At 36.8% G+C, this 72,089-nt stretch overlaps 1 protein-coding gene across 2 annotated transcripts; it reads right to left on the reverse strand.

Annotated features, from left to right (window-relative positions):
- Positions 1 to 899: 899 nt before the first annotated feature.
- On the reverse strand, positions 900 to 49,232 carry Tmem196 (transmembrane protein 196). 2 transcript variants are annotated; one of them, XM_042695844.1, is made up of 4 exons: positions 49,086 to 49,232; positions 9,756 to 9,812; positions 4,922 to 5,176; positions 900 to 959 (listed from the first exon to the last, which is right to left on the reverse strand). In XM_042695844.1, the coding sequence occupies exons 1-4, from the start codon at positions 49,230 to 49,232 to the stop codon at positions 900 to 902; spliced, it is 519 nt and encodes a 172-aa protein (XP_042551778.1). The 2 variants fall into 2 exon arrangements, with proteins under 2 accessions (XP_042551778.1, XP_042551777.1); XM_042695843.1 differs by having other exon boundaries at positions 49,068 to 49,232.
- Positions 49,233 to 72,089: the final 22,857 nt, after the last annotated feature.

Consider the following 72,089-nt stretch of genomic DNA (forward strand, 5'->3'; position numbering starts at 1 on the left):
ATGGACATGTTTAGTAGAGATTAAACATGTTGTTTTTGTGGGCAGAAAAAAGCCTTGAGTAAACTCCTTCCTATACATATTGGAATATCCTTACCATAATTTCCTTTCTATTACTAACTACATTCATGTAGCTACAAATATATGCTGTATACATTTTCTCTATGTACAGTTATATATACATATACACAACATACTTTATTCTCAGGATCATTAATGAACATGCAGATCAAGCTACACAATATGATCAAAACATGTTTAATCTATACATGGAGCTCACTTACAAGTTTTCACTCTTGTGCAAAAATGCAAAAATATCAACAGATTAATCTTCTCTCTAAAAAATCCCTTTTTATGTTTTATGATTTTGCCATATACAAATAAATTATGAAATATATTTCATTCACAAATTGAAAATAAGTACAATGTTATTATAACAAGGCATTGTTGAGGTTTTTTTTTAAATTGTGGCATTCTTGAAGCCATCTGTCTTTCAAAACAAAGACATCAATAAAGTATTGTTATTTCTTGATATCTCTATTTTTCAATTACTCATATGAAATATGGAATTACAAATCTAATACTCATGCTAGTCAAATAATGTTTATAGAATGTGAATCTCACATTGGTTTATTATTATTATGGTTTCCTGAAACATCTTCATAGGAACACTTCATCTCCGTTGAAATGTCTAAACTAGAGCATTTCTGGAAAGTTTGTTTCTCCAGAGAAAAAGCTGGAGAATAAGAGAGGCAAAATCCAGGAAAAGTAATTTCATTGGATGCTCAGGAGAGATAGAAGTAAATGCAAGAATTTTTAAAAATTTTATCTCCTGATCCTTTGGTAGATCTGTTTGCTTCACGAAACACCTTAAAACACTTTCGATTCTTTACAAAGGATTCTTATAGTCTTCCATTAAATATCAGCTGTGGTCTTCCATTGCTCATGTTGTCTGTCATTTCCTGTTAGGAAAATAATATGAGTTAACTAAAATGGAGAGTAAGGCATGGATTTATTTATTAGGTTAGCAAAACTGAAGTTACAAGCATGGAGAAATCTTTTTTGGGGTGCTGAGAGGAATCTCATGAACTGATACTATTGATGTATTTGAGGAAATAGAATTTCATGGCATCTTACTATAGCATATGATCATGCTGAAAGTAACAGTCTTTTGGACTGAAATCTTCTACTCACAAAATCAGTTCATTCTCTCTTCACACTCCTGATTTTGCCTTTTATTCACTCAACTCTATTTTGGAGGAAGTTAACTAGAAATAAAGTGATTAAGTGCCCAAGTTTTCCCAGTGTTCAGCTTCTGGGGAACATGTCATAAATATGCTAACACATTCTACAAGTAGCAGAGAAACATCTAGCCTGTGGACTAGAACTCACAAAGGGATCAATGCTTATTTGTAATTATGCATCATTAGAAAATCACAACAGGAAAGACTATGTTTGAGACAGGATCTCACTACATATCCCAGGCTAGTCCCAATTTCTAGATCCTCTGTCTTAGCCTCCTGGGCATTAGGATTACATGTATGCACTGGGATGCCCAGCTAGAAAGCTCTTGTTACTAGTTTTTAATAGCATTATTATATAGTAAAATGTAAAGAAATCAGTGAAAGCTCATTGTATGTTTTCAAGGGAACAATTATTAAGAAATTAACAAAGAAAAGTACATGAGAAGGCAATAACAATAAGTAGGAAAATAATAACATTTAAATCCCATTTGCAATTATAAAAAACCATTAATAAAAATTAGAAGCTTTGAATTCATCATTTATGAAATATTAGTCTTCCTTTAGGCAATAAAAGGTGATGAGATATGAGGCCCATTCATATTTATCATATTTAGTACACCATATAACTATGACAGCAAAATTATCTAACAATAGGTTGACAGCATCATTCCACGCTCGAACAAGCCTATTTGCAAAAGAGCAGTTAAAATAAACAAAAAGAAAATCAAAATGTGTTTCAAGCAGAAATTGTTTTCTCAATTGTCTCATTCCCAGCTGGTTTTATGTTGTTTAGATTTGGAGATGCATCGCTTCTCAGCCTTTTGGCTAAGATCAAGTGTAGATTTGGAGATGCTCAGGCTGAAAATATGTCTGAAAATAGACTGGAATTATTGGATTGGTAAATTTGTTGCTAGGAAACTGATGGGAAGATAATCAGAGATCATTCCCCTCAAATAACCATCAATGATATTTACACAAACATCTTTTGTTATTCATACTACTTCCGGGAAAATTTCTTAATGGATACAGAAATAAACAAGTTATTTTCCTTCCTGTAAGAAATTTTGCCTTAAAAGATTAAGGTATATGTATTTTACTACAGGATTTAAAGAAAACTGGACTTAAAATTACAAAAATAAATAAAAGAACTTTCTTTGTGCTGGTACTGGGGCTTGAACTTAGAACCTTGTACTTTTCTTCAGCTTCCTTGTTCAGGGCTGTCACTTGAACCAAGCCTCTAGTCCAGTATTTTCCTTGATAACTGGAAACAAAGTTTTGTGGACTATTCTACTTGGACTGGCTTAGAACAAAAATGTATTAGTCTCAGCTCCAGAACAGGTACAATCATAGGCACAAGCCACCAGCACTACATTCCAAGAATTTTCTTAATAAAATTTTCTTAACTAAATTTATCCCAACATGGACAGCAAAATTACTCATATGATATAACAGTAGAAATTAGTTTTCAAATGGATGGTTCATACTGGTTTATTTGCAAATAGGCACGTCCTGCTAAACAAAAAGAGTGTCCTCTTAATTTGGGCTGGTCTAATCGTGGATTTGTACTCTGGACAAACGTCTAGTGAATGGACCATGGTAACTACACGACTTACTGTATTTCCAACTTTATGATTCAAATAAACCAAGCTCATCAACAATTTTTTCAGCAGTTGGAAATATGGAAATTAAAAATCTGTCATCTCAGATGATTTGACTGGAAGAAACATTCTATGCAGCTTTTTGTTGTTGTTGTTGGTTGTGGGGCTTGCACTCTGGGCCTGGACACTATCCCTGAGCTCTTCAGCTCAAGGTAAAAGCTCTACCACTTGAGCCAAAGCGCTACTTCCAGTTTTCAGATGGTAAATTGGAGATAAGGGTCTCATGGACTTTCCTGCCCGGGGCTGGCTCTCAACTGTGATCCTCAGATCTCAGCCTCCTGAGTAGCTAGGATTACAGGTGTGAGCCACCAGTGCCCAGCCAGATTTTTGTTTGTTTGCTTACTAGATTCGTGTAAAACATTAGCTATGTGTTCACACAATTGTGGCATGATAGAGATACGTTGTTTTTATCCAGACTCGTCTATTATTCAAAGTAAAACTCTGGTCTATGAATAATGATTTTCAACAGAATTAGAATGTAGGGGAGACAAAAATAAGAGGAATTACGAATCATCCAAGCAGATTTTTGTTTGGATGCTTATAGGCAGGCTGAATATTTTAATACTCAACCAGCTTTCAAGCTGCAAGACTCTGCCATGAAGGCTTATGTCAACTCTTCAAAGTAGCCTTTAGGAAAGAGATACTTTGAGGAGTGACATGACAACATCAGTCTAGACCGATGTGCTGGTGTCATGGCTTCCTAAAGGAGGTAGTGCTTTGTACAGCAACATCACAACAGGATAACTCCCTGGGAGTCAGCGTACCTTGTAGGTAACTCTGGTGTCGGGGGCACCACCGGGCAGCTGGGCAAGTCGGTTATTTCAATAGCCCTCAATCTCTGATGTAAATATAACAAGTATACAATAAATATTGCACAAACTTACAGACAAAAAGTTAAACCAAACTAGTATTATAGAGCACAAACAGCCAGTAATCAAATATAGAATGATCATGTATTTTTATGACCTACCTCTTATCAGCTAGGTATTTACATAATTAATTATTTTTTGGAAGAACATGCATAGATCTGTTTAAAAATACTTATAGATCTGTTTAAAATTGCCCTCTTGGGATAATTTTAGAAATTCTCCTCTCTTCTATAGATTATAAACAAAGCAACCACATATAAACTACATGTTTTAGATTTCAAAATAAATTAAAAGAAAGAGTAGTACCTCTTCTTACTATTTATTTTACTCTGTGGCGGTACAATTTCACTTCCACATATTCAACAAAATGTAATTTGGTCATCAGTGAGTTCATTTTACAGTGCAATCCAGTTTCTTTAATAGCTCCACTAGCAGACATTGAACTAAGAAATGCACAACAAAATGTAATGGAAATACACATAGTTCTCATGCCATGTACAATTATTTTAACTTTTTGCCTTAAATAATTATGCAAGGACCATTGTTTAAAATACAGGCGAAGCTATACAATGGTGCATGTGTCTAGATGAGACTTAAGTGAAGGTATACAAATGTGCATGTGTCTAGATGAGACTTAAGTGAAGGTTTATAGGAATTGTAATATCTGGACTGATAGACAAGACTTTCTGTAGCCTTATAAAAGAGCCCCTTTTGTACCCAAAGATCTGATTTACATAATCAAATGCATCTCCTTACAGGCATAAGAATGAGCTAGCAACAGGAATTCATGTGATTTCTAAAGCTGGCATGATACTGAATGGAGACTGTATTTGGTTTGTGAGTTTTGTCTCAGTCTAATACATCAGAATCCATATTTATAAGGTAGTCAATATTTTATGAAATGCTATTTTAGGAAATGTGGTTTTGAATAGACAGAGAGGAGACGAAACTCTGTTGAAAATAGGTGTACCTATAAATGGCTGAGGAAAAAGAAAAACCCACGCAAAATAATTGAAAATGCTTTTCTTATCCCAATAGGGCCAACCTTATACAATCTTGCCCCTCCAAATTTTCATCTAAGCTTGTAAGCTGCTTCACCTAGACTGCAGTCTTCATCTCGGGACAGCAGCGGAGGCAAAGGCACAAAACTCACTTTCTCGGCCATCTCATGAGAATGATGCAGGGAGTGCTCCCGCTCTGAGAACATCCTCCTCTGTTCATAGCTGGCTAGGCGGCACGTGAGCCAGGAAGACAGCGTGCAGCCCCCAATTCCAATGCATGCCAGAGACATGGAGGCCAGATGCAGAGGGTACAGGGATGAGGTCTTCTTTGTGACTGCCCGAAGGAACTGAAAGTTGAGGATGCCTCCAATGAGTCCACAGATACAACAGGCTGAAAAGAGGATCATCTAGTAAGGAAAAGAAAGGGGGCATTAATGTAGGGATGGTAAAAAAAAAAAAAAAAAAAAAACAAACAACAAAAACCACCCAGAACCCCATGCCCCAGTGCTGTCACATGTCAAGGATTGCTAAGCCACAAAACACAGAAGGTGCTGGGCACCTGGAGCTCTCTCTTGTTAACCTAGATACTCTGGAGGCTGAGATGTGAAGACTCCAGTTAAAAATCAACCCAGGCAAGATAGGCCATAAGACTCTTATCTCCAGTTAACTACCAAAAAATTAAAATAAAGCCAGAAATGGAGCTCTGGATCAAGTAGTAGAGTTACAGCTTTAAGCAAAACAAAAACAAAAACATTCAGTGACAGCATCCAGGCCTTAAGTTCAAGCTCTAGGACCAGAATACACACACACACACACACACACAGAGAGAGACAGAGACAGAGAGAGAGAGACAGGGAGAGAGACAGAGAGAGACAGAGACACAGAGAGACACCTTCTTGGTGTTTCAAAGAGGTAAGGAGGGGGAGGCAGTGTTTTGGAAATAGAAGCTGGTATAGTGGCTCATTTCTGTAATCACAACTACTGGGAAGACAAAAGCAAGGTGATCATAGCTAGAGGCTAGCCTAGAGAAAGAAGATAGCAAGATATCACTTCAAAAACAAGTGGGAGGGGCTGGGAAGGTGGCTCAGTAGAGTGCTTGCCTTGCATGCCTGAGGCCCTGGGTTCAATTCCTCATAAGCACCCCATAAGCAAAAAGAAAAAAGCCGGAAGTGGTGCTGTGGCTCAAGTGGTAGAGCTCTAAACTTGAGCTGAAGAGCTGAGGGACAGCGCCCAGGCCCAGAGTTCAGACCCCACGACCGGACTCCCTCCCCACCCCCACCCCCCCCCCACCCCCCCCCCCTCGCAAAAAAAAAAAAAAAAAAAAAACAACAAGCGGAATGAAGGTCCAACTGCAGTCCCTTCTGGGGGGGGGTGTGGAATGGGGGGATGGGGTGGGATGGGGGAGTAGAGGTAAGAAGATAACTGTTGGAGGTTAATTTGTGGCAAATACAGGAAGATCCTATCTACAAAGTAATTGAAAGCAACCAAGGCTGGAGGTGTGGCTTAAGTAGTAGCGTGCTTGTCTCAAAAGTGCAAGTTCCTTAATTCAATCCAAATGAACACCTCTGCCCTCCAGAATACAAAGGAAAATAAAGAAGTTGAAGTCAAGGATATCTTCTGAACTCTGAAGTAAACACATCTTTTAGCTAGATTCAGATTAAAATATTTATTTAATAACTATTGTATGCTCCTATGCTAGGAACTATAACAAAAATGTTAGTTTTCTTAGTGCTCCTCTGAGAGAGATACTAATACATATTTTGAAAAAAAGGAATAGTGATCAGGTAACATTGATCTTTAGGGATTTTCTGACCTAAATCCAGTTCGCCCTGTCAATCCTTCCCAAGTATCTAAATATCTTCTCATTGAATTGTCACTAGTTTTACATATTTTTGAATATTTATAAGTTCCTATTGTTCAAACTCAGGAAATTTAGTTAAATCCTTTCTCCTGTTCCCTAAGTGTTTATTTCAATATCTATCTTCTAAACGACCTATGAGCTGGCCTTCTATCTTACAAATCTTTTGTAACGTTCTGTGGTACCACAATGAAATATACACAATAAGTATTCCAAAAATAAGTTTGTACTGAAGCTTTGATTTTTGATCTCATTGTTGGAAAAGCAAAGGTTTGTACTTACAGAGTTGTGCAGAATGAAGTGCAATGCTTTCTGCATAATAAATGCCCTGTAAGCACTTACTGTGAGAAACTCAATTGAATATTTAAAAAATTTTAATCTTTTTGCTTTTGGGTAACAGGTTTAACTCATTCCTATAGTCTTCTAGGGTAATAGTAATTTAATCATCCAATCTTATTTCTATTCTCTGTAGTACAGTAAGCAAACACCTCTTCCCATGCATCCCCACACCTGCTTGCTTGGGATGGAACCCAAGGCCTGATGAATGCTAGGCAAGTACTCTACCACTACACCTCTACTCCTAACCTTCCTTGTATATTAATGTACCCTGTTCTCCCCACTCCTCCCCACTCCCTGTGCCCCTCAAGGATATTTTTAGTTCCTTGGAAACAATTTCCCATTTTCCTTGGACTCTTGCAAAATGCAAGTCTCAATCTTTCCTGAAAGGCTTCCTAGCCTTCATAGATTAACTCCTTTACTACAGTTCCCCAGGGAAGACAGCTTTATAACTCACTTTAGCATTCACCTGTATGTTATAAGGTATTATTTGTTGTTTACAGTTGAGTTTAGCAAGTGCTTATTTAGCATCTGCTAGCCCTAATGAGGCAGCTGCTGACATTGCAGAAAAACAAATAGTTTATAATGATTTCCCTTGAGGGTATTGTGATCTTGTGAAAGCAAAGAGACAAAGAGTCAATATGACATTATAAAGAGAGGGAGAGAGAGAGAGAGAGAAAGAGAGAGAGAGAGAGAGAGAGAGAACGCTAAATGGCTGGGAAAAAGGAACTTGGCCTAATCAGTGTTTAGAGGCTTTATTGGCAATATGCATCTCAGCTCAGTGCATAGAGTTCCTATGTAAATGGATGTATGAGTGAAAGAACCACAGGAATATTTCTATGGATAAATGAAATAGCACAAGGAAGAAAGGTAGTGATATGGTAGTTGGTTCAATTTCTCCAACTTATTCCCCCTTTACTTAATTGTATCTGTCTGAGTACTTCCATCAGAGCTGAAAACCATTGATGGAGAAGTAAAATCTATTTTTTATTAGATTAAGTAAAACGCTGAAAATTGGCTACCAAATCATTCCCTCAAATCGCAGCTCATAACTCACAATTTAAAGTAAAATTAACCAATTATGAATATAACTGACAGCTAGTATGCTGTTTCTTGAGTATACATTTAATAGTTTACACATTCTCAGAAAATATGAAGAAACATTGCATTCTAGCCTTCAAATAATGAATTACTGTTAGTCTTAATTTTCCCTCACGAGAAAACCCACATCTGCACAGTGCTATTCTCATTAATTCTTTAAAAGCATGGTACTTCATTAACATATGTTCTTAATTCACCTAAGAATTAGACATTAAATTTTGTATGCAAGTTCATAACCATATACAATTATTGAATTCCACCAGGCAGAAGGTTCTAGTTCTAGACTGATGGGAGACTATAGATTGCTTGAGGCTTAATGCCATCAATGGAATCCTTTCCGTTAATGGAAAAGTATAGAAGATGCTATACCCTTGTACAGATAGACATAACTCACATCCATCTATAATTTCTAAAATCTTCAGGCCCTAAAAATTTAGAAGAGAGTTAGAAAAACAGAACAGAAACATTATTATACTTCCCTCCTTCCTTGCTTTGATTCTTCTTTCATTTTTCTTCCTTGCCCCTCCCTCCCTCCCTCCCTCCCTCCCTCCCTCCCTCCCTCCCTTCCTCCCTTTCCTTTCCTTTCCTTTCCTTCCTTTCTTCCTTCCTTCCTTCCTTCCTTCCTTCCTTCCTTCCATCTTTAAATAGACATCCATAAGGAATTTTGGTAGAGGAAAAATGTAGAAAGAGTGAAGGCCATGTCCAAAGAATGATAGAATCATAGATACCATCTAAACATATCCTCCAATATTTGGGGGAAGGGGTTTGATTTAAGTAGTAGAGTAGCTGCTTACTAAGGAAGAAGGCAGGGTTCAATCCCTAGTACTATGAGGGGAAAATAGCATGATTAAAGAAAGGAGTAAAGTGGAAATAACTGTAGTTCTCCTTGTTCTTGGCCTTGCTCCTATAGTAGGATTCTCCCTTAACCACCCTTTTCCTTTTTAATGTCAAAAGTTACTTCCTGGAGGCCTTGTGTAGCATGGATTTTACCAGTTTGTAAAGGTTTATGATCTTTCCTCCAGGACTCAATAAAATAAGCCATGTTTTTTTACTTCTTTGCAAACTCTCATAAAATGTCATGGAAGGGCACTTTGCCACGCACGGGTTTCCTCTGGCCAATGCCGCAGTGAACAGGTGCATGCTCCCTAACACGGAAAACATCTGAATGCAGTTATGTGTGCACTCACAATAATAAAATGAAGCAAAATAAATCTCCAAGAATTAAATATATAACCATAGCAACACTGCAGTCTTGGTGCTTTGCAAAATTAGCTTCAGTCAAAGAAAGCCAGTAATCCTTAAGGCCAGTTTTATATTTAACCCAGCTAAGTTTCCCATTGACTCAGACTTTACCTTCAGTTCACTGAAGAGTTCAGGTGATTGCCTGGGAGGGTTTTAGTAGAAAATCAGGGAGACTTTCATCCACAGCAGAAATTCAAGTTAGCATTTTCATGTATTTAAAGAGCATCTCAAAGGGATTTTTTAATGTTGCTGTTTTGTCATAGACTTTAATACTAGTTGTATTTGAAACAAAAAACCTAGGATATTCCAGTCTCTTTTTTATTCTAAATTAGTAACTTTCTGTGCAAGAGTACTTGGTAATCATCAAGTTTGCTTTTGAACTCTTATATTTCAAACACTTCAATGCACAACACAAAAATGGCAAAAACTTACAAGAAGGAAAAACTTACGACAAGTCCTGATTTTTTTTTGGCGCACAATATTCCACATACACCACAAAGAAGAAACTGCAAAGGAAAAAAGAAGACAATTTTTTTTATTTAAAGATAAGAGAACTCTTAGAACCTGGCCTACTATAATTCATTCATGACACTTGCTCCAGGGAAGCCCAAATGTTTTTACATTACCATCAAAACTGGGAAAGGAAAATACCTCATTCTAAAGTGTAAGAGCTGAAAGTGCACACATACTTTATGAAAAAAAATGTTTGCAATGTCACTAAATGTAATTGTGGGATTTAACCAAAACTTAAATCAGTTTTGTATAATTTAACATTAGGCAAAATTATGACATGGAGGACATTAGAACTTTGTCCATTCTAGTTTTCTTTCACTTCCTTCTTCTCCCATCCTGCTAAAGCTAGATAATCTAGCACCGATAAACACATAAGACATTAAATATGAGATGTTTCTACAGGTATATCATTCATATCTCGCAAATGGAAATGGCAACTTCATTCTACCAGAAAGGACTCTTGAGGATATATGTCAAAAAATCCAAAGAGAGGAACTTATTAATGTCACGCGGTTTCATGTAAGCCAGAAAATTCATGACTTAACTGCTTTGCGAAAGCAGTTACATCACATTATCTACCAATGATATAGACATTTTGATTATCATAAAATAGCTAGTTAAATTTGCATAGAAACATATAAGGCCATTTGACTCTAAATTTGCACATATAACTGGCTTGGCCTAATTGTATAAATAAAAAATTGTATAAATAAACAATATAAATATATATATGAAAACTCACTTCCATTTGACTTTAAAAAGTTTGCAATTTCAAATAGGAACTAATAATATAACTGGCTTCAACTAAGTGTTTCAGGACTAGATATATTTTTAAATATATCATAATATTTTACAGTTTATCTGAAATAATTTGCATATGAGAAGCAACAATAAAATTTGCTGAAAAATAATGAGTAAAAAAAACTTGGGTAACATAATTTTCCTTATAGAACAGCAAGATGAAAACTGGGAGAAAATGAGGGAAAGGTGACACTGTTAAAAAAGAAATGTACTCAATACCTGACTTATGTAAACTGTAACCTCTCTGTAAACCATCTTTACAATAAAAATGAAAAAGCAAAACAAAAAATGCAATAAAAGAGAGCAAGATGATTGTAGGCTAGGCAATGGTACAAAAAGACAGGGCACACAAGGAGGTATGAGAATTTGAAACATAATCTGGATGACCTGTAAAATTAGTCAAGAATCAAGATCATTTATGCAGTCAGTAAAATTGGCTATATCTGTTCACCTTCTCTAACACATAAAGGTAACAGGAAAGACAACAGTTTATGAAAGTACATGTGCCACAATAGTTTGGATAGTATAAAACCATGAAAAGATAGAAACCCACAGCCTTATGAAACTTGAAAACTTGCAAATACTTAAAATGTCCTATGAAGCCATTTCTGAGTGACTGTTTTCTCAGCACCCTCTGTTACAGAAGTATAAACTTCTTTTTCTTTTTTCTGTTGGTCATGGGGCTTGAATTCTGGGCCTGGGCGCTGTCTTTGAGCTCTTCAGCTCAAGGAGAGTGCTCTACCACTTGAGCCACAGCACCACTTCTGGTTTTCTGGTAGCTTATTGGAGATAAGAGTCTCATGGAGTTTCCTGCCCAGGCTGGCTTTGAATCATGATCCTCAGATCTCAGCCTCCTGAGTAGCTAGGATTACAGGCATGAGCCATCGATGCTCAGCCATCTTTGACTTCTTGTAGAGTCTTTTCTATTGATTCCATCTCATAAACTTCAAAGTTATTACATATATCTATATATATGTACTTGCTTCTAATTATGTACTTAGTGCTCCAAGATTCAGATAAAAACGGAAACATGTCCTTCTCCTTACCTTTCTGTGTCTAATCCATTATTCAACCTGAGAGTCCATTTACACAGAATTCATTCTTGAGATATTATGAATGCAGTATAGTTTTGTGTTCTTTAGACCTGTCTATAAATATCATCAATATTTATTTGCAGTAAAATTCAAAGAACTACAGGAACATAAGCAAAGATTTCCATCCCAGCCACCTGTTTGAGGGGAGACAAAAATTGCTATTTCTTATTTTATCAATTGACTTGGAAGGAGCTAAGGAATAAGATTTCAGGGCCACTTATCTATTTTGGGGAAGAGAAAGGGAATAACAAGGGCCAAAGAGTAAACCAATGCAACAGCGATTCATACAAGACAGTATGTTGGAAATGAATGTTACAACTTGGGGAGGGAAGAGTGGGAGGGTAGGGAAAGTGAAAAAAACAAGGGAGAGGGTAACAATGTTTGACAAGAAATGTACTCATTACCTTACTTATGTAACTGTAACCCCTCTGACATCATCCTTACAATAAAATGAAATAAAAAGATTTCAGGGCTGGGGAGGAGAAGGTCCAGTAGTAAGGAAATTAAGCAGTAGTTTTCCATTTTCCTTGGCTCTGGAGGGTAAAAACTAAGAGCTACTTTTGTTAGGGTACCCACGTTCTACATTCCACATTCCTTAGAGGAAATTTGAGAAAAAGATAGACACATGTAACAGGAAGTATACAAAATAATGGATTTCTTAGTAAAATTTAAGAAATCTTGACTTAAATTTAGTCATTGTATTTTATTAAGAGTCTGAGTTAGTATGCTTCTAATATTATAATGAAATGCTTTTCAAAAGGAACTTTTAGTTCAAGCAGTGTACATTATATCGGCAAATCCAACCAGGAGTGTTCAGTGGACATCTGGTCACATATAGATGTTATCTTTGCCATTGTCATAGTTAATTTTTGATGTATTAAACCAATTTGAAAACAAATCATTGTATTATAGTCCAACAGTAAATGTCCTTACCTTAAAAGGGAATTTATAATATTTCAAAGTACCTTTTGTTGTTGTTCACCATAACTTTATCTAGAGTGCATAGAATTTGTACTCATCATGAAATCATTTACCAAGTAAAATACAAATTTGCAGCCAGACTCTATTGACTGACTCTTGTAACTTGTTACTCAGGAAACTGAGGTCTGAGGATCCCAATTCAAAGGCAGCTAGGGCAAAAATCTCCGTGAATGTTTTAATCTCCATGTAACCAGCAAAAGGCAAGAAGTGGAGGTGTAGGTCTAGTAATAAGAGTACCAGCCTTCAGCAATAAAGCCAAATGAAAGCATTCCCTGAATTCCAGTCCAGGTACCAATGCAACAACAACAAATAGTTAAAAGGAACTGTAGCCACTGTAGCCGCTGGTTCTGTGTGTGTGTGTGTGTGTGTGTATGTACACACATCCCATGAATTAAGGACACAATCTCACATGAGAAATAGAATTCTATTTCTCAGAAAATGATCTGTTTAAATCCAATGAAGTTTATATGCTTCACTTTTATTCTGAAGCATTGCCAGTATAGCCAGTACAACTATAAGAAATGAATTACTATACAATAAAATAAATTACATTAGTGCTCCAAATGAAATTGTATTGGACTCCAATCTAGAATAGAATAAATAGATAACTAAGATTTGATTTGTGGGATAAAATGGAGTTTTTATGGAAACAGTGTTCTCTGTTTTCAGCATATTTCTTTTGTGAAGTTTTCTGCTGTATTGTCACCAAATACTTGTACAAAGGAGATTTCCGCTTTTTGTGTTCAGAGATGCAAAGATATAATTTCCACATGAACAAGACAAAACTGATAAATTGCAGAATGCCATCTTTTCTAGAAATTAAGAAACTAAATTCCATGGATGTAAGTACCTCCATTTAGGGATGGTCAAGTTCCTCCAAGGGAAATATGGAAGGGAGGAAGAAAATCATGTCACCTGTCCCAAAGTGTGGCAGGAAGAAACATTGTAGTCATGCTGCTATGTGTGTACGTGTAGGTGTGTTATATGCTTGTATATGCACTGCATGTGTTAGATATGTATGTACTGTGTGTGTGAGGAGAGATGTGCTCTATGCTGAACACCTTTCTTTTACAAAACAATAACATTAAGCCCCTGACAAAGAAAACAGCAAAACCTTCTATTTTAGAATGTAAGAAAACACACAGTTTGGAAATAACAGAGGCTGAACTTTAAGCTATATTGTTCATCCAAATGAGACTTTAAGAAAGACATCCATATTTGGTCAACAGCATGCAGGTTGACAGAATTATATCCTTCACAGAGATCTGTGTTCAAATCATCCAACCATGTGAATATGACTTCATAAGGCAAAAGGCAAATGTGATTAAGTTAAGGGTATTGAGATGGGGAGCCCATTGTGGAAATATTATTATTATTATTGTTGTTGTTGTTGGTCGTGGGGCTTGAACTCTGGGCTTGGGCGCTTTCCCTGAGCTCTTCAGCTCAAGGTGAGTGCTCTACCTCTTGAGCTACAGCGCCACTTCCGGTTTTCTAGTGGTTAATTGGAGATAAGAGTCTCATGGACTTTCCTGCCTGGGCTGGCTTTGAACTATGATCCTTAGATCCCAGCCTCCTGAGTAACTAGGATTACAGGCGTGAGCCACTGACGCCTGGCTATGAAATATTATATTTTAAAGGTAATTATGTAAGTCTTTTAAGACAAAAGCAAGGAAAAAAGCATATAATATTAGAAACATGAAGTATATTATAGAGAACCAGCACGTAATGAAGTGTCCAATGAACAAAGAAACAATCAAGCCTATATTGATTAAGGTTTGTTGAAAGGCCAAAGAATTGAGAACATCCAATGACCAAAGTTCAAACAAATTGACCAGCAAAATAAGAAGTCTTGGTTTAATACCCAGTTGTACAATAAATATCCATAACATCTGACATATTAGATGATTATAACTCAATAAATGAGGAGACAAGACAAATATTCTATGCAGAAAATTCTAAATAATTCATGTAGATATTTGGTTTTCAAGAAGGCAAAGCATAGCTCCTTTCCTCATTACATGTGACTGATACATAATGATTTCCTTCAAAAAAATATCCTATGGAAAGGGAGAAGAAGTAACCTCAGGATGTAGAGATCAAAGAAATACTAGCCCAGTCAGGTGAGCAAGGTCAATACCAACAGTGATAAGTCATATTGATCAGCAGAACCCTTGATATAAGGTATGATCAGAATGGTAAGCATGTCCATTGTCATCATTTGTGCTCAACATCAGAATGAACAACTGATAATCAGAAGAAATGAAAGACACTAAAGTTGGAAATTTGGAGACAAGATATTTGAGAATAAAATGATTGATCCATAACAGTTCCAAGAGAAACAACTTTAAAGTTTACTATGAGAAGTGGCGCTGTGGCTCAAGTGGTAGAGTGCTCGCCTTGAGCTGAAGAGCTGAGGGACAGACAGCATCCAGGCCCAGAGTTCAAGCCCCACGACCAACAAAAAAGGAAGTAAAATCTACTATAACTATAATTAATGAAGTTGATTTAGGAAGGTGGCAAGACAAACTATCTGGACATTAATCATATTGGTGCATACACACAAAATGGGAAAATATAATTGGAGAAACACAATTTTTAATATAAAATAATGCCCTAAAATACATTGTATAATCCAGATGTTAGCCACAGAAGAACACCAAAAATATGAACAAGGAACATAATGGATTTATACAAGTGAAAATAAACATGACTGTTATAGTATGGTGTTTTTTAAAATGGGAATCATTCCTTTTAATTTCTTATCTTCAATGATGGGTCACACTAGAAAGCATTTTATAAAAATATGTATTTATTATTGGATTGTATTAGTTATATAGTAGGCATAACTCATTTTTGCATCTCCGTACATTTGCACTGTATTCTCATCCTTCTCAAAGAGAGCATCATCAATAAAACAGAGAGTTAGTCATCACCAGATAAAGGAGCTGATTGTAACTTGGTCTAGGATTTCTAGTCTTCAGAAATGTGAGCAATACATTTCTGTTGTTTATAAATTATTCAGTAAAAAATATTTTGCCATAGTTCCCAACAGAGTATGACAATGGATAGAATAGTTTAAAATGCAAAGTATGCTAATAGCGTTAATTTTATTTGTTAACATGATTCCATTGAACACTAAAAATTTATACTTTTAAAAATTAGAAAAATGACTCTAAAGTTTGCATTAAAAGTACGTATCTTGCAGAGGTAGGGTCTAGTAGAATGAGCTATAGAGTTGTTCAATATTAATCACAGATACTAAAACGTATGTTAAAACATTAATAATGGAAATAGAATGACATTTTCATATGCATAGGAAAACTGAACAAAGGAATAGGATTATCATGTACATAAAATCCACCATATAATAAAATGGTATCTCTTAGCAGTTTTGAAAAGATTTCATAAATCGTGTTTGTGCACTTGTATGTCCATTTGGAATAAACAAAATTAGATCTACAATTTGCAGAACATTAGCATGATAGCCTATAGTCCATAGGTTTAATTTGCAAATAAAATAAGATTAGTAGTAGAAATAGAATTTATTACTTTGAAGTGATAAAGATCTTTGGAGTAATGATCCACAAAGAAGACTTGGTTTATTAAAGTACTGTGAGCTAAGAAAGAAAAACTCAAAAAATATGAAAAACTTCTTACATTGCAAATACACCCCCCCCCAACACACATCCAAGTTCATTCTGGGAAATAATTTGCAGCTAAAGACAATGGATGAATATTTCTAATGTAAAATGAACTGTGAAAAATTAATAAGGGACTAATGATCTAATCATATCATCCAAATTTATGAGCAGATGATTGTTGAAATGCAAGTGACTTTCAAATGTAAATAAGTTTAACTTCACCTACAATGACACAAATTCAATTTCAAACTACCTCAGAGAAGTTCTGCAAATTATCTGATTGGCAGAAGTCTTAAAGTTTAATAATAAGTTTGATGATCTTGGCAAAGATCTAGATAATCAGATATTTGTGTACTGCCATTGACAGAAAGTTGGCAGCAGCTCTCAAGATATCATGTGTATAAAACATAGTTATACATAAGTGTGCATTATTCTTTGCCCTAGAAATTTATCTGAGAATTTATCTTACTAGTGTAGGTACCTACACACGAGCAGAGTTATCTCTGGGTCAAATTGTTTATATTAGAATTGTTAGTAAATCCACAAGATGGACAATCCTAAATGCCAATCAGCAGAGAATTAGTTATATTTACTGGAGTTCCTTGCATCTATTAAAAATATGAGACTGACCAGGTACTGGTGGCTCATGCTTGTAATCTAGCTACTCAGAAGGCAGAGATCTGAGGAGTATGGTTCAAAGCCAGCACAGGCAGGAAACTCCAAAGAATGACTTTTGAGGACCATTTCCATCAGAATGACATGGGGATACTGGCTACAAATTCAGGCTCACAGACCTCTGTTGAATCAAATTTGGGTGGGTGAAGCCGAGGAATCTGTACTTGGATCCATCCCAATGTAACTATTATGCTGTGAGAGCATTGCTTGGAGTAAGAGCACTGATTTAATTATCTGCTTTCCCTTTAGATGGAGGCAGCCCTGCCAAACTGGTCAGACATGGGACCTGACGAAAGAGGAGAAATCCTGGAGGGTGACTAGAAGGGAGCAATGATAGGTGCCTAGCATTTGATCTCAGAGACTCTAGGCTGGTAGAAAGAACCAACGTTCTTTCCGGAAGAAAAAACAAGAAACAAAAACTCATACTCTTTACAAAGAGCATTCATCTTTCTATTTCCAGGTGTTAAGCTATTTTACAAAATACTCAAGCAGAAGTCAAGTGTCTCATTCACACTTATGTCTCCATCAGTCATGGGAGAATAGAATTAAAATTGCTTTCTCTAGACCTGATTTTAGACATTTTATTCCATTACATGACAATTTCTTTTTGCCGATTTCTTTCATAAAAGTACTGGGTGTAGAAGAGGAGTTTTGAACGTCCCTTTGGGCTTAACTTGTATCTCTGTTTCTTAATTATGTTGAACTATTGGGGACCTGGAAATCTGCACTGAAGCAAAGGACTGACAATATTCCACACACAGACTTGAAGATTGAGGGAAATCCTTCTTCAAGGGACATAAGGGAATGGACATTTTCCTACCCGATTATTTCTATACTTCCTATTAAGGAGTGTGGAGTGGTTGACTAGAGAACTCTGAAACAAACACAGGAAATAATTTTACATCTGCATGTGCTTTTTTCTCTTTCTCTGGCAATCTTATCATGCATATTTTAGATCAGCATAATTTTCTTTTTGTATATATTTCTCCTAGAGTTTATCCACATACATAATTGGTGCATGAAAACTAAGAGATTGGAAAGTAAACCAGATGAAGTATTTCCAAATTCCACAGAAAACCAATGAGTTGCCGAATGAAATTTTTAATTTCACCTGAGGTTTCTGGGAGGGGAAGTGTTGTAATTCTCCATATATCTACCCAGTTAACTTTAAATTAGTTATACAGAACAGCAAATATGTGTGGCCTCTTTCCAGTAGTTCCTTCAATTTGATGATCAGAGTTCTAACAGGTTCACGAGGTCAAAAGGGAGACTTGACATTCCATTTCGAAGAGGAACATTACAGAATTATAAAATTGAAAAGTAACCATAAGTTTCTCTAACATTATAAATTCCTCATTGTCTCCAAGAGTCTAAAATAAGATCTTACAGGAACATGAACCTGGCTGTAAAAACACGATTCTGGGAAATGATTCTGGAGAGTCAGGTTTTTAAGAACTAGATTCTGGAAGGAAGCATTGTAATTGAAGTACAAGAACACTGCGGATGATTTATGAACTATGGACCCAGGGAAGTGGCTGCATTTCTAGCTTGTTTAAGAATAGCTCTGAATGGTGGTTTCTGAGCCTCATTGATTTGTGTTATTAACGTGGTAGCTTTCAGCTTCCTCTGCATGAAGAACATCATAAAATCATTTGGAACCTTTCTTCTGACCTTTCACTGGCTAATTTCTTCATAACTCCACAATTTTATCACATCATCCGAGTTGCATAGAGGACTTGACACTTGTAATGTTATGTAAGATGTTATTACAATGAATAAGCAATAACTGGTACTCTCAACAGAGCCAGATAATAGGTACTGGCTCATAAAATAACCAAAAGATTAAGCCTGACAGGTTTTCTATTTCCTGGAGTTGAGGTGTGCCTTTACTGAAAAGCCCACAAAGGTTACAGGAAGAAATAATAATGTGGCAAAAAAAAGAAGTGGGGTTGGAAAAAGACTTGGCTTATGGGTTTTGGAGAAATTATTAACCACATCACTGTTTATCAGTATACTTCAGCATAATCTTCATTTGTCTCAGAGGAAGAGAGGCTGCAGAATGGCTCAGCAGAGAGGGGCTTTTATGCTCATGGTCCAGTCCTTTCATTTTGACTCCTGTTGAAGGACCCAAGAAGGAAAATTACTTCTTGAGTATTCTGTTGGAAGAAATTTTCTAATGTCCATAGTCACTTCAAAAGTGTGAAACACTTACTATGTAGACTCTCTCATTCAATGTTTCTAGAATTGAAAAACTCCTATTTTAAGATTTCTGTTTTGTGGGTAGAGAAATTATGATGCCAATAGTTTCACACAGCAGGTCAGGGCAAGGACATGCTTTTAATAATGGAGGCTTGGAGTTCCTATCATCACTCATTGTGCCTTTTATTATGAAATAAATAACTTGTCTAAATATTCTCTTTAATAGACACATAGTAAAATGTTCTCATTAAAGGTTTTAAGCTTATCACATTAACACAAACTTCTTCCTCCGATTTTTTTTGGAGGGCAGATTATACTGAGGTTTGAACTTACTAGCCACGTGCTCTACCATTTAAAGCATGGCTCCAGACTCATGTTGTTTTAGGATAGGGTAGGGTATCATGTTTTAACCTGGGTCCAGCCTCAGACTGAAATCCTCCTACTTATGCCTCCTAAGTAGTTGGAACCAAAGGCATGACCACTATGTCTAGATGAAGAAGCGTTTATTTTTCTTCATCGACACTATCACACTCAGAGTTCCTTTGGTGCTCTTGCTCAGTTGCAGTAAAACTTAAAGTAAGTCCCTTTCCATTTATCCCACTTTGTTTCTGCTATTTTCAAAGGGTCATGACTGAAATACAAGGGGACACAAAGGAAAATTAACAAATAGCTCATGGAATATTCATTCCTTGTTCACCCCACATCCTGCCAAGGCCCATGTACTGAGAGTCCTGAGAGGATATCAAACTTTAGGAGTTGAAGAGCCAGAGACCACTTCCATGGGCATCTGCTATCAATTGGTACCATTCTGTTTTATTCTGGGTTTATTTTGTATCAAAAAGAAGAGTTTTTTTGCACTTCACTCTGATTTCTACTGAGGTGTTTTAAAACCAAATAACTCAGGGGACCTGCATTTTATTGACTTTAAAGTGATGAGGCCATAAAAATACCTGTGCTTGAGATTATATGATTACTGGCAGATAAGCTATTAGCAAAAGATAAGCTGTTCACAAGGTATCTATTTATGCTACAGGATGGGCTGTATTTACAACTTGAATCTATTCTAGGGCCTATTTAGGAGACTGGGGGTACCATAAAATGTAGGCTATTATTTCTGGATCTCAGTGCTAAATCCAACCAGCCATGGAGCTGAGTTACATCTAGGAAGTTTTAACTCCATTAACAGAGAGTAACCTGGGCTTCCTGATAACATTAAAAAGATTCTTTGCCAGGCACTGATGGCTCATGCCTATAATCCTAGCTACTCAGGAGGCTGAGATCTGAGGATCATGGTTCAAAGCTAGCCCGGGCAGGAAAGTCTGTGAGACTATATCCAATAAAAACCCACTAGAAAACAGGAAGTGGCGCTGTGGCTCAAACGGTAGAGCACTCACCTTGAGCTGAAGAGCACAGGCACAGAGCCCAAGCCCAGAGTTCAAGCCCCATGACCGACCAAAGAAAAAAAAAGATTCTTTGACTGTAAATCCTGAGAGAGATGGTGACAAGCCACCTATGAGAAGTTGAAATAACTCTGACAGGCTACTGAATTAGAATTCTGTGAAAGATGCTGACATTGTGGTTCATAGCAACTTGCCATTTGGCTAATGCTCCCATTTCAAAGAATTGGGGTTCTGTGCTACACATAGGGCATTATGCAATCTATCTCTGATTACACACAAGACACTTTTAGAGTCCTTCAGTGTCCTGGGTACAGATGTACTGGTTACTTGAGACAATTTGCTATAGAAGAGTCAGGTAATAGTTTAAGTTTGGTGACATTAACTGAAGAAATAGCCACACTAGTTACAAAAAATACCTTTTGCTACTTAAAATTAATAGCAGACCACTCTTTATAGTTTATATTGTATGAAGTTATAATTGGTGTCAACATACAGATTTTTGTATTTTAGTCCATTTCCCACAAACATTGATTGATTCACGTTCTTTATAGCACTGTGTGAGTTCGGAGAGCTAAAAGTAGGCTTAATTGCTTTGCCTAGAGCCGCAGAAAGAAGGCACCATGACTGCCTGATCTAGACTTACAACTCAGAGAATGTCTTCCCTTGATTCTGCACTGATATTTTTCAAACCAGAAACATCACAAAGCATAGTTATAACGGTGGGCAAAGTTTCTTGTAGAATTTTTTGTTGTTCTTTACAGGTTCAGGTTAATATATGTTACTCTAATTGTAATGATATCAGGTTAATTCTTAGGTTTAGGGAAAGTATTTCAGTAAAATAGTAGTAGTAGTAGTAGTAGTAGTAGTAGTAGTATGCCAAGGTCGCAGGACCCCCACCAAGAAGACAACCGAGAGTCAGACTCTACAGCTTTTTATTTAAACAGGCTGCAGCTCGGGCCTCGTCCTACTCTGACACTGCGGAGCCCAGGAGGAGAGCCCCGAGCTAAGGATTTGCAGGTTTTATAAAGGCACACAACCAGGTGGTTTAGCACCACGTATTGCTCTGCTCTTAAGCAACAAATGGTCACTGCCTCAAATACTTTAACCCTTCAGTGGTAGTAATATACCTTTACTGAGTGCTTGCCAGGTTCTTAGTTACACTTTATGTACACGTCACCTAAATTCTTCCCTATAATTCAGCTGAGGATTGTAATCTACTGATAATTTTCTGTACATATCTTAGAACAGGTAAGTGGCAGAGCTGGTATCTGAACAACAGTACTTTTTGTAAATTACCATGTGCTAACAGTAATACAAGTTTCATTGTCATAATCCCATGGAGGGATATAACGTTCTTTGACAAATGAGCAGCACTCATTATAACTCTCGAGGCTGAATAATGTAGTACTTCCAGGTAATTATTTTACTTTAACTCTCTCTGTGCTCATTTTTGTCATGCTGCCTGCATAACTTTTTTTTATTAAAGGAAAATTTAGGGTAGAGATAAAAATAAAGTTATAGATCTCATCTTTTGACAGGATAATATTTTGGAACTGTGGGTATAAAAATCAAAGACCTTGCTGGGAGCTGGTGGCTCATGCCTGTAATCCTAGCTACGCAAGAGGCTGAGATATGAGGATCACGGTTCAAAGCCAGCCCAGGCAGGAAAGTCTGTGAGACTCTTTTCTCCAATAAACCACTCAGAAAATCGGAGATGGCACTGTGGCTCAAGTGGTAGAGTGCTCGCCTTGAGCTGAAGAGCTGAGGGACAGCTCCCAGGCCCAGAGTTCAAGCTCCACGACCAGCAAAAAACAAAGACCTTTTCCATTTTATGAAGATCAGGTCTTTGGTGGCAATGATACAAGAAGGGCAGAATATACTTAGGTGCAAAGTGTGGAAATGATGCTTTTTCTCCTGAAGCTTACTAGGGTCTAGTCTCCAAAAAAAGAATTTTTCTACCACTTGGGGGCAATAGTGACCAATTAGTCTGCAGGACTGGTTTCTGAATTCACAAATACTTGTCTTTACTTCTAGCTGGAATGAATGGCTTTTTAAAACCTCATTTTCAATTAACCTTTTTATGTAATACATTTATTCACTCTGGATTTTAATAGTACCATTATCACTATATTATTATTATTATTATTTTGGAGATCACTTAGCAATGTGCTACTCCTTGTCCTTGAACTTCTCTTTGGGGATAGGAGTGTGGAGGTGGGGGAGGGAAGGGGAGGGAAGGGAAGGGGTAACAATGATCGACAAGTAATGTACTCGCTGCCTTACTCGTGTACTGGTAACCCCTCCGTACAACATCATAACAATAAAATAAAATTTAAAAAATGTAAATAATACACCACAAAGTTACCTTCATTCCAACTTATACATTTACAGATGTTTATTGCAATATCTGGTCGACTGAAAGAAAGTAATAACATATTTTGGAAAGAATGAAGTCTTCTGAAACTAGAATTAGAAGGAAATTTATAATAATTAAACATTAAACTATTATTATGAATTTGCACTAATCAAGGAGGTTTAAATCTATTATATCAATTCACACGATCAGTCTAGTTTACAGAGGCACCAGGTTTAGAAAAGCTTAAAGGATTTTTCTTTTGCTAAGCTGTACTTGGACAATGCGTTTAACTAAGGGAGGATTAAAACCTAGAACTTTCTAACAGCATGCTACTTCTTCAGTTCCATCTGCTGCCTCCATCTAGCTTGATGGCATCACCCTGCCCAAGAGAATGGCGGATTAAGAAACAGTTTTAATTCTCGTTTGAAAAGAGATAGGAACACACTCAAGAAGAAATGAGTTTATAAAGAACATAGTTGATTTTCCTTTGGAAAGTTGGTATTCGGCTACAGTGAGCTAAGAAAGGTGTACGTGTAGATTCCATTTAGGATTTATTATAAATGATATTTTTATTAAATAATTACATGGAACTATCTAAAAGCAGAAGACTGGATTCATGAATTGCTAAAATTTAATCCTGACAACTGTTTTCTTGGAACCCATTAGGCTGTAATAAGATGCTTGTAAGGTTAGCTTCAGATGTGGAACAAAACAGCAGCTAATGCTTTCCAGTGATCTCTTCTCCAGAAATACACCGAGTCATCTCACAACATTCATAACAGCTAAGAAAAGTAGGGGAGAAACCATATCACTTGGTTTTTGTACCCTAAGGAAGAAGGAAGAAGGAAGACAGGAGAAAGTTGCCTGTCTCACCCCTCCAAACAACCTGGGGAGAGCCATTTTTCACCTGGTGGAGAAAGAAGGAATTAAGTGCAGGCACTAGAATTGAAATTCCATACCAAAGCTCATGATAGGAAAACCAAATGTTGGGCAGAACGTCTAAACTCTGCCCCTGTGCCAGTACCACCAACTGAGTCACTCAGCCTGCCTTGGCTAGGCAGCTATGTGACAACCTATACCATATCTTCCCCACCTCTGGCAGCAGGAAGAGGGGAGTAGCCCCCTACCTGCTGGGTAACTGGGCATCAAAGCTCACACAGAACTTGGCCATGGAATTCCATGTCAGGACCCCTGTGGTAAGACCTAGCCTATATGAGGTCAGTAGTAACACACAGAGACTCTAAAGTACTCTGGAGCCCCTGTCATCTGCTCTGGTGGGATGGACTGGTGTTTTGGCTGACACCAAGGGCTACTGCAGTGTGAGCCTGGGAATGCTCCTGAGCCTGTACATACCCCATAGCCACAAGACTCAGATGCAACTCAGCTTAGTGTCATCTTGGTGTATTTAGGGACCACATGAGAAGATGGATGAGTCCATTCACAGGGGTAGGGGTATCACAAGATAGACCAGCTTTACTTGTGTGTGTGTGTGTGTGTGTGTGTGCGTGTGTGTGTGTGTGCTCTGATCCTGGCTTGAATTCAAGGTCTGGGCACTGTCTCTTACTTTTGTTTTTCTTAAATCTAGCACTATAACACTTGAGCCACAGCTCGATTTCTGGATTTTTGGTGGTTAGAGATAAAAGTCTCATGGATTTTCCTGTCCAGGCTGGCTTTGAACCATGATCCTCAGATCTCTGTCTTTTGAGTAGCTAGAATTGTAAGCATGAGCCACTGGCACCTGATTTGGCTTGATGTTAATAGTGTTGGGGGGACACAGGGACAAGATCCTATTAGAAAGAAGCCAATAGCAGTGTAGGTTTTAACCTGCCCTAGTGCTTTGCTAGTTCTTTTAGCCTCTGAGCTCTGACATAATAGTGAAGCATTGGTGGGAGTAGGTGTCACACTGGAGGTCAGTCTTGTCCCTCTATGGTAATTCTTCCAAGAGCCAGGGAAATTCCTTCAGTTCTCACCACATGCAGGTGGCTGTGGATGAGGCATGTACCCCTAGCTCCAGGTACAGGATTGTGTGACAACCTCATGCTAAACAGGACTATTCTGGGATTGTTTCACATTCTAGTGCCAACATAGCTGCCCATACACCAAGAATGGACTTGTCTAAACCTGAACATAGGACACAATCTCCTGCTGAAACTATGGGAGTGACCGCAGGCTCAACATGAAATAAGCAGGCGCTCATAGCTTCTGAGACAACCGAATGAGTGACAGCTTATGATAAAGACCTCCTTCTTCAATGTCCAGAAAGTGTTGCGCACCCACAGGAATCTAGGACCCAAAAACTTTGTACGGGGACTATGAACTCACATACAAGGCAAAATAAGGTGCCTAAAATAAAATGTACACTCACCAGCATGGCAAAAATTGTTGCTTAAAGAAAAATGCAATGACCTCCAATGGAACTTAGGGAAACGAGTCAGTATGCTGACAGAGAAATATAACAGTTATTTATTTTTTAAAAAAATGAAATGTAAGCTTGTGAGCTGAAAAATATACTGAGTGAACTTAAATTAAAACATATAGGAGGCATCAATAGCAGAATAGATCAAACCGATGGAAAAATGTGAGCTTGATGACCGGTTGTTTGAAAATATGGAAGAGTGAAGAAGAAAGGTGGGAATAAAGAAAGCTTTGAACCAGCTTTATAAAGAGGATTTACTGAGACCTAAGAGGAATTTGATAATGCTAAAGGAAGAGACAGCCAGTCAAAAAGCATGGGCCAGTGGTTCAAGGGGCAGAGCAGTTGCTTATCAGATATGTAGGGAGTTCTACCCCAGTACCATCAGGAAAAAAAAGAATCCCTCCCATAAATTTATGGAATGAATGTTAATGGTCTCCACCTAGTCTCCTCCCAAGGTAACTTATAATCAATCTCTTAACCTACTTTGGAACTACAATAATAGAAAACAAAATAAAGTAGAACAAAAATTACAATAAGCACTGGTCAGAAGTTTCTCAAGGATGCAAGAAATCAAAACAAATATCATATAAACATTTGCCAATTAACCTGAGAGCAGAGTTCTTAAAGGAACCCCAAACAGGCTGGGGAAAGTGACACAAAATTTTCCACACTACTTGGGTATTCTAAGGCAGGAGGATCATGAGTTTGAGGCCAGTCTGAGCTAAAAAAATAAAAATAAAAATAATTTCCTTAGGCTTTGCATGTAGCTCAGCAGGACAGTACTTGCTTATCCTAAGCAAGGCTGGAGATTCAATCTTCATTACCACACAAAACTGGAATGATAATAACTACAATCCCAGCACTCAGGAAGCTGAGGCAGGAGAAATGGAAGTTCAAAGGCAGCCTGAGTCACAAAGCAAGAGTTTCCCTCTCTCTCTGTCTCCCTCTCTTTCTCCCTCCCCCAACATATACTTACCTACAAACACAACAACAACTGTGCAACAAAGCACGACACAACAAAAATTATGAATGAAAAACTGCCCAACAAGAATGTGACACTCAGATACTCTGCAAAGTTATCATTTGGAAATGAAAGAAAGAGAAAGGTAATGAAAGAAAGAGAAAGGTATTCCCAGGCAAAAACTGAGAGAATATAGTTCCAACAGACCTGATCCATAAACAATATTAAATGGTCTTCTTCAAACAGAAGGGAGTAAAGGCAAACACAGGAAAGTATAAAACTCTCTGGTATTGACAAGAATCAAATTAGTAAATCACGTAGCTACCACGTAATCTAGCAGCAATCTCACTCCTAGAAATTAATCAGTGCATTGAAGAAAACCAGGTGCTCTTATGTTTATTGTTCCACTATTCACAATAGCTAAGAGATGACAACAAGCTAAATGTCTTCCAGCTGATGAATGGTTGATGAAAATATGGTCTATACAGACATGGACTATTATTCAACCATAAGAAATATGAAGTGCTGTCATTTGTGACAATGTGAATGGAGGTGGATATCATTATATTAACTGAAATGAGCCAAGCACAGAAAGACAACCATCACATGCTCTCACTCCTGTGTGAAATACTTATAAAATGTTGCTTTCATGGAGGTGAGAGTGTATGGTTTACTACAGGCTGGAGAGAGTAGGTAGAAACAGTAGATGCTAGCTACAGTTAAAAAGGGGTAAGGAATTCTGGTATACTGTAGGTTGCTTATATCAATTATATGCTGTGCATTTAAGAAAGGTAAAAGAAATAACTTTTCACCAAAAAGAAGCAATAAAAAATTGAAAGAGATAGCAATGCTTAGCCTGATTTAACCTTTATACAATGTACACATGTATCTCAACATCACATGGTAACCCATTAGTGGTAACCCAATAATCTTTATGTTTTTCTGCATATGATAACAATCAATTTTAAAGGACTATTTTCAATTTAACAAAATGACTGAATGTAAAAAGAACATATTTTGTCCTTATAAGAGCAAATTAGTATTTTCATATATATGCAGCAAGGGTAACAAGGATTAATTACAGGATATTAAATGCAATATTACCAGAAATTTATTCTGAGAGCTACCTTTACTTTATGCCATTGATTGATGGCTTTCACATTTAGAAGAATTAAGGTTTCTAAAGAAGATGGAAAGCATGCCAGCAGAAGCAAAGAGGATCTACCTCTAAGAGAGATATGAAAAAAACCAATCAAATTATTTCCTTCGCTGGCCATTCATCTGTCACAGTGAATACTTAATTTGATTTACATGACAGTTTCCACAGGGCATCCACTTAAAATCTGACTTCTAATCTGAATGCAGTTGCACATACAAAATGAGTATCTGTGTAGAGAAATACCATCATCTCACTTTATGTGTTTGTCAACAACAATCCTGGGCACACCCAGAGAAATGTTAAATATTCTGAGGAGTTCTGATCTTTTTGCCTTCTTTCCTATAAGGCCAGCACTCGAGAGGCTGAGATAGGAGGATCACACATTTGAGGCTAGCCTGGGCTACATAGTGAGTTTTAGTCCAGTCTTTCACTACGTTGTACGACCTTGTGTCAAAAGTTACAGGGTGACTTTGTTATTGTGTATATTTACGGTATATGTATACAATATGACATTAGAGGGTAGAGGTAAATAGCAAAATGGTTACTTCTAGTAAATCAAATGAATTTATTCATCAATTCCTTCAGCAAAAAAGGGAAAGGAAAGTCTGTTTGTGGGTTAGCCTTGTATTCATTTACACCTGCTCTAGATTTTTCTTTTGTTTATTCTCTCTCTTTTCCTCTACTAATCCTATTTCAAGATAACATTCACAGTTCTCCCATTTACTTGCCTTAAGCTGAAACTGCTACAGGTGTTGATGAGCCATTACTCAGCCAACATCATTTTCCTATGTACATACCTTGCTTAACAAGAGTTTTTCATACTTAGGATTAATCTCCATTGACAATGGAGATTAAAAATCAAATCTCCATTTGATTTGGGAAAGTTAGGGGGAAAATAAAATGGTGAGACAAAGGACAATGCAACAGCAACTCACAATACACAATGTTGGAAATGAACTTTATAACTTGGAGGGGGAGTGAGGGGGAAGGAAAGTGGGAGAGAAATGGGAGGGGGGTAACAATGTCCAATGAGAAATGTACTCATTGCCTTACTAACATAACCCCTTACTTATGTAACCCCTCTGTACAACACCTTTACAATATTTTTAAAGCCATATTTTATTATTAAATAATTCTGTCTGCAAGTTTTCTCTCCTTCCTTCCTTTCCTTCCTCCCTCCTTTCTTCCTTCCATTTCCTTCCTTCCTTCTTTCCTTTCTTCCTCTTTCCCTCCCTCCCTCCCTCCTTTCCTCCTTCCTTCCTTTCTTTCTTCCTTCCTTTCTTTCTTTCCCCTTCCTCCCTCCCTCCCTCCCTCCCTCCCTCCCTCCCTCCCTCCTTTCCTCCTTTCCCTTTCCTCCTTCCTTCCTTTCTTTCTTCCTTCCTTTCTTTCTTTCCCCTCCCTCCCTCCCTCCCTCCCCCCCCCCCTTTCTTTCTTTCTCTCTTATATTAAGCCACCAAACATTTACCCCTGCTATGTTTGGTGTGTTTATGCACTGCCTGCAAGTATGTCATTAGCACCACATCTTCTCTAGGAGAACGTGCTCGTTTCCCAACCACTTTGAGGATTACACTCTCATCAATGTCCTGTTTCTTTCTTCTCCACCCAAGAAATCTATCTTATCAGCAGACTTCCCCATCTCTCTAAAAGGAGATTTTACATGTTCTTACCACAGGAAGATAACATGTATGTGAGATAATGAAAGTGTTATTTACTTGATTTAATCATATTAAAATACAAATATGTTCTTAAAGATCCCATCCTACCTTATAAATGCATACAATTGTCATTTATCAAATATTAAAAGTTTATTTTGGATATCAAGAATGGAGTTAGAAAGCAAATCAATGAATTGTCAAACTTTCTTCTTTTAATGAGGAGAGGGCTAATTTTTAGTAAATGTGAAGATAGTAGACTTTCCCAGAAATCATTAGGTCTTGTCTCCATCCCTATAGGTAGTTTTCTATCAGAATTCTTCTTATTATTTTTTGGTCGGTTGTAGGGACTGAACTCTGGGCCTGGGCCCTGTCCATCAACTCTTCAGCTTAAGGCTAGCATTCTACCACTTGAGACACAGCGCCACTTCTGGTTTTTCCTGCTATGTGGTGCTGAGGAATCGAACCCAGAGTCTCATGCATGCAAGACAAGTACTCTACTACTGAGCCACCTTCCCAGCCCTCAGAACTTCTTAACAAACACCAATTTTAAATTAGTAGAAAGTTGCCTTGAAGAAGAAAAGCCTCTGGTGCTGTCTATTCCAAATCATTTTTTTTTTTTTTTTTTGTCGGTCGTGGGGCTTGAACTCTGGGACTGGGCGCTGTCCCTCAGCTCTTCAGCTCAAGCCGAGCGCTCTACCACTTGAGCTACAGCGCCACTTCCGGTTTTCTGGTGGTTTATTGGAGATAGGAGTCTCACGGTCTCTCCTGCCCGGGCTGGCTTTGAACCGCGATCCTCAGATCTCAGCCTCCTGAGTAGCTAGGATTACAGGCGTGAGCCACCAGCGCCCGGCTATTCCAAATCATTTTATACCTCATAGGACAGAAAAGATAAAAACATGGGACCTGTGACATTTAGAAGTCTATAAGCAGACCCTGTGTATTACTCAATTCTTTCCTCTTGAGCAGTTCTGTCCTTCACAAAACTCAATAAAGCAATATCATCCTCCCAGAAATAGTGAGTCTTACACAATTTAGACTGAAACTACAGATTTAGTATCACTGAAGTGGGGAAGGGACAATAATATATTGTGACTATTAAACACATTTTCAATTCCCCCAGTCTTATTTCTTTGAACAGTGTTTTGCTTCCTAAGGTATCTGTAAGTTGCAATTGTAATGTTTGAACTAAATTCAGAGGAAGGATTGAAAATGTAATGCAATTCAGTTTTCCCTCATTTCCAGGAGAGAAGCAGAAAGAGTATCTGACTTAGGGAAAGAGAGTTATTAGTGTTTTTATTGTTGTTGTTGCTATCAGTGCAGAACAAGGAAGAAGTATGCTGGCATGGTTTTACTTCTAAACTCTATGAAGTATGGAGAAGAAACACAAGGTAGGAAGGATAAGTAATCATTTGCTGTGACTTGCTGGAGAGAAAGCTGGCTGTGCATCAGCTAGCAGACTGAGCGCCCAGTGGGGGGTACAGTGTGCGTTAATAATGTTTTGTCAAGTTAAGCTGCTAGTTTCTGAAACACTACAGGAGTAAGAGTGAGACTTCAGAACATTTTTCACTTTGGGGTATATTAATTTTTTAATTAATGGGTCTGAAATAGAATACTAATAGTGCAATTTAGAACTAGAGGTTAAAAGAAATAGAACATGGTACAATGGTGAAGAGTACATTCTTCAATATCAGACATGGGCATGTGGTAATGTTTCCTACCAGTGGGAATCAGAGTGCTTACTTAAATTCTCTGAATCTCAACCTTACATCTGTAACATGGACACAGTGTTAAAACTCATCTAAAAAATTCAGATCAGTATGTGAGTTCCTCATAGAGATATAAATTGTTTTTTTTTAAGCATTCTATTCTTTTTCTCATTCATTGAATCTTGCCTTATGACAAACCTATGTGAGTGTTTGCTTTACAACATGCTGTCTCTGCTGTGGAGAGTTTTCCCACATCACCTCTGGGATTTGAAGACTGTTATTTTCAATAACCTATGACCCAATACACTGAGTTTCGATTAGCAAGACTCTAAGCTTGTAAATAGATGACCTTGTAGACAGTAATTATCAGATGTATTAATTTGTGATTGGTACAATGGGAGTTTTCTACATGTTGCATATGATGTTTCAAAGGAAATGCCATGTCTGCAGTGTGTCGTTGCCTCAAGAGACCAGAGAATAACACAGGATGGTGGTCATTCTGACAGCTTTGTCTATTTTTAGCTCAGCCTACAATCATTTTGCAATTCATTGTGTGCACAGCCAGATGTAAGACAGTCAATGAAAAGAGATCCAGCAGGGATATTTGCAGTTTCAAAAACTCATGCAATGAATCTTGATTCTGTTGCTACTAAATCCTTACCTATAACTATAAATCTTACTACTCTTCTCTTAGAATTCAGAGACACACTATTGATTTTTCCCCTTCCCTTCCCTTTCCATGACATTCCCATCAAATCACTGTATGACACTGTGAATACAGAGATCTTCTCATTTACTTCACCAGCTTATGCCTGCAAGAATCTGTTACCTGTGTTCCTCCAGGAGCAGACCACCTTTATCCTAAGGATGGTTTTAAAACATCTCAAATCTTATGTCAATCCTTCATTCAATCATTTTTCAATGGCTTCATGTTTGGCTTGGCTTCAAAACCCAGATAGGAGTTAGAACTCAGTTTACCAATTAGTCTTCTGCTTGTTTTCCATGGCCAAGGAGAATTTAAACAATCATACGTACTCTTGATTTATCATCTTTTCCTATTCCAATTCTTTCCTTGGGAAGTTTTGCCCTTATTTTTTCCTATTTAAATCCCATCTCAAATTCTCTGGTCAGATAAGATGCCATTTAGCTTTCTTCTTAATTTTAACTCTTTAAGTTTCTTACTACCTTTTTTCTTGTATTGTTTTTATTATCTGAATTAGTAGACCTTCAGCTCTTGAAAGAGAAAAGCATTTCTTTTTCTTTTTGTACATTCATGTCTACTATCAGCACACAACTGCCACGAGGGATATTTGGCAAAGTTCATGACTTAGGATGGGCACTTACAGAAAGGTTGGAGTGAAAGGGTAAGGTTGAATAGTAATAAATAGTGTTAAGGCTCATGTTTTACTGAAATTGCCCTTTCAGAAGTTATCCCTGTTGATCACTCCTCTTGTTTCCGAAATACTTTTCTTGTTGGCTTTCATGATGCTCTCCTGATTTATCTACTTTTTTCCCCAATCACTCCTCAATAATTCCTACTACTGGATTTTCCCCTAAGCATCTTTTATAATTGATTGATTAATTAATTAATGTTTTGGTGGCTATTTTTAAAAATAATTTTTATTGCAATTAAGTGATTACATAAATTTGAAAAATTTCACAATATTGTGGGTAGTGATACTTAAAGTCACAAACACGTTTTAACCTTCACAAGACAAATTGTCATTATCATGATATATAATGTTTGTGAATTCCATGAACTTTGTCAATACAACTATTTCTTCCACATTGAGTGATATGTACATTTCTTTCCTTCTGCCCCCTAAGCATCTTTTAAGCAGGTGTTCCTAAAGTGAGTTCTCTTGTTCCTTCCATGCAAATTGTGGCTTTAGTTATTACTTCTCTCCCATTAACTTTTCCAATCCACATGTTGAGCACTGACCTCTATCTGAATTCAGAGACAATGTTCCAACTGTCTTGGCACATCAACACCTCCATTTCAAATTAGGTGTTTTTAAATTATGCTTATCCATTTGGATGCTATCAATCACTTTGTATGGTAGTAGAAAGCCATCATTTTGCTATTAAGAAATTTTAATGCATCTCCTAGAAATTATGTTTCATTTTTCTGTAGAAAAAGTCATCCACCATTTATTCTTGGTCATATGCTCCTCTTCCTATGGTATTATGAACCAGATTTAATGTATTAGAATATTTTAAACTCTAATCTCAGAAATTGTTTCACATAAGATCACATAACACAAATCAATCATAAGTTAAAGGACTACTGTTTGTTTTATTAGTCAAGAAAGCAGACTTGGTATGGTGATAGTATGATGCCTGAACTGATAGGAAATAGGATGTGAAAACCAAAAATAAAGCCAGGTAGCAGAATTACTGAGCGCCTTACAAATTTTCCTTTGTACTCAGGGTTTCCCAATAACTCTAATCTTACCCTTTAGATACATTTTCCTCTTTGAATACTTCTCACTTCTGCTAACAGGATAGCCATCTGTTTTCTCTCTGACATCTTCAAGTACTGATAATTTCCTCAGAACCCTCAGGTATGTACTTTAGTCATCCACACAGTACTTTTTTGTCACCAGCATTTCTGAAACATATCTTCCTCTCTTCATGGCCATTGCCTCCATTCTATTCCCAACCACTCTCTCATCTCTCACCAGAGCTACAGCAAGAGCTTGCGAATTGTTCTTTTTCATGCTTGCCTTCGTCAAACCTACTTCTCTCTGAACTTGTTAGTTCCACCTTAAAACAATCTGTCGATGTTTTCTCAAATTTGTATGTGGCTTACAAAGTGTTTCATGTTCAATTTTTATTTTTCAGCCTCAGTTTTCATGGACCACTTCTTTAGTTTTCAAAGCACATCAAATTGTTTCCAACTCAAGCGTTGAGTCTACACTGTTTCTTTTCCGGTAATGTTCCTTCTTTTCTACCTGACCTGACCTTTTCTACCAGGTCAGCTTTCTGCCTCTTCACAGAAGACCTCATCAGCAGACCTCATCGGCTTTCTGAATGGAGTTCCCATTTTAAGCTTTTACATCATCTTCACTCCCCGCTCCCCATTACATTGTAATTAAACATTTATACTGTCCTCCCGAGAATATAAATGTAGGAAAAGAGAGACCTGTTTTATCATTCTACATTGGATATCTAATAAAATAAAGCATAGCTGAATTATATATAATAGATTCATGGACATTTATAAATAAATGAATTGTGAATTTCATACAAGACACAACTTGTAAAAAATATCTTTGTTTTTTAATCTCAGTAATTTCTCTCATTCTCTATAATCCAATTTCCAAACTTTTTCCAAACAATTTCCAAAACTTTGCCTTTCCCAGCCTGCTTCTTATCCAGTCTTATTGAACCTTCCTCCATAAAGTTTCTCACATAGGCCTTTTTGTTTATTGTTGTTCTCACTGACAACCCCTCTACCTCAACTCTTAATTTTATTTTTGATATTAAAGATATGTATAATCTTGGTTTTTAATTCTGTACATTGATGCCTATGCTATTGTTTTGATTATATATAATTCGTATAATATATTGCTTTTTCTTGATTACATATGTATTACATTTTTATTTGTATACACATGATTTATATATACTTGATTTGTATACACATTTTTTGTTGTTCTTGTTGGTTGTGGGGCTTGAACACTGGGCCTGGGAGCTGTTCCTGAACTCTTCAGCTCAAGGCGCGTATGCTCTACCACTTGCGCCATAGTGCCCCTTCTGATTTTCTGGTGGTTAACTGGAGATAAGAGTCTCACGGTCTTTCCTGCCAGGGCTGGCTTTGAACTATGATCCTCACATCTCAGCCTACTGAATAGCTAGGATTACAGTCATGAGCCACCAGCGCCTGGCTGTATACATTTTTTTTTATTTATATGCATGCAAATTTTATTGATCCATCAAGCAGAATAATATGTCATTTTCAGGAAAATTCATTAACTTATAGAAAACATGTTTCTTTAACAATTTAAAATTATTTTCCTTTATGGAATATTTTACAAAGTTTTAGAAGCAGGTAGATTAGTCGGGTACTGGTGACTCACACCTGTAATCCCAGCTATTCAGGAGGCTGAGATCTAAGAACCATAGTTCAAAGCCAGCCTGTGCAAGAAAGCATATAAGACTCTTTATCTCCAATTAACTATCCTCTACAAAAGATCCAGACCTGGAGCTGTGGCTCAAGCTGTAGCCTTGAACACAAAATCTCAACCACAGTGCCAAGGCTCTGAGTTTAAGCCCCATGACTGACACACACACACAAACAAATTAAAAACTAAATTAAAACCAAACCTCCCCCTCCCAAACAACAGGTAGATGACAGCATAATATTTACACATGTATTTGCTCCTAAGTACTTCAGATAATAGACCTGCTAATCTTCATCCTTACATATTTGAATTAAAAATCAAATAACTGTGCACAGAGGATGGAATAAGCACATTTGTAATCCTAGCTATTTGGGAGGTGTGGCTCAGGAGAACTTGACCCAAGCTCAGCCAGAATAAAACCATAGCCCTTATCTGAAAAATAACGAAGGGATTGGGATGTGGCACAAGGGTTTACCTAGCAAGTGTGATACTCTGGGGTATGAGACTCAACACTGAGATAAAAGAAATAAAAAAGGAAAGAAGGGACAGATATCTATAGCTGTAGGACATTTTCAGATCAAATTCCTCTGAATATTGTTTGATAACTGATATTTGGAATCTTTTTAAAGCATTTAGAAAGCAATTTATTTACTTAGGCAAACTGATCAATAGTTCTTGTGGGTTTGAAAATATTACCTAACTTCTTAAAAATGATCTTCCATCTTGTTCTTGGTATAAAAAGCACTGGGAAGATCATGCCAAAACTGTGTGGAAGTTAGTCTCTGCCGTCTTGTCTGTTATTATTATCAGGTCTGTGAGTGGCAAGTAATGAAAGGCTTTCTTTGGGTTGTTTCTACCGGTTAGGTAGCTTTCCATACATTATATTTGCAGATTACTCCTACATTAGATTTCCAATATAGCTATTTTTTCAGAACAGCTGGCTTTCTAGACCCATTTTTATCTTGGACCATAGAATCTCTCCATTTTCATATCTCACAGTAATCTGTACCTAAACAATGGATTCATGGCCTTTCTTACCCCCCCCCCCCACACACAGAATTTTCCTATCTCTTTTCTAATCATCTACTTCTCAAATGATTAAATAAAAAATATACTATCATTTGGCTAATTTCAAAACTTAGCAACAATTCTTTACACTTCCTGTATCATGTGATCAAATACAGATCAAACACAGATCAAACACTCCATATTTAAAAATCTAGGCTTGCGTTTTACCACCTCCAGTATCATCTAGTTACCATTGAATCATATATTTTAGCCTCTTGTGTGGATTTGTGGTTTCTTAACTTGCTTGTCAGACCCCAGTATGTTTTCTGAACTGAAGCTCAGATTGAGCTTCTTGTAACAAAATACAATTTTTCCTCCTTCTTTCTTAAAAGTTCCAGTTTAAAAAATAAACAGGGTAAAATCAGGCTGGGGTTACATGCTTATGATCCCAGCACTAAGGAGATGGAGGTTGAAGAACAGTGAATTTGATGCGAAGTGGGCTACATTATGACTTTGCGGTCAGCCTGAGCCCTGTCTCAAGAAGAAGACTTTAGGGTGCAGTCAAATTTATGGCCTGTGCATAAAAATAAGGTGATTTTTTTGTTTGCTTCTCTATGTCACCTAGTGCTTTCTACCTTACCTCACTTGTCATGATCCTTGCTCTGGTTTTCAGCCAGCTCCTCACTCTGGTATTCTATCACAGGATCTTTACCTTGGCTGTTCCCCAGCTTGGAACAGTTTTAGTCCCTTGTCTTCATCAAGTACTGTCTTATCATCCTTCAGCATATATTTTTTCTTTAAAGGTTCTTTTCTTGATTGCCCATTGTCGGTGAAATCCTTTTATAGTCTCAATACCTATTTTTTTCCTGTTCAATATAGCACAATCTGTCACTTAAATTTGTGTTTCATTAATTCAAATGCATGTATATGTATATGTATATGTATGAATGTATGTATGTGTGTGTATGTATGTACATGTGTATGTATGATGTATGTATCTTTTAAAAATTAAACTACAGAAAATCAAGAAGCATACTAACTATATTCACTGCCAGATATTCAGCACATAATGTGGTAGCTCTGGAATCAAACTTCAATTAATCTGATAGGAAAGAAAACTGAGGAGTGGGAGAAACTGGATAATGAGAATGAGGAACCAGTCTTCCTGGCTTTCCACAGGCTCTCCTTCTATGATGGCTCACCTGTCAGTGATCTTTTTGACTAATTCTAATCTAGTAGAGACCATGATCCTCAGACCCTCCCAGGGTCTTTGCCATAGACCTCAACAATAACTTTGCCCCATAAGTGTAAGCCTACGTTCTGGACTCTGGTCCTGAGCCATCTCCCATTCCACTTCCCTGGGTCTGTCTCTCTCTCTCTGTCTCTCTGTCTCTCTCTATCTCTCTCTCTCTGTCTCTGTCTTTCTCTCTGTCCGTCTCTGTCTGTCTCTCTGTCTCTCTCTGTCTCTCTGTCTCTCTCTCTGTCGCTGTCTGTCTCTGTCTCTCTCCATCTCTCTCTCTGTCTCTCTCCATCTCTGTCTCTGTCTCTGTCTGTCTGTCTCTCTCTGTCTCTCTGTCTCTGTCTCTCTCTCTCTCTCCATGTTATAAATCTCCTCCATGGTCTTGACTTTCCCCGCTTCCAACTCTTCTGCATTTTTAACATTGTTCATTTTACAACAAGCCACTTTTCTGCTTTCCTATTTATATTCATTTCTTTTCTTAGTGCATGGAAAACCTTGCTAATTATGCAGTGTTCCTTTTCCCTAAAGCTTAAACTAATTTTTTTCCTACCACAGAATGATGTGCTGACAGGTCCATATATCACATTTCTTCCACTTCAGAAATTTTCATAATCAATTTAACTGGAAAGGGTAAATGTACATCTTTATCAATAGAGTCATGACCTCTCACAAATAGAGTAAACCATATTGGAAAAAGAAAAACCCGAGAGGAAGCAATGTAAAACAGCTGTGTTGGTGGGATAAACTTTCCTCAATTAGTACCAGGCCATCTTGGTGTTTTAACAAATCAAATGAGAGAGAGACGCACCCACAGCAAACATAGAAATTTAAAAACATCACACAGGGAGAAAATACTGTTATGGTATTAAGTGAGGATGAGTAACAGAGAAAAACTTTTAAAAGATCACACAAAGTAACTGAAAGAAAGATGTATACAAGAAAGAATCTCTGAAGAAATCATCAGGCCTAGCTGTAGCTTCCTTCCACGTCAAACACTTCTAAATAAATCCCTATCCATAAAATCTCAGACACTTCCCACTGGACCAGGACCTGAATCTTTCAACACAGAGAAGGAATGTGCCTTGATTCTTAGAATGCCATTTCTTCACTTTCCATACCACATCACTTTTTCTGTAATGTGATCGTTCATGTTTGTAATTCCTTATGCATTCGGTTCTGTTTCAAATTTCTTTCCCGATAGAGTTTCTTAAAAAATTTCTTAACAAATTATCTACCGAGTATTTTAAGCATGCTTAATAAATAAGATTTTTGGGTTTTAGAGATGCTTCAGCTTCAAAAGTGATGAGGAAAATTATAGCAAAACTCACAACTTTTTCATGAAAAAGACTTCAAATTTGCAGTATATTTAAATGTCAATTATTTGAATAAATCTTATTGTCACAATTCATATTTGTTTCTAGGACAAAAAATAATAAACCTTATCTCATGGGCAGTAGCAACAAAATAATGAGAATTTATCTCCTGATAATTTTCTATTTAGTCAAATATCATAGGTAAATTTTACAATTAAATATATATATATATATATGAACATTTAAGGAAATGATTACTTTGGGAAGGTAATAAGGAGGTATGATCAATTCTGATCATTAGATAATAATGTTATTGATAACATTCTATATATTAAAGTAGCTTAAATCACACATACATGTATATATATATATAATAACTTATGAAGCACATTTACATGTAACAGAAGTATTAATGTGATTTTCACAAGTCACTTAAACTTTTGCTTGTATTTTTTGTTTGAAATACTTTCATCAACTGGGAGTGAAATTAACTTAGACAATGTGACATGCTAGTACAACACTCAAATATACACTTCTCAACATGATATATATGGAATTTATAAGTGAGTTTCAATGTAGATGACAGCTTTACAGATGGGAAAGAAAAGAGTTACACCCTTGGGTATGTGCCAACTTGGATTTGTGACCTGTTGTTATGGAGTTGAAAATAACTACTGAAAGAAGAGGAAAAGGAGATGGCAGTTACGCTTTCCCCCAGAATCTCTAGAACAGTTGAATGTCCATCCAACCTGTACTGCAGTTTCTGAAAGCTCATCAGTTATGGGGATACTCTGCAGCTGTTTAAGAGTCATCTTATGGGCTTATTCTGAAATCCAGATGCTCCTAGCCTAAATGCAGCCCATATCACATATGAGTGATAGTTCATCATCATCTTCCTAGGAGCTGCTTATTTTTCCACTTGCCCTTGGGTGAGTGCACACACCCAGCCACGTAGACTTCTTTTTATACGTGACTTAGATTTTTTTCCTACTCTTGTTATTGATTTCACTTTCTGGTCCTCAGTCACTACCACCAAAATCTTTCAGGTTAGCATTCCTTAAGTGATTTCTGGGACAAAATGAATGGAATAACAAAAATAACAAAAATTCTTAGGCAATGTACTCTATTATAAATAGGAACTGTTGTTGGTGTTATTATAATGGAATCATTATTTTACTTCCTTAGAATAAGCTATGTAGGAAAACAATTGACAACAAACAAGGAAAAAATAGCATTTAACAGTTCTCCCCAAACCACCAAAAAGTGAAAAATATAGGCCCAATTCTCTATTTGGTAGTAGAGGTGAAATATTTGCCTTTATCTTCACATTTAACTGAAGTCATAGCTCCTGAGATCCTGGAACATGCACACTAACTCAAACCATTGCAAGTATCCAAAATACTATCAATATAACACAGCTTTTATGAGAAGGTACAACCTAAATGACAATAAGCCTAGAGTCCAAAGCTATGTTCATCAATGATCTTACAATAAAGTCTTCTTCAGAAATGTATAAAAATGAAATAGTCCTACAACTCACAGAGATCATAGGCAGGTTATGAATTTGAAGGAAAAATGGTTAAAGCATTTAATCACTATTGGGACATCGGTCATTGTGACTGACTACTGTCTTGGCAACACAAGTTTTGAATTTCTGTACAAATAGTATATTTAATTTTTAAGATAAGTTTGAGGGAAGATGAGAGGCATTACTAGTTTGAAGATCAGTTAACTAATTGGTAATTGAGATAATGCAACAGCTAGAAAATACTAAAGCTAGAACAGATTTTATAGCCCCCAAATCTATTGTCTGTTATGTTTCATGAATACCTCCAATTAAATGTACATTTTTATTCCTGGTTGTCAAGCAGCTGTGGAAATATTCAAATATAAGGAAGTTATAAGCTTATAAATCCATTATCAACAGGAAATGTACTCAAAGATATGTTTAGATTTGTGATGCACCTTTACACTTCCTTCAAAGAGCAAGACTTTTTCACATCTTTTTTTATTTTATTTATTTATTTATTTTTGGGTCCGGTCGTGGGACTTGAACTCTGGGCCTGGGCGCTGTCCCTCAGCTCTTCAGGTCAAGGCTAGCGCTCTACCACTTGAGCCACAGCGCCACTTCCGGCTTTTTTCTTTTTGCTTATGTGGTGCTGAGGAATTGAACCCAGGGCCTCAGGCATGCAAGGCAAGCGCTCTACCACTGAGCCACCTTCCCAGCCCCACATCTTCTTCTTCTTTTTTTTTTTTAATCTAAAATGTACTTCTTGGGACCTGATGCTGGAACAGCTTAGTAGTGATGCCAGAGCCCACAAGCCTTGGCTTTGTGAATATCTAGAACAATATACCTAGCAGGGATCTCCAAGCATAGCTGGGAATCAAGTACAAGCTAATATTTCCATTAGGAACGTAGGGATGATAGTTATGTAAGGTAGATTTTTGTTTATCAATTTAACATGAACCTATGTTTGCTCTAACAAGGCTAGTTCATTCAGCAATCCCAAATACTCTGTTTGGTTTTCTCCTTTACCCTCCTTAACACATCCTCTTAGCTCTGCTCTGCTCAGCATATTGTTTCTCTGCTTGATGGGCATGCCTGAATCCCAAACTCACATGAAGTTCCCTCCAAGAGGAAGTCATCTTTGCCCAGGCAATGATTCTGGACATTTTGAACACATTGGATTTGTTATCAGTATATTTCTGATTTACCTTACAGTATTTAGTAATCATTAAGGTAAACAATTTAGTTTTTGTTTAATTTTTAAAGCCAAGCTTTAAAGCTTAAGGGTGGGAAATTTTACTTGGAACATCTTAACACTGTACATTTCTAGTAATGCATGGGTTGTGCTCCTTGATTGACAGTACCAGTGTAATCTAGAAAATAGAAAAATGATCAGTAAGTATCTAGCCTTAAACTCCTATACTCAAAGGTGTGGGAGCAAATAGGTCAGGCAGGGTTCAATAAATGATTGTTTTCATGAAGATTTCCAATGTCCATATAATTCAGTAGAAAAAGTACAGGCATTGAAATGAAACTTTTGGGCTTTAGTATTGATTTAATGGCTTAAATATTACTGGTAGTACTGTAGGTAAGTTCCGCTTCCTACTTAAACTTCATAAAGTATTACAATATATACAAACTTATTACACATAGAAATACCAATGAATATGGTAACTTCTGGAAATTAGTTCACAATTAACAGCAGCAGCCATGTCTGATATTATTTCTACAAGATTAACAGATGAAGGCACGCTGTCTCAGAGTTTGCTCACTTAACCATTAATGTTTTTCTTTTATCCCACAATTATGTCTAAGGAACAGGCTTCTCAGTAGCTTTAATAATGGTGTCAAAAAATCATGGACACTAATTGAGGTTGTATTTATCATTGTTGAAATCTGCATATTTAATTTATGCATTTGTGAAATAAATAGCATGTAATATGCATTGCTTCAAGATCTACTTTAGTAATATAGATAAAACCACTCTAGATTACAAAATTATAACTGAAATATTAACTTGTACTTTTGTTTAGTGCTTCTGGGACTTAAATAGTCCTAAAAATGTGTTTCTGACAATGTTGTTTTATAATATAAATAGCACTCATAGACATGATATCCCCATTGTTTGAGTTGCCTAGTATATTTAGTTATGTAATTGTCTAATTGATCTGATTACTATTTTCTCTATGATAGTTTAGACTTCCTTTTGACTCAAAAGAAAGGAGAGAGAAAGATGTCTTACAGTAATAGGTGTTTCTTCATTCAGTTTATGCTAAATATTTACCTGACCTATTAGAGATGTTTTAATATACTTTTGAATCTGCTAATGTTACATATCTAAATGAAATAAAAAACCAAACTAAACACAACTTAACACATACTGCACATGAAGGACCAAAAGAATAAGTGAAACAAGGGCTGATTAAAGCTTTAAGGAAATATTGAGAGTCTCTCATTAATACTCTAGTTAGTAGACCCTGGGATCTGGGCAATCATGGATCTATACGGATATCAGGAGTAAGGCAGCAGCTAGTACTCGCTGAGTACTTAGTGCTCAGTTGGCACTTTCTCTTGCCAGGCTTAGTATCAACAGTTGATAACTGCACTCTTCTGAGCTTCATAACAATGAATGAAATAGTACCAGGACTTCCTTCTCTTTACAAATCAGTAAACTAGCTTGGTGGAAAATCACAACATCTATTGAAACAGTTATATTGCATTGTATAAATTCAACTTGACTGCCATTCAATTTAAATGTTTATATACATTAGATTTACTATCATGAGAATGTTTACTAAAAAATTATCTGGAGAAGATCAGTCACAATTTTTTTTCAAAAATATGTCCATAAAAGAAATACTGTCACCTCATAGTATCTGGGTACTCTGCATTTGTCATGTAGCAAGCACAACACTATAGTGGTCACTCGGTATTTTCACTTAGTTAGGCAAACAGTAAACTCAAATGCTTTGCCTAGCTTTGAACTATTTGAATAAATGAGCAGTGTGTGTGTGTGTGTGTGTGTGTGTGTGTGTGTGTGTGTGTGTATACCCATGTAGAAGAGTATCCATAACCTGAAATTTTGAGATTCTCCACAATCCAAACATTTTCTGTGTCACCCTAAGTGGTATATATTCACATAAAAGATTATAGTCAAAAAGCTGGTGACATAAAATACTATTTAAAGTTATCTTCAGGCTGTATGTATAAGGACTGTATGAAACAGAAATGAATAGCAAGTTAAGACTTGTGACCTCTATCACAAGATACCTTGTTTTACACACATACACACATACTTATTCTAAAATCTGAGAAAAACTGAAAACTAGTCTTAAACATTTCAGGGAAGAGGTACTTAATGTGTGTGTATGTGTGTGTGTGTGTGTGTGTGTGTGTTTCTTTTAACATAAAAGTAAAATAAAATTTGGTAGGTGAAGGGATGCTTCTGACCCAACATCATTTAAATATTAAGCTATTAAGTTTTCTCCCATTTGGATGTAATGTGTATGATGGGGAATATGTGTGTGTGTGTGTGTGTATGTGTGTGTGTGTGTTGTGTATCTCAAGTACACATGCCTAAACACTTGTATATTTGCATATAATAAAATAATTGCACTTTTCATTGAGATTAAAGGTAACCATTTAAGGTTGGATGGGTGGGAAGCTCTTACTTCTACAAGTGTGATTAACTATTACAAGAGGAGTAGGCAAATGGGTGAAAATTTTAATTGCTTTACCATGATAAAAATATATATTAAATAGACTTGTTATGTAAGCTCATTCAAAAAGCCAACCCAATCATTTTAGATTAAATGCCCAAATTCAGTTTTTAATTTGATCAGTACGTGTTTCTATCAGAACATCATCAACTAAGTGACTGATGCAAATATTTTCACCCAAATCCTAAGAGTCAAAGACTTCTAGTAAGTTGTACCTTTGTATAAAAGTCATAATTCTAGAGACAATTTTGTTACTCCAACAGGTATATCTTATATAAGAACAGTATTTTGACTAAGAAAATCTCATCAATAATGTCACCAACATTTTTCTTCCATTGTATCATTTCAGTAAACATCAGAGATGAATCTACCTATGTTTATGCCTCTTTTGATACATGTTATACTTCCTTGATTAATAAACATACTTAGTTTACTTAACTTATCAAATTGCCTAAGCCCATCAGGTACATAGTAACATCTTAGAATGAAAATGAGTCATATAATAGGTTTGACCTGTGCTCTGCAGAATTTATAGATAGCCTTTATTATTTCCAGAAACTTGGTTGCAATTGGACAGTACTCCTTCCTCCATAAAGTATTTACACATGGAAAAATGTGTCTGAGGCAGTGATAATAATGATAACTAATGTTGATAAGAAAGATGCCTTCACTATTTTTCAAAGTATAATTGTTAATATGTATATTCATGGATTACTTCTATGATTAAAATTAAAGATAAAATGGGGACATAATATGCATTTGTATTATTTTTTCTGAAAATAGGGAAGTGATTACTTTCCTTAATAAGGAATATAAAGCCTGCATGGTGGGTATTTTGACCCTCGATGCAAATGGTTTGCATTTGAAGTAACTGAAGAGCTTTTAAAATATTGTTGTTTCATCTTTTATTAAATAATTTTGCTAGATTTAAATATCAGTACTAATGTATTGGAGCAGCAACTGCACTTCCCTCATATTGCTGTGCTATGGATCAGTGAGGAGCTGAATTTCTACAAGCTCTTCAAATTGGCTGAGTTGTTGCCATGGTGAATCAAAAGCCTACTGAACAGGTATGTGTGTCGATTGTGCTATAAATTTCACCCAAGCAAAACATCAGATCTAGCAATGATATACCTGTCATAGGTATTCCGGGAAAAGAAGCAATGAAATCATTCAAATGTTAAATGATTTAAGATAAATAAAAGTCATAAATACTCCAAAAGGCTACCTTTTGATTTACACGTGGGAAAACTAGACTTCAAAAAGTCCTTTTGTTCTGAATTAAATGGTACAGAATAATTATCAGAGGTAGATTGAAGGAATCGTAGCATGGTATAAATAAAATGGGACTCAGCATGAGTCTCTATCCTTAAAGCCACCATCTAAATTTTTAGATTGTCAATTGCAAACTTCCTAGAGCAGCAAACTCAAGTTCTCAAGGATGCATGGATCCGCATTGAGGCCTCCATATGGAATGCAGGGCATTCTCACTGGACCAGGTACACTGGAGACTGAGAGGGTTGATTTCTGGCAGGAAATTGGAAACATGATGCTGTATATTAACTTCTTGTCAATAAATCTTATGCATTGATTTTATTTCACATGACTATGTCTTTTCCAAAGCAGTTTACTCAATAGTTCATTTATTGTCACCTAACAGTTACACTTTCTGATTTTGTGGTTTCATTGCAAGTGACCATACAGCAATAAAAAAGAACAAAGAAAATCAAATGCTGTACACATTTATAAAATTATATCAGATGACTTTTTTCTCATTAATTGCACACCTTTTAAAGACTGATCATGGGAATTGCCTTGCCTGACTATGAAATAGTGGCTGGAAATAATCTACATAAGCCTCTACATTATCAATTTAAAGCTCTTTCTCTTAATACTACTTGGTTCTAAAGCCACTTTTAAAAATGTTTGCAAATTTGAGACCGAATAATCAAAGTAACTGCCTAAAAATGTAGTGTATTTTTCCTAGATAAAAGCTTATGATTTCAGGGCCTCTCCATAGAAAATTAATCCCCCGTAGTTAAGCTTTTATTTCTATTGACTTTTCAATTTAATTCAGAAATCTTGTAATAATGATATTAATGTTTTGAAGTAATCTTCCCAGCACTAATCAAAACACAGTCTGGTTCTATGTGTATGCTGACAGGTTAATTAGTGCAAGATCTCATTTGGTATTCATAAATAAGACAGAGATTTTTTTACTTATAAGTTCCCACGGAGATTCATTTTCTATCGAGCTTTCCTGGTGTTTTCTTGAGAAAGAAGAAACAGTAATGACTGTTTTTGTTATTATTATTAAAATATGAAGAAAATCTATTTCCTCAGACTCTGGCCCTATCACTCCTTCTATCCTCACCTTCCTGTCACGTACTAGAAGACAGAAGAGCCAACTCCTGAAACACAGCCCATCCCATCCCAGTACTCTGCCTTCATCTGTGTAGCCCCCAAAGGCTCTCCTGTGACTCTTTCCACTGCAAGTCTCATCCAACATCAGCTGCTCATTATTACCCGATGCTTCTTCAGGCCACACACTTTTCTAACAACGTTATTTCATTGTACCTTATAAAAATCCTATTTTATGAAGGAGAAAACTTTGGCTACTTACTCAACCAGGGAATGATACCTCTGTGAGTTGTAACTATGTAGTGCAAATTCACACCTTAGCTCTGTTTTATATATATATATATATATATATATATGTGTGTGTGTGTGTGTGTGTGTGTGTGTGTGTGTGTGTGTGTGTGTGTGTGTGTGTGTGTGTGTATATGTGTGTGTATATATATATATATATATAAACACTGAGATACATTGATTCCAATAGCTTTGTGATATCAAGAGTAAAATACCACTTCTTCCACCAGATATTTTAGTGACCACACCAACTTCTCTCTTCTTCCTGTGATCTGAGGTCCCATTCCAACTTCTTACCCCTGACAAAGTCAGTGATGTATTCATCTTGTTTTTAAACAAGGTGATACTCTTTTGATGACAGTGCTCTGAATCATTTTATGGCCTCTACAGGAAAGATTCTGAACCCTTAATAATTATTGGCTAGATGAATTAATCAGTGAAAGGATTAAATGATAGTTTAGATGGTGCCATAATGGACTTATGAAAACAATTTCATTAATTTACTTATCTTGTCTATAATTTGAAAAACATAGTGATTCCCAACTGGCTATTTATTTCTTTAAAAATGTTACCTTTTTATGTTAGATTTATGAAAGTGAGCAACTGTTTGGGCATTGTTGTTTCCAATTCATTCATTCAGTCAAATGTATTGTTTGATTTTACTGAAGTAGGCAATGTAGCATTCAAAACTATTGCTAGAGGAATTTTGCTTACTGTAAACAGTCATTTGAAATAGAATCACTTCTTTATAAATCAGTATAACTGATTCAATTGCTTTTCCTGGAGCTGATTCCAATTTTCTTTTCTTTTCCTTTTTTGGTACATACTCATTTAGACAATATTGATCTATTATGAGAAGAGAAAAATTATATTATTTTATACAATTCCAAGCTAGTGAAATCATTTTTTTAGTTCTTGAAGATTAACCCATAGACAGTGTGCTTTAGTATTACTTAGAGACAACTCACATTTAATTACTCAGCTTCTTGACTGTAATCAGTGAGAAATGATTTGATTATGTGAGCTTCTTCTTATGTCATCAAAACATCATATTCTCTCCCCCTTTCTCTATATGTTGGCATTATACATTCACAGTCCATAATGAAGTTTAACTTACTTCTAGCTATACGATAATAACAACTCCCCCAAAAGTTGTAGCCACATATAGGATGTAGAATTATCAGATTAAAGATGCTTCTTTTTCCTTCCCAAACTCACATTTGATACATACATTGACCCAAACTACATAATAAAGAATGAGAGACTTACTTGGAGGGTATTGATAACTTGTTGAATTCAGAACAAGGATTCTTAGGGAAACTTGGTGTTAGAATAAACAGTATTTTTCCTTACAGATCCTGTAATTTAAACCTATTTATTTCAACTAGAAAAATAAAATGCAAAAACTAACCATCCAAAATGCAATTTTATTAGAATTAAGCATGATAGACCATCTCTCAAAAGCAATTCACTTTGTACTGATTTTTCTTGAACTTCTAAGTGGTTGTTTCTGCGTTAGTGACTCAAAGCTTATATAGTGAAACAATGGCTATTAAGTACACCATGGATTATCTATCAGTGACAGAGTGGCTTCTTAGTAAATTATCTAGGAGCAAGACCAGAGACCCAAAAGGACATGGTAGCCTTATAACTTGAATAAGAAGCTGTGTGTGTGTGTGTGTGTGTGTGTGTGTGTGTGTGTGTGTGTGTTTTAACAATTAGATCCTCATTAGGAACAGTGCATAATTATTATCTGCTGTGAAGGCAAAGGACCTCTTACAACTCTCCTTGAGGGGTTGAGGTATGACTCAGTAGAGAGCTAACCAATGAGAGAAAGCATCAGGTACTGGGTTCGAGTCTGTCTTGCACCAAAAAAAAAAAAAAAACACAAAAACCACTTTCCTTGAGATGTATCTTAAGAGTTAAACAAGAAGCTAGATGAATCTGCCACTTGACCCAAAGAAAATTATGGAATTTGCCCAAGTTACTCTTTAAGGTGAGGTGCTGCCCAATTAGAATGGTTTTCCTTTTCTCATCACTGTATTGCCTAGAACTTACAGGAGTTTGCAGATGTGAAGTCTGAGAAAACCAGCAAAGGAAAAATGAAGAACAATGATTTCTGGGATGATATTCACCCACCTCCTTCCTTTCACACACACACACACCAGCCACCCCTTCTGTCATCTTGGGGCTGCTTGGATGCACCCTGGGCACTGTTGCCCAGAGTTGTATGGACAGATAACGACCATGCTTGTTCTGGTACAGGAAAATAATGTAGCTCTCACATCAAAGGCACAAAAGACAAGTGAGTCTGCTATCGACATGTGTGACCCCTCTCCCCACCAGCCAGTGGATATTGAACCTCTTCCTCTCAAGTTTAAACAAAGCCAGTTAATTTGCTCTCAAACCCAAGGAAGGGAAGCATAACAACCCGACTCCCCCCACCCCCCTTCCAGCTTCCCCAAACCACCCAGGAAAAGAACAGCATCAAGAAGCAAAGCTGCCCACCAGGGACCTACATGCAAAGCCAGAGGAGATTTTACGATTTTGTTTCCCGTGGAGGCAGTGACCCAGTGACTACAGCAAGCACGCACACTGCTCATCATCCTAAATAGGTAAAGAGTGAAATGGCTCAACGTACACACACCCCGCTCCATACCGGGGACGAGTCTCCGAGCTGCGGCTTGTGCTCTCGGAGGGCCAGGCTGAAGCTGACTGCCCCCACGGCCACGCTGGACACCCCTAGCCCTATCTCCAGCACGGAGAGCACCAAGAGGCTCCCAATAATCTGGCCGCTGGTGCACATCCTTCCTGGGTCATCATCCCTTCCAGATCAGAGAGGAACGCCAACCATCCACCTTCTTGTCTTCCACGATCCTCCTTACGCCTTTCCACCCCCTACCAGATCCCCAAACTTTTCTTTCTTCACCAGTGACACATTATCCACAAGGACTGGATTTCCAGAGCTGGAGACTGGTCTTCCCGGGTCTGGCGGGAGGTAGAGAAGAGGGACTCCACCTCCCGACACGTTCGTTCTGGGGGGATCGTAGATGGATGGTCCTGGGCTGAGGAGTTGGGTGTGAGTCAAGACCGCACATCAGTAGCCCAGCGTTCAAGGACCAGAGACCTGCAGGACCCGAGGGGAGGTGGAGGGAGCCGGAGCCCCATCGCTGGCTCTCGGGGCGCTGTCCAGAGTTCTGCCGCGTCTCAGCTCTCCGCAGGGAAATCCGCTCCCTCCTCAGCTTCCCAAACCCATCGGGTTCGCTTCTCTGAGCCAGGCTGAGGAGAGGAGCACCGCTTCCTGGGAGATGACAGCAGGAGGCCGGCTCCCAGTCTCTCTGCCTCCCCGCCTCGCCTCCTCGCCTTTGTTTTCCTGGTAAGGCTAAGTGCTTCTGAGTCCCCGGGTGCCGGGTCCCCGGCAGAGCCGAGCCGAGCCGCGCAGAGCGGCCCGATGATATTCAGCACCACGCTCCTCCTCGCCGTTGCTGTGTCGCCAGGAAAAGCGACCTTGTCTGATGGCCTCTTTCCGTCTGGGTTTTTTCTGCCTCCTCGTCCTCGTCCTCTTCCTCCCCCTCTCTCTTGATCCGATTCTCTCTCATTGCTATGACCTCATTGGGGTTTAGGTGCTTGACGGAGGAGGGAGACGCCTGGGGTATCTGTGGGTCTAGGACCCAAGACTCTTGGGTGGCTCCGCATCTGCTGCGCCCCTGGACCCTAACCATAGGAATCCAAGTAACCACCCCGCTCCCCTACCTCCACCTCGCCCCCAGGGCTCCCTTCCGGGCTCCTCTCCAGCCCGGAGGGGAGGCGATGCCTACGTCAACGCGGGCTCTGGCTGTATAAAACTTTCTTCTGCATGTACGCGGGTGTGTGGGAGAGGAGAGAGCCCAGGAAGGGAGCGCGCGCAGGGGATGCACAACAGCCACCCTCCGAGTCACCAGGACTCTAAGGACGCCCGTGAAGGAAGTCTGCCCACCTGCATTCTCAAAAAGGAAGAAGTTTGGGCTGGAACCCCCCGCCCCCCATTTCCACATTGATGTGGCTTCTGTCCCCCCCTCCCGCCCCCACCAGCTCTGAGATCCTCGCTTCCTGAAATTCAGGCCCTTTACCACCATCCCGAGATGCATACTCAGAGGAGCATAGCTGGGCTCTCTCTCTCTCTCTCTCTCTCTCTCTCTCTCTCTCTCTCTCTCTCTCTCTCTCTCTCTCTCTCTCTCATTCAAGTGGGTCTCAAGTAGTATACTAGAGCAGAAATTGTTTAAAAAGTCTAGCTCAATGGATAACTGTGCTTGAAATCTGGTCTTGAAGAAATCATTAGGGCAAGGAGCTGAAGCTTGCCTTGGGTATTTTGAGGTTGTCATCATTGATGCATGTGGGCATTAGATGTTTGGGAATCTCTAGGCCTGCATCCTGCTTTCATTTCCCTGATTTTACCTCAGGAGAAAATATCAATGATAGTCAGGAGGTTGGAGGGCTTCAGGGAGGTTCTAAGGTGTGGATTATCGTTCTCAAAAGCTGAGTTCTCAGCCGGGAGCTGGTAGTTCACAACTGTAAATCCTAGCTACACAGGCTGAAATCTGAGGATCACAGTTCAAAGCCAGCCCTGACAGGAAAACCCTGAGACTTTATTCTCTAATTAACCACCACCAAACCACCACCAAACCAGTAGTAGAGATGTGGCTCAAAGTGGTAGAGCACTAGACTTGAGTGAAAGAGCTCAGGGACAGCTCCCACGACTTGAGTTCGAGCCCCACCATAGACAACACAGACACACAGACACACAGACACAGACAGACAGACACTCACACACACACACAACATGAGTTCTCCAGTAAGAGATGGATTAATTGAAGGAAGTGAGAGGAAATAACTTCAAATTAAGAAGCAGTTACATAATATGAGGGCACCCTGACTTCTGAATATGTGCAAACTAGTTCAGAGCAGGTGCTTCTGTGATAAGGTTTTTTTTTTTTCTTTTGAGAGTCTAATATTAAAAACATAAAAGTTGAATCTTATAGCCCAAGTCCCATAGCATGAGTGAAATAGCAATTTAAAAAAGTGATCACAGCTGTAGCAAGAAAAGTCCATGACAATCTTATTTCCAGTTAACCACCAAAATGCCAGAAGTAAAACTGTAACTCAAGTGGTAGAGTACCTGAATTAGGGGAAAAAAAGTCAGAAAGGACATTGGTCAAAAACTTTACAAACATTGGTGAAAGACATTCAAATTTTGAGACCCTAATGGATTTCAGAGTAAATATTAAAATAATTTAAGGCAGGCCAAAACTTTCTAAAATCCAAAACAAAGAAAAATGGCATATTAAATACAGAAAGTCATGACTTTTAATTAGAAATCATGGGAATCCGAAATACATAGAATGGTATCCTTCCAAGTTTTTAAAGCAAAATAAAATTTAGCCCATAAGTTTTTAATACGCTCTTCAAGAGGAAAAATAATACTTGGGTGGAAAAAAACAATAGAATTACCAGAAATGATCAATTCTGGCTGAATGTAAAAAAAATTACACTTTCCTTGTGCCTTTCCTTACCTTATTTTCTTTATAAACCACATAGCTGAAACTCAACTTTTAGATACCTTGCCAATAACTTTATGAGTGAGCTTGGAAATACATCCTTGCATAATAAAGTAGTGAGCAGACTACAGATCTAAGCCAACACCTTGACTGCAACATTCAGAAACTGAGGTAATGAGTGTTTCAAGTCATACAGTTTTAGTGTCATAGAGCTTGGACTAACAGACTAACAAAGGCATGGCTCAGTGACAGAATTTCAAATATGTGAGGAAAATGGATAGACACAAAGTTCTGCAGTCATACTTCAGGATTTTCTAACATACAATTGATAGAACAAGTTGAAAAAAATACCAAAGACATAAAAGGTTGAAAAAATACTATCAAGCCACTGTCTTAATCTGTTAATATTATAATAATGCACTGTCTTAATCTAGTGCAGATTAAAAATAGCTGCCCTTTCTATTATAATAAGAATCAGATATCTACCAAGGTTCATTAAAATAAAGTGTTCTGCTGATCCTGTAGCCAGAAAGGAACATGTTTTACGTGTTTTTCTGATTTCTGATATTCCCTTGTTCACTTTTTAAAAGTGAATGTTAAGATTATTTAACTACCATTTGTGTGATATATTTATTACCTGAGCAATCACTTGCATAACTATTAGAAAGAAATAGAAGAACAAGTTATAGGTTTTATTAGCCACAATGAGAAGTAGATGGACATATAATGGTACCATTGAAAAGGCTAGGAAAACTGATTCCAACCCTATATTTAAATCCCATATATTCCCAAACTCTTCAACTTCTTCAATAAGTAAGAACACATTTTATTAAAATACCTATATTTTATAAGTTCTATCTACTACTTTAAGTTCTATGTTTTAGGCCAATAAGGAGCAAATAAAAAGTGTTTTTATATGACAGCTAATCATTCAATCATTTTAAATCTCTTATGCCCTGTATTGAGTTCATCATTTATAGGAGCATATTCCAAGGCCTTTTGAGAGATTGTATTAAATATTCATGTCCCTAGCATTAGTGAGTCTTAACTTGCACCTGTCTTTCTAAAGTAACAGCATATAGAAATAAACATTGTACAGCAGGTATGTTCTGAGAAGGACAAACTAGTAGAGGTTATATCTAAATAAACATTTCTGTAAATGTTCCCTTTGCTGGTTGTAGTGATCATTTTGAGTTGTTCTGGTTCATACTTGTAACCAAAGGAAATATTAGAGTATTTTTCCTGTGGCCTTTCTTGTTCCTTCAATCTTGTACAGTGGATTTTCTTTTAACCTAAAGGCAGGTTTATCCGTTTATCACTACCTCACTTCATCTTGTTATCTTTGACCCTCTCTATTCTTTCCTACTGAGGTCTTTCTGAACCTTTCTTTGTTATTCCACATACTAGCTATTCCTTCCAGAATAGCTAGTCATATGCCCCAAGCAATGGGCCTATTCTGACCTCATTCTTGTGCAACATTTCTAAAACTGTCATTTTTATTATCTTAGGCATTTTTAACAAGTCTCTGCTCATTTATGACTCTTTCTTTTCTGTCCCTGTGTTTCTAGATTCCTGTCACTCCTGGGTTTATTATTTGTTTACTATATCTCACATTTCAGCTCTTACTATTTCCATCAAAATGCATGCTTTTCTTTGTAGTATCTAGGTGGGCACAAGATGTAATACATTATAATAATTATCTTTCCTCAAACAGATAATTTATTATCATAGTTATAATTTTGGTTCTGACAGGGGTTGAAGGTACTAAAATGAGCATGAGAGACTCCATCTCACGCATGTGACTCCATGTTAAAAAGGAAACTTACAAGTGCTGAATTGTGTAGAAGGTTTCCAAGAAACAAACTGTGATCCCCTGGGTCAAGATAAGACCAATGTGGGTTTGGAAGGCTGAATCATAACCACTCTTTTCCTGCTTTAAACATCCTTGTCCTGTTTTTCACACTCTGGTGAAATGGAGCTCCTCAGAAGATGGGTTCAATAGCACAAAAGAACAATGGAGGCACACTTTTAGCCCCTCGCTCAATATTTTCTCTGAAACAAGATACCCAGCCAATGTCAAGGTTCCAAGCACTTCCAAATATGCAGTAGAGAAAGAGGAGACTCACCAACCAAAACACCATCTTTTTTTTTTAAATCTAAAAAGTTGAGGAGAAATTTTGTTTATGTAAGACAAGATTGACAAAGAAAAACTAGCAAAAATTACACATTAAGATAAAGTGATTCATTTCCTTCCAAGACAGTCATCATATTGTCTGTGAATTAAAAAATAAAGCTTCAAAATATATGAATATAAACTAAATGAAGAATGGTACAGTTAAAAGTAGAAATAGATACATTCACAGTATCAGTCATCTGTACCTCTCTGGGTAACTTTTAGAAAGATTGCCCTGGCAATCAGAAACAATATGGGAGTACCCTACAGTATCATCCAACAGCAGTATCATATAAACATGTATAGAACTCTCAAATAATAGTAACAGGATAGTTATATGTTTCTAGTGCCCACAACCAGATGTGTCTTGTTACAGTTATTTTTGTTATATTAAATAAATTAAAGAAGAGGTATTATATGGAGCTCTTTTTCTAATTAGAATAGAAGCATATAAGAAATCAGTGACAGAAATATAAGAAAATCTCCAAACACTTGGAAACTAAAGGGGTCCATACTTTAAATAATTCATGGAGGAAAGAAAGTCTTATAACCTAAAATTTTCTTTAAAGATATAAATGAAAACAAAAAGTGCATTCTAGAACTATACTATTTCTAAGAGGGACATTTATAGGACTTTATAGAATTAAATAGATATAATAGAAAAATATTTCAAAAACAGTTCTCTGTGCTCCTACATCAATGACCTAGGAAAAGAAAGTCAAAATAAATCCATTGAAAGCAGAAAGAAAAAGTTAAGAGGATAAATAAGTGAAATTGAAAATAGTAAAAGAATCAAGAACACATAAGTAATGATGAGTCCATACTTTGAAAAGATATAAAGTTTGCAAACCCCTAGAAAACTGATAAAACAGAAAAAAAGAGAGATGAAAATCACCAATTTCAATATACAATGTAGGTTATTGGTGCGGAACTGAACATGATAGAAAACGCCTTCACACTAGAATTTGACAAATTAGGTAAAATGGACCAATTTTTCAAAAAGAAAAAATGAAATAATTTGAGTAGTAGCAAGCCACCATCGTTAAGGGCCCTGACTTCTTCATTTAACTCAAGGCCAGTCTCTATAGTCCTTTGACAATGCAGTATGGCTGAGACAGCCTGAACTGCTGCCATCCCATGGTCCGTCCAGCCCACTTGCTCTCTTTCTCGGTTGTATTTCTTTTTCAAATAAACTTCCTTATAATCGTTACTTATGCTCAAGTCTTGCTCAAATACTTCTCTTTACTCAAGAACCTGAGGTAAATTTAGCTACCCTAAATTTCTGGTAACTATGGCAGGAGACCTTCGGTCCAGTCAGTTATCTTTCAACTTAAGCATCTGCTCAGAGATTCATCCTTCAAATTCCAGATTCCAGAGATGCAAATGCTTGCCTCATTGTGCCAGTGTTTCTTTCATTGGGAAGAAATATAAGGTGATATTAACAAGTGCATGAACACATATAGGGTGATACTAACTTACAAAATGTGTGAACATATGTAAGGAGAAGAGAATGGATGAAAATCTAAGAAATGATGTCTTTCCACTATCAGAAAAAAAATCTGAGATAATCAATTGAAAAGAGTTGTTTTGGCTCGTAGTTTTAAAGGGTTTCATCCATGGCCAGATGGCTCTTTTCAGGACTGTGGTATGCCAGACAATTATGACAGGAGAGTACAGGGGAAACATACCACACACTTCTTGGTGAGAAATGAAAGAGAAAGAAGGAAGAAGAGTGAGGAAATCTCTCAGTATCCCATCTGATGGCACATCCAAAATGGCCTAAGTCCTTCCAAGAGGCCTTACCTCTAAAAATTTCTACCGTCCTCAAATAGCACTGTGCTGGAGACATGAGAACTGTAACTCATACCAGGTCCAAATAATATCTTCCACAGTCTCTTTCCATTTCAACTTCATCCATCACTTATGTCTCATTACAATAGATTCAATCCAAATGACCTTTTTATCTTAAATGAAAATAAAAATAATAAAACATGGAAGAAATAAAAATATTTATGATTTCCACAGTAGCAATTTAAAATCAGGAAAGAAAAGCTGGTGAACAAGCACGTATTATAATGAGTAAACAACTTGTATAGCACAACAACAATATTGCAAATGGCTAGATAACATGTAACAAATGTTAAGTAGTAAACAAAAAAGTATGAGTGACTACTCCTCCTGAGCCAGACAATATTTATTTCAAAATGGTAAATAATGTTGGGAATAACTAATTCTTCTCATAAATATATTAGAAAATATAAATTGGCATAATATTTTTTCTGGGAAGGAGGTACTTCTTTCTCTTTATTTTTTATACATATCTATTTTATTGTAAAAATACTAGGCAGGGGTTTACAGTTATATGAGTTAAGTAATGAGTACATTTCCTATGGAGCATTGTTAAGCCTCCTTTGTTTTTCCTCTACCCTCACTTCCTTCCCCACCTCCCCAACTCCTCCCTCCCTGTCCCTGGAAGTTGTAAAGTTCATTTTCAACATAGTGTCTTGTACATCTCATTGTTACAATGGGTGAACCTGTATCCTTATTTCAGCATTTTGTTATCTCCCTTCCCCTCCCCAAATTAGAAAAGTGTATATACAAGATACAGGCCACTTTTTTGTTGTTGGTCATGGGGCCTGAACTCTGGGCCTGGGTGCTGTCCCTCAGCAATTCAGCTCAAGGCTAATGCTCTACCACTTGCTCCACAGCCACTTCCGGCTTTTTCTGATTATGTGGTGCTGAGGAATTGAACCCAGGACCTCATGCATGCAAGGCAAGCGCTCTACCACTGAGCCACCTTCCCAGTCCTCAAAGGCCACTTTTATCTGTGAAGTGTGTTTGTAAATGATTTCTAAAATTGGTTTCCAAAAGATAAAAACATGTTTGGATGATACTCAGTAAGTATACTGCTGACTTTAGTGACTAGTCATTACATGCAATACTGAGAATAATCTAGAACTGGGCATGAGTTTTCACACATCCTCTATTACTTCTTAAAAACAACTCTAAAAGTGGAGAATGTAAGTATTTCCTAGCATATAAGTAGGAGTATTACAATGCTGCAAAACAATTGCACACCAAAACCAACTTCTGCCTTAAGCAATTTTAATATAGAAGCCACTTTTCCAAATTGTCTCCTGTTTGGTTCCTTGGCCTGGTTTCAGTTTCTCAATCCTGCAGTAAATAATAAGATGACATGAATATGGTTCTTCTCCATTGCATGATACTGTCAAAATGTTATTTTTTCCTTTATTGTGAAAATACTGTACAGAGGGGTTACAATTGCATGAGCAAGATAATGAGTACATTTCTTATCAAGCATTGTAGCTTCCTCCTTTGTTTCCCCTTCCCATCCCTTCCCAGCCTCCCCTCCGTCCCCTCCTCAAAATGTTCTTGCTACCAACTTCAACCCTACTTTTCTACAGCGAGCTCTCTTTTATTATTGTGGCTGATTCTGATTGTTTTTCTTTTTTTTAATCTTTGCTTCATTTCTCAGTAGGTTGTATCTAGAATTAGCTAATTAGCAGACTAGGGTTATTAAAATATTAGATCATGTTACTCCTCATCTCAAAATCATTTAATCTATCCATTTAGAAGTAAATATAAAATAGTACGCTCAGGTGATCTTGAAATATGTAGTCTCTGACTACTTCTTTAACAATCTATCTCAGTTCCCCTACTTCACTAGACTTTTGCCATTGTGGAAAGGTTCAATGGCAATTTCTGTGCTTTGCTGATTAACTTTCTTTCCCCTTCTCCTGGGCTTCACTCACAGGTTTCACTGTAGTCATGTGACCATGTGTCACTTGTTCAAATTCTACAGTTCTTATATACAATTTCTTTATTCTTATGCTCTGTTTACTTTGTGGTCTGAAATCATATAATACTAGTTGCATTTTGTTTACTTAATCATCATATAAATTCATCACAGAAAGTAGGCAGATATGTCTTATTTTTCATGGATAGCATTATGTCTAGCACACAGAAGGCATGCCAAAAGTAACAGCTTTTATCCATATTTGGTATTACCTCCTTGTTCAATCTTTCTTTGAACTCTTTATTAAAAATCTTTTCAGGGTCTGAGATCACACATAGCATTCCATAAGAATCTGATATGTGTGGGTGGGTAGACTTAAATAATTCAGAAGAAATGTTATTTTAACCTGATTTAGGTTTTTTTTATTAGTGAATATGTAGTACATGAAATAGAATACCAGTTTTATTCATATCTCAATGGCCTAAAAAATTTAATGGACCTCTGGTGTTTCTTTTGAATCATAATTGTCATATGTACTAAGAGAATGTGGAGTTGGTTGAGTGGATAAAACTATCTTTGGAATCCAAAGAAATTGTGTTTTCTCAAGCTCTGTGCATATGACCAAATACAACTGTAGCCTATTAGGAGTAGAGTGAGCATTTCACATTATTTTAATTTCAATATACCATTATCATTAAGAGCCAAAAAACATATATTTCTAAAAATCTTATAAACTTCTGAATGACCCTAGAGTAGTGGGCTCTTTTAGTTACTGGGTCTTATTGCTATTTCTAATTAAAAAGTAATACTAGGTTCTTTTATTGCTTACAAATTGAAAAATCAGAGTGCACAAAGATAAAGATAATCCATAATCATTCCCTAAATCTAATATGACTATGTAGTTCTTTGCAATGTTCTTTATATTTATCTTTTAAAGAAAAGTATTGTTAGTTTATGCTATTTAAGATGTATTTTGAATTGTCTTCATAGACATCAGCATTTACAAAAATAATGTTTATAAATTATTATACTTTTTAGCTTTCTTTACCTTATCCCATCATTAGCTTTTATTTAGAATTTTATTCTTTTTTTATTTTACTTTTTTGCCAGTCCTAGGGCTTGAACTCTCTGCCTGGCCGCTGTCCCTGAGCTTCTTATGCTCAAGGGTAGCACTCTACCAGTGGAGCCACAGCACCACTTCTGGCTTTTTCTCTGTATGTGGTACTGAGGAATTGAACCCATGGCTTCATGCATGCGATGCAAGCACTCTACCACTAAGCCACATTCCCAGCCCCAAAGTGGCCTTTGGAAAAACTCTAGGCACTATAAAGGGATAGTATTAGCCATACAGGCACATGCAAAGGATGCAGAATTTTCTGGAGGTGGAAATACTGAACTTCTGCTATCACTTTTACTGGAAAATTGTTTTTGTAGCACTTATTCCTTTCATGACTACATTGAAAGCAATTTTTCAATTATAGGCTATTTTAAAACACTAGATGAAAAAAACATAATTAAATACAGAGAACATTTACATCCCCATGAGAAATTTCAAAACTATGTTTGTAGGAAAAATGATGCCAGTAAGATGGTAGGAGACTCTCAGCTCATCTGTCTTTCTGCAAGCAAGCATCACATTCCTCAACAGAAAATGTGTCCTTGTGGAAGTCTGGGATCCACCTAGCCTTTTATAAATTCCAGGAAGTTGCAAAGCTCAAGACTAAGGATAGCTGTGGCTTGTGCCACAGTGGGAGAAATGAAAGCCAGATGAAAACATCACAACAAAAAACTTACAAGCCAATAGATTTGTAAATGTAAATGCAAACATTCTCATAAAATACAGATTAAAAAAAATCTACCAAACATTAAAAGATTTATAACCCATGAGCAAGTAGATTTATTCCTTGGATTCAAGCATGGCTCAATATAACCAAGTCAACCAATGTAATACACCTTTTAGAAGAAAAATAAATTACTATAAAAATACTACAACAAAGCAGGTACAGAAGGAATTAACTAGACTCAATAAAGGCCAAATCTGGGCTGGGAAGGTGGCTCAGTGGTAGAGCGCTTGTCTTGCATGCGTGAGGTCCTGGGTTCGATTCGTCAGCACCACATAAGCAGAAAGAAAAGGCTGAAAGTGGTGCTATGGCTCAAGTGGTAGAGTCAGGCCCACAACCGAACCCCTCCCCCCGACAAAAAAATAAAATAAAGGCCAAATGTGAAAATCCATCAGCTACACCATAATCAGTGAGGGACATATACATAAAGACTTTTCTTTTTGTGGTTTAAACAAAATACTATAGGCTAAGTATGTTGTAAACAGCAGAAAATGGTTTCTCATGTTTTTAAATCCTAAAACAAAAGAAATACACATAATCACTGTCAAATGAAAGCTGCTGTAGGCTACCAAGAATATGCTTCATGGCATCTTTCTCCAGAAGGAAAGTATGCATGGTAGAAAGTATAGAACATTAAGAGTGAGATCTCTTCAGCCTGTAAGGGTGTACTCCAATTCATAATGGTAGAGCCCTAATAATTTAATTACATCCCAAAGGCCACACCTATTAGTTCACTGGGGATTAAATGTCAGCATGTATTTTGATAGGGCCAACATCAAACTGTAGCATATTATTTTCAGGATCTAATATTAGGCCAGGTGTTCCTCTCATTACTTCTATTCAAAATTATACTGGAAGTCCTAGCTTTCTAGAAATCCAGGTGAGGTCATCACACAAAAATGAATGGAAATTGCACCAACAAAAATGACTATCCTTCGTTATACCCACAGGAAAAGGAATGTTTTTCAGCTATAAAAAGAAGGAATTCCCTCCATTTGTGAAAATATGGATAGACATGGAAGTCATTATTCTAAGTAAAATAAGTCATAGAAGGATGGATGCTAGATTATTTTAAGTTGCATGCAGAATTTAAAGGTATTGAATTCATAATAATACAGAAAATAGAAGTTGCCAGGGAGTAGGGGATCTGGAAAAGAAGATGTTGATAAAAGGGAGTAGGAGTTGAAGGGGTTCTGGAGAGGTCTGGTAGCTCTAATGTATACCATGATCATTATAGTTTCCAGTGCTGTATCATATACTTGAAATTTGTTGAAAATTGTTAATCATGTTTCCATTGACACCATGCAAGATATGATATTCATGTTAATTATTTTAATTATGGTATTCATGTCACAATGCAAATGTATTAAAGCAGCACAATGTATACATTAAATATTTACAACTTGTTTTAGTCAATTATAACTTGATAAGGCTGGAAAAATATTTAAAAAAACAATATGTAAAATATAGAAAAAAATAGCCATCAGAAATCTTAAAATTTCAAGCATTATCATTTATACTAAATCATTTATTTATTTTTTAATTAAATATATAAATTATTTTAAAGATACTGTACAGAGGGGTCACAGTTATATGAGTAAGGTAATGAGTACATATCCCATCGAGCATTGTTACCAACCCTCCTTTGATTTTCCCTTTCCTCCCTTCCCTCCTCCCCTCCAAAACACCACCCTCCCTGGCCCTGGAAGTTGTAAAGTTCATTTTCAACATAGTGTCTTGTATATCTCATTGTTACATTGGGTGAACCTGTATCCTTATTTCAGCATTTTGTTATTTCCCTTCCCCTCCCCAAATTAGAAATTTGTATATACCAGATGCAGGGTAATGGAATCAAATACAATGAAAACAGGGGTTATACCATGAGGGACGAGCATACAAAAAGAAACAAAAAAAAATCACAGTACATTATAAGTATATTAAAAACAACAGCAAGAAAGATAAAACCGCATGTGTCCCTATGGGGTTCATTTTGCTTAACATCATCTTATATGGTCATATGTACATAGCTTTTGAGCTTTTCTGCTTGCCCTAGACATATACTAGTTATTGAAAATAAAGGACACAATAGGACCTATGTTTCTCTGGGCCTGGCTTATTTCACTTAATATGTTTTTTTCAAAGTCTTTCCATTTCCTAACAAATGGGTAGTGCCATTATGATGGAGACATAGAATTCCATTTTATAGATAGATAGATAAATAGATAGGTAGATAGATAGATAGATAGATCGATAGATAGATCGATAGATATAAGCATCATCTTAACAAAGTTTTAATTTGAAGTTATGGACTCATGTTAAGGAATTAGAACTAAATTATGTTTAGATTATATTAGTTTTTTATAAAAAATTAAATTGAATAATTTATCAGTACTTCATATAGTTTTAATCCTAATTACTCTGTTTCAAGGAAATATCAGTCTCCTAATATTTCCCAGATTCTCTCTATTTTTCCCCAGTGCACCATATATGTCCTCTCATTTCTCAATCTGTCATATTTGAAGAAGTCCAGAAAGGAAGTAACAGTGAAGGCCATGGGACTAGTTCAGATGCTCACGTTTAAACAAAGTAAAAATAATTGCACTCTTTCTTCTTAGTAGATGTTAGAAAAAAAGGCAACTTATTTTTCCCTATTTCAAGGAGTAAATTGAGATAGAACTGTTCTTTGTTCCAGTGGAGAAGCATTCTTCTGGTAAAAGGAAAGATTTAGAAAGATCCTTCAAGTCCTAAAAGGTTGAAGAGGACTGGATTTCTTAAGATTAAGGATGTAATAGAGGAATTAATTCCATTGAGTTATAAAATTTGGTCCCTGTGTTCATTCAGGACCCACAGAGATAGGTACCTAAAGGATACATTAAGTCAGATTGCCAATGCGTGAGCTTTGGCCATGTGGCCGTGTCTAGGGGCTGAGCCATGAACAGCCAAAGATTAGGCTTAAAATAGAATGCATAGATTTAGACCACTAGACCATAACTTTTCAAGAGCATTAAGTCCGATAGGCAAGGGTTCTATGAATTCATACAGGAATGGTTTATGTGTGATAGCATTCTAGAAGAAAAGCTAGATATTAAATATAATGAATGCTCCAGGGCTTTACACCTTAACTGTTGAGAAGACCTAGGCTGAAAGTGGGTAATAGGCCAATGTTTTTTTCCTAGTGGACCAGGATCAAGGAAAGAAAAGGATCATTATTGCATTATATGTTCTCCTGAATTTTAATGCAATTATTCTTGGCAAGAAAAATATCTTTCTGTCCTCCTCTGATTATAATAGCTTTTTATTAAGAATCCTGGCGAAACAATGAGAAGAGCACAGCTGAAATCAGAAAAGCAACTCCATTCGTAATAGCCCCACAAAAAATAAAATACCTAGGAATTAACCAAAGAAGTGAAGGACCTCTATGATGAAAACTTTAAAAAACTGAAAAAGGAAATCAAAACAGAACTTAGAAAGTGGAAACACCTCCCATGCTCCTGGATTGGAAGGATCGACATCATGAAAATGACAGTACTTCCCAAAGCTATCTACAAATTTAATGAGATACCTATCAATATTCCAACCTCATTCTTCAAGGAAATAGGAGAGGCAATCTAAAAATTCATATGGAACAATAAAAGATCCCGAATAGCAAAAACTATCCTTAACAGAAAGAACAGTGCTGGAGGAATATCAATACCAAATTTCAAACTCTACTACAAAGCCATAGTAATCAAAACCGCTTGGTACTGGCACAAGAACAGACCTCAGGATCAATGGAATAGAATGGAAAACTCAGAAATGAACCCACAGACCTATAGCCTTCTAATATTTGAGAATGGAGCTAAAAAAATGGTGCTGGCAAAACTGGTTAATCACTTGTAGAAAACTAAAGCTAGATCCATATATATCACCCTGCACCAGAATCAACTCCAAATGGATCAAAGACCTCGGAGTCAAAGCAAACACCCTAAAAACATTGCAGGAAGGAATAGGAGAAACTCTAGGGCTCCTTGGCACAGACCAAAATTTTTTTAATAGAGACCCAGAAACAACAAATCAAAGAAAGGTTGGACAAATGGGATTGCATGAAGTTGCAGAGCTTCTGCATGGCAAAGGACGTAGCTAACAAGATAAGTAGAAAGCCCATGGATTGGGAGAAGATCTTCACTAGCCATACAATGGACAAGGGTCTCATATCTAAAATATACTTGTAACGTAGTTGTGATGCCGAAAAGGAGCTTTACAACGTTGGTGGGGGGGAGGAGGGAGTGGTGGCTGGGGGGGTGGGAGGAGGCTGGGAGGGGTGTGAAGGGTAAACAAAGGAGGAGGCTGCAATGCTTGATAAGAAATGAACGCATTATCCTGCCCATGTAATTGTAACCCCTCTGTACAGTATGTTCACAATAAAATAAAATAAAATAAAATGAAAAAAAAATATACTTGTAACTCAAAAAATTAAATCCCCCAATAACAAATCCTCAAAGAAACAACTGCCCAACATATAAGTGGATTAAAGACTTAAAGAGAAACTTTTCTGAAGAGGAAATAAGAATGGCCAATAGACACAGGAAGAAATGCTCAACCTCTCTAGCCATAAAAAAATGCAAATCAAAACAACATTGAGATACCACCTCACCCCAGTTAGAATGGCTATAATCAAGAACTCTAATAACAACAGATACTGGAGGGGATGTGGATAGAAGAGAACCTTACTGCATTGTTGGTGAGAGTGTAAACTTGTTCAACTGCTTTGGAAAGCAGTATGGAGGTTCCTCAAAAGACTCCACATAGAGCTCCCCTATGACCCAGCAATCTCACTTTTGGACATTTACCCACATGATCACAAACAAGACCACACTAAAACTACCAGCACAACTATGTTTATTGCAGCATTATTTACTATAGCTAAGATATGGAACCAACCCAGATGCCCCTCAGTAGATGAATGGATCAAGAAAATGTGGTATATAGACACAATGGAACTCTATACCTCCATCAGAAAGAATGACATTGCCCCATTTGTTAGGAAATGGCAAAACTTAGAAAATTATATTAAGTGAAATAAGCCAGGCCCAAAGAAACATAGGTCCCATGGTTTCCCTTACTTGCAATAACTAGTATATATCCAAGACAAGCAGAAAAGGTCAGATAAGATGATGTTAAGTGAAATGAACCCCAAGATAAGGACACGTGTTTTTTTCTTTCTTGCTATTGTTTTTAATGTATTTACAAGGTACATGTGATTTTTTCTGTTGCTTTGTTTGTACCTCCCCCCGGTATAACCCCTGTTTTCACTGTATTTGATGTTGGTATAATTTGTGGAGGGGAAGGCAAAAAATGTTTAAATAGGGATACAGGTGGACCCACTGCAACAATGAGATGTACAAGATGCTAGCTGTGTCAAAAAAACTAACTTTGAACTTTACAATTCAGGGAGGGGATGTAGTTGTGGAGAAGGGAGGGAAGGGATGGTAGGGGAAAAACAAAGGAGTGGGCAACAATGCTTGATAAGGAATGTACTCTTTATCTTGCTCATGTTACTGTAACCCCTCTGTATAGTATTTTCACAATAAAAAATGTATTAAAACAAAGAATCCTGGTGATTGAAATCAAAGCACTTAAATTAAAAAAACAAGTCAATATTTTAGATTTTGACTTTTTTCTCCCAGAGTAGTGACATGTGGTAGATGCTTGTCAATATGCTAAGCAGAGGCAGTGAGCCTGAAGTCCCAGTGAGCACATACATGATCAATGTGCTATACTATATCATATCATATGTCATGTATCATATAATAATATATAACTTCCAATTTTCTATTACCTATGGTGTTGTCAGTGATGCTTTAGAAGTCAGATGTACTAAATGCAGTTTTGACTTATAGTATTTTGCACTGACATCATGTTAATTGGGATATTGGAAATAGAGGGCTCAGGACATCTCTATATCAGCTTTAAGGAGATATTTTTTAACCAATAATTTGTTATAGACAATTCATAATTCAGAAGGGAGAAAAGTAATGAACTAATACTTTCAAAACAACATACTTGTCTCTGAAGTTATAAACTGACCTTTTAGGAGTGTTCTTTTTAAAATAATTTGTATTATCTGTAAGTAGTTGTACAAAGGAGTTGCCAATCACAGAGCCGCTTATGAATACAGTGAATCTTGATCACTGTTACCACTTTCATCATCACACATTGTTCAAGATGTATAGCAGCCATTACAGGAGATGGTGGTATCAGAGGTATCTGAACAAAATGGCAACCTTGCTGCTATTTATTATTCTGTATGTTTTCTTGTTGTTTTTGTTGTTGGTGGTGGTCATGGAACTTGAACTCACGGTCTGGGTGCTGCCCTTGAACTCCTTTGCTCAAGGCTAGTGCTCGCCACTTTGAGTCATAGCTCTACTTCCAATTTGTTGGTGGTTAACTGGAGATAAGAGTCTCACAGACTTTCCTGCTGGGGCTGGTTTTAAACCACCGTTGTCAGATCTCAGCTTCCTGAGTAGCTAGCATTTGCAGGTGTAAACCACCAGCTCCCAGAAGATGTGTTTAATTGTATTTGCAAAAGTTTTAGTAGGCAGAGGTAGTAAGACTTGAAATTCTTATTGGATTTTCACTTCTACATATAACATTTGTCCTGTATTGCTTTCAAAAAATCTGAAAGGCATTTTTTAGAAAAGGAAGAGAATTGATTTTCTTTCTTTCTTTTTTATTTATTATGAAAATACCGTATAAAGGGGTTACAATCATATGGGCAAGATAATGAGTACATTTCTTATCAAGCATTGTTGCCTCTTCCTTTTTTTCCCTTCCCATCCCCCCAAAGTTGTAAAATTTGTTTATCAACATAACGACTTGCACATCTTATTGTTGCAATGGGTCCACCTGTATCCCTAGATAAACGATTTGTTTTTTTCAATATTGTTCTGAAAACTTGATTTATCATACATAATGACTCATTCACTTTAGAGTTAAATAATGGACCCAATTTGAGTGTATAGGTATTTCTCTAGGTTTTATCATTTACCTAAGGGGAAAAAATATTGCCTTCATACAAGGTGCCGTATACTATTTCATGAATGGACAGTAGAAAATTCTGCTTTTCAAAAAATTAAATTATTAAAATAAATTTAGTTTAAATTACATTGCAAAGATCTCTTTGATAAAACAGATGTATTATCTTTCTGATATAACCACTCATCGACAAACATTTGTTAATGAGACAATTTACACTGAATAGCAAATAAAAAATAAAATTAAAATTAATAAACCAAACTGCCTTTGTATATATTTAAATAAGATCACCTTTAATATTCTGGTTCTAAATCGAGCCAGTACCTTGTCTGTAAAGAATTACATTTTTCCTGGTGCTTGTGGCTCCCACCTATAATTGCAACTACTCAGGAAACTGAGATCTGAGGATCCCAGTTCAAAGCCAGCTCAGACAGGAAAGTCTGTAAGATTTTTTCTTCAATGAACTACCATAAAAGCTGCAAGTGGAGTTATAGATCAAGTGGTGAAGCACTACCTTTGACAAAAGAAGATCAGGGACAATGCCCAGACCCTGAGATCAAACCCCAAATGTGTATATGCACATGTGTGCATACATGTGTGTGCAATTGCACATACACACAAACACACACACAACTTATTTTTTAAGTATCACCCTCTGCACATACACACTCACCTCTCCATTTCCCACACACACTCTGGCGGTAGAGCTTGTCTTCGTTTGTACTGTCTGGAGGAACAGAAATCGTAAGCTTTTCTATGTGAGAATAGTTGATTGATGAGTTGTTTTTCTTGGAAGCGTAAAAGAATTTTCTTTCTGAGATTTATTCAATATTTATCCAAAATTCTCTTTTTTACAAAAGCTGCCTTGAGCCAGTGGCTCATGTCTGTAATCCTAATTACTCAGGAGGTTGAGATCTGAGGATCTTGGTTCAAAGCCAGCCTACGCAGGAATGTCCATGAGACTCTTATCTCCAATTTGCCATCAAAAGACCAGAAGTGGAGCTGTGGCTCAACTGGTAGAGCTCTAGCCTTGAGCAAAACAAGATCACGGACAACACCCAGGTCCTGAGTTCAAGCCTCAGGACAGACATCCCCTCAAAAAATTATATTCTACTTATAGATAGATATACCTCTCACAAATGACTGTACACATTTATTCTTTTGCATACCTTTCTGATACTTATACTCATTGTCACTGGCAGGAGGATGGATGTATTTTTAACTCATCGTTCTTCGTTTTTTATCCTCACAGGCATGAGAGGTTATAGATTACCTCTCGACTGTATCCTACGACTCCTGCTGGGGGTTCCCAAGCTGCCAAAAAAGAGAGCAAAACAAAACCTTTTCCAGGTACACCCTAACAGCATCTTGATAGTGATAATAATCTTCTCATCAGGATACACTGCCCAAAATAGCTCTGACATTCTCTGACACCAGGAGGAAGCAAATTTTATTTATTTTCCTTCTCTTTATATCCTCTTGGCAGACATGTGACATGAGTTCATAAACACAGAACCCCCTGGATATCTGTGCTGGAGAATAATCATTCTCTGGACAAAGAATATAGAAAGTGATGAGAAATGAATAGTGTGCTATTCCTGTCTCCACATTAATGATACTGACAACTTAGCAAGCTGACACCTATTGCATATAGTCCCTATGGTTAGCAATTTATTCTATACTTTTACCTTATTATTTTCATTTCATTTAATCTTTACAATAATTCTGTGGCATACCGACAAAGTTGAAACTTGGCTTTAGAATTTAAGTAGTTCTGGCTCTCAGGACATCTGGTGCACAGATGTCATGTCCTGTACATAAAAATATCTCTATATTTTTAAAACTTATTTTGAAATGTAATATTCACACATAAAAATTCACCTAAGTACACAGATTTATGAGGTTTTTGAAGACTAAACACATTCATGGAACTGGCACCTAGACTAAGCCCCAAAGGAACTTCTATAATCTTCAGCAATAACCACAGTCCTGAATCCTAGAAATACACACTTTCACCGTGTTTGTATTTCTTATCAGTTCTTTCTTTTACATTATGATTGCAAAATTCACCAATATGCTGCATAGAACTGTAGGTTGTCATTCTCAATATCATATCTTACGTCTGCATATCAGATAACATTTCTGATATTTTCTGTAGGCACTTTGCCACTCATTTCTCTGTCCTCTTCTTCCTCTCTCACTATATTTAATCACATAATGCTTTATTCTTTTATTGTACATTTTTATTATAAAAATGCTGTACAGAGGGGTTACAGTTACATAAGAAAGGTAATGAGTACATTTCCTAATGAGCATTGTTGCTTCTTCCTTTGCTTTCCCCCTTACCATCCCTTCCCTCCCACCTCTACAATTTTTATTATATATTCAATATTTATTCATTATATATACATTCATTTATGTGACTTTACAGGATTTAGAAATTTTAAATATTATGTATTTGAATATATTATAGAATATATTCTTATGGGTATTTATTTTATACTTTGGATCATAATACAATATCACACAATTAACTGGGTGCTTAAAGTGTTCTAATTCTGGTTACCAAGAGGCCTTTTAGTCACTGTCAACCCTTCTCTTAGGATAAACCTTTCATCCAAGGAACTTTGTTTCCTCTGCTAGTGTGAGCAAATTCTGTTTTGTGTGTTAGTTGCTATGAGCATCACTACTTATGGATCTGCTCATTTGAGAGAGCATGTGGTTATATTTATATACCAACTTTTAAAAATTGTTTTCTCTAAATATATCATGTAAATTTCAGCATCTTCTTTAAAAATAAAATGGTAAAACTAATAATTACCACACTGATTATCTTAACTTCCTTCCTGAATTTGTTTGCCATTCCTATATACCACTAACAATCAGCATTCCCTCATCCACCTTACATTAACTAATTGTTCATTTATACCTAACCAGCATCAGAATTTCTAACCCGTACAGCTGTGGAGGTTATATTAACACCTAAATTACATTGTGTAAGTGTAATTTCTTTTGCCTTTCCTCTTAGAGATCTCATTAGTTAGATAAGCACCTGATTTCCTTTCTTGTTCAGTGAGATTGTTTTCTACATTAATGGCAGTATTAGATCATCTTATTATAATTTTGTGGGTTCCTTAGCTTCCCAAGTAATTTTTTTTTTGGTGTTAGTCTTCTGCACTTGAACTTAGGGCCTAGTAGCCATCCTTGAACTCTTTTGCTCAAAGATAGCACTTGAGCCACAGCTTCACTTTAGGCTTTTTGCTAGTTAATTGAATACAAGAGACTCGGGGACAGTCTTGCCCTGTCTAGCTACAAATCACAATCCTCAGATCTCAGTCTCTGGAATAGCTAGTAGCATGACCCATTGGCACCTGCTCCAAATTATTTTTGTAACAATTGTGAACATTAAGCTTAACTCTCTATGCTATAAAGTTGTTTGAGTTTTAATAAATTCACAAGGTTGTGTATTGGCTTGCACAGTAACGCACAGAATAGCTCCATTGCTCACAATTAACGCCATGATTCGTTTGACTTTTCCCTGGAACCTGTTACTTTGCCACTCTGTATACCATCTTTCTAATTTTGCCCTTCCTACAATACCACATAATTGCAACCACAGAGTATGCAGCCTTTTGGAGTGGATTATTTCAGAGAGGAAAATAAAAATGGTTTCTTTCAGTTAGATACATTGTTCTTTTCTTTTGATATTGGGTAGTCTGGATGTTGAGATCCCTTCAAACTCATTTATTGAAGCTTAACCACAAATACACTACAGTCTTTTTTTTTCTGAGTTTGGTACTAGGATAATATTTGCTTTATTAAATGAGTTAGCAAACATTTATTCTGCTTCTCTTCTGAAACAGATTGGAAAAAAATGGACATTTTTTCCCCTTAAATTCTGTTAAAATTCACAGTGAATGTACTTGGGCCTACTGGGCCTTGGGGAAAAGTTATTCAATATTATTTAATCATTTATAATATAAGCATATTCAGATGGATTATTAATTCCTGTGTGACTTTTCAAGGGCTCATGTCTTCCAAGGAAATTGAATTATTTAATCTCAGTTATGAATTTGTGAGCAGAGAGTTGTATGTAGTGTGGGACAGTTAAAGATAACACATCCTTTATTTATGAAAACTGTAGTTGTACATACCTCTTAGTTTTTGGTTACTCTTGTTGAATCAATTTTATTCATCTTTCCAAAGGACCAGATTTTGATTTATTGATTTTCTTGGTTGTTTTTCTGTTTTCAACTTCACCGGTATCTGTTGTAATAATTACTATTTTGGTATGTAGCTTGTCATCTTACATTATTTACTCTGGGCATGGAAAGGAACTGAACAGTTGGGAAGAAGGCTGCTATGAAATTGAGAAGATAAACTATTTTAAACTGTTGTAAAAAATAAGTCTAAACTTCCACTTTAAAGCTACAAATCACAATGTTGTTTTGATTTGCATTTCTTTTATGGCTAGAGAGGTTGAGCATTTCTTCATGTAACTGTTGGCCTTTCTTATTTCCTCTTCAGAAAAGTTTCTCTTTAAGTCTTTAGCCCACTTATTTGTTGGGCAGTTGTTTCTTTTAGAATTTGTTGTTGAAGGATTTAATTTTTTTTTTGTCGGTTGTGGGGCTTGAACTCTGGGCCTGGGCGCTGTCCCTCAGCTCTTCAGCTTAAGGCAAGCGCTCTACCACTTGAGCCACAGCACACTTCCGGTTTTCTGAGTGGTTTATTGGAGATAAGAGTCTCAAGGTCTTTTCTGCCCCAGCTGGCTTTGAACCGAGATCCTCAGACCTCAGCCCCCTGAGTAGCTGGGATTACAGGCCTGAGCCACTGGCGCAGGCAGGCGGTGCCATAATCTTTTAATGGGCTATTCCTAAAACATTACTACATTGTGATGTAATAAAGATGTACTAAGACTTTCAAAGCCTTTGTGAGTTACCCCATTTCTTATAGGTGAAAATGAATTGTCCTCTTTGCTGACATTTAAAAGGGAAAACACATCACAAAATGAAGTGAGATGAGGAAATTATTTTAAATAAATTGTATGGGGTCTATTGGGTATCCATAGGGAAGTAAATGTATCTTCACTGATAATCATGCCAATTCCAGTTTTATTTATTTTTTAATAAAATGATTCTTCCACTGAAATCTTATACAATGGTGAATTAGCTACAGATAAGAATCTAGCACAGGAGTGTCCTACCAGTAAATATTGCCAAAGTCGGCTAGAGCTGACAATATGTGGCAAGAGTTCTACAAAATTTGAAAAAGTTTTCCATCAACAAAAGATTTACTGATAACTTTGCTAGATATTTAAGGTTACATCACTCACTGAATACTGCAA

The sequence above is a fragment of the Dipodomys spectabilis genome, unplaced genomic scaffold, assembly GCF_019054845.1.
Source record: "Dipodomys spectabilis isolate Male_0828 unplaced genomic scaffold, ASM1905484v1 ptg000190l, whole genome shotgun sequence".
Classification (NCBI taxonomy): Eukaryota; Metazoa; Chordata; class Mammalia; order Rodentia; family Heteromyidae; genus Dipodomys; species Dipodomys spectabilis.

Bases quoted from the DNA above. Each gene is read 5' to 3' on its own strand.
- Tmem196 (XM_042695843.1), bottom strand. From the start codon at position 49,232: ATGTGCACCAGCGGCCAGATTATTGGGAGCCTCTTGGTGCTCTCCGTG. The intron at 9,813-49,067 runs GTACGTTGAGCC...TTTCCTTTGCAG, and splicing joins CGGTATGGAGCGGGGTGTGT to TTTCTTCTTTGTGGTGTATG. The intron at 5,177-9,755 runs GTAAGTTTTTCC...TTTCCTTACTAG, and splicing joins AAAAAAAATCAGGACTTGTC to ATGATCCTCTTTTCAGCCTG.